This window comes from Vigna umbellata, chromosome 5, assembly GCF_029865625.1.
Source record: "Vigna umbellata cultivar VRB3 chromosome 5, Vumbellata_1.0, whole genome shotgun sequence".
NCBI lineage: Eukaryota > Viridiplantae > Streptophyta > Magnoliopsida > Fabales > Fabaceae > Vigna > Vigna umbellata.
The window spans coordinates 18,326,393-18,398,481 of record NC_142169.1 but is presented as its reverse complement, the minus strand read 5'-3'; the positions used below and the strand labels follow the sequence as shown (position 1 = coordinate 18,398,481).

At 29.9% G+C, this 72,089-nt stretch overlaps 5 protein-coding genes and 1 long non-coding RNA gene across 10 annotated transcripts; 1 reads left to right on the top strand and 5 right to left on the bottom strand.

Moving 5' to 3' along the window:
• Positions 1–9,235: 9,235 nt before the first annotated feature.
• Positions 9,236–9,763, bottom strand: LOC124830069 (uncharacterized). The gene has a single exon (XM_047303688.2). It carries the CDS (start codon positions 9,675–9,677, stop codon positions 9,501–9,503), a length of 177 nt encoding a protein of 58 aa, XP_047159644.1. The 5' UTR covers positions 9,678–9,763; the 3' UTR covers positions 9,236–9,500.
• An 8,518-nt stretch (positions 9,764–18,281) lies between these two features.
• Positions 18,282–19,301, bottom strand: LOC124830068 (uncharacterized). Its single transcript, XM_047303687.2, has one exon. It carries the CDS (start codon positions 19,299–19,301, stop codon positions 18,411–18,413), a length of 891 nt encoding a protein of 296 aa, XP_047159643.1. The 3' UTR covers positions 18,282–18,410.
• Positions 19,302–27,227: 7,926 nt separating this feature from the next.
• On the bottom strand, positions 27,228–27,731 carry LOC148197867 (uncharacterized). 2 transcript variants are annotated; one of them, XR_015786675.1, is made up of 2 exons: positions 27,602–27,731; positions 27,228–27,510 (listed from the first exon to the last, which is right to left on the bottom strand). It is a non-coding gene; the product is annotated as an uncharacterized LOC148197867 (long non-coding RNA). The 2 variants fall into 2 exon arrangements; XR_015786674.1 differs by having other exon boundaries at positions 27,611–27,722.
• A 14,753-nt stretch (positions 27,732–42,484) lies between these two features.
• LOC124830059 (uncharacterized) lies at positions 42,485–44,782 on the top strand. Of its 2 annotated transcripts, none has more exons than XM_047303678.2 (6): positions 42,485–42,732; positions 42,829–42,895; positions 43,070–43,319; positions 43,892–44,171; positions 44,323–44,400; positions 44,514–44,782. In XM_047303678.2, the coding sequence occupies exons 3-6, from the start codon at positions 43,072–43,074 to the stop codon at positions 44,562–44,564; spliced, it is 657 nt and encodes a 218-aa protein (XP_047159634.1). In that variant the 5' UTR covers positions 42,485–42,732; positions 42,829–42,895; positions 43,070–43,071; the 3' UTR covers positions 44,565–44,782. The 2 variants fall into 2 exon arrangements, with proteins under 2 accessions (XP_047159634.1, XP_047159633.1); XM_047303677.2 differs by having other exon boundaries at positions 42,829–42,900.
• Positions 44,783–46,980: 2,198 nt separating this feature from the next.
• LOC124830058 (FMN binding protein) lies at positions 46,981–51,793 on the bottom strand. 2 transcript variants are annotated; one of them, XM_047303676.2, is made up of 13 exons: positions 51,553–51,791; positions 51,253–51,318; positions 51,037–51,123; positions 50,576–50,674; positions 50,136–50,231; positions 49,915–49,980; positions 49,671–49,761; positions 48,776–48,843; positions 48,616–48,681; positions 48,310–48,360; positions 48,061–48,125; positions 47,613–47,693; positions 46,981–47,275 (listed from the first exon to the last, which is right to left on the bottom strand). In XM_047303676.2, the coding sequence occupies exons 1-12, from the start codon at positions 51,721–51,723 to the stop codon at positions 47,636–47,638; spliced, it is 984 nt and encodes a 327-aa protein (XP_047159632.1). In that variant the 5' UTR covers positions 51,724–51,791; the 3' UTR covers positions 46,981–47,275; positions 47,613–47,635. The 2 variants fall into 2 exon arrangements, with proteins under 2 accessions (XP_047159632.1, XP_087972095.1); XM_088115969.1 differs by having other exon boundaries at positions 47,274–47,412; positions 51,553–51,793.
• A 6,438-nt stretch (positions 51,794–58,231) lies between these two features.
• Positions 58,232–62,880, bottom strand: APK3 (adenosine-5'-phosphosulfate (APS) kinase 3). Of its 2 annotated transcripts, none has more exons than XM_047303674.2 (7): positions 62,644–62,878; positions 61,271–61,413; positions 60,850–60,999; positions 60,124–60,242; positions 59,962–60,046; positions 58,581–58,627; positions 58,232–58,496 (listed from the first exon to the last, which is right to left on the bottom strand). In XM_047303674.2, the coding sequence occupies exons 2-7, from the start codon at positions 61,392–61,394 to the stop codon at positions 58,398–58,400; spliced, it is 624 nt and encodes a 207-aa protein (XP_047159630.1). In that variant the 5' UTR covers positions 61,395–61,413; positions 62,644–62,878; the 3' UTR covers positions 58,232–58,397. The 2 variants fall into 2 exon arrangements, with proteins under 2 accessions (XP_047159630.1, XP_087972587.1); XM_088116461.1 differs by having other exon boundaries at positions 58,401–58,496; positions 59,920–60,046; positions 62,644–62,880.
• Positions 62,881–72,089: the final 9,209 nt, after the last annotated feature.

Sequence of the window (72,089 nt, the reverse complement as noted above, 5' to 3'; positions counted from 1 at the left end):
GATTGGAGCTACTTCATCTTCAACTTTCCCTACCTCCCCATCCACGAACCATAGCGATCAATGAGTTTCTTTATCTTCTTCCAATGCCAATGGTAATAAAGACATTTTTGTAATTTTAGTTTTCATCCCCTGGAATCTTCTCATCTTAGCTAGGATAGTTTTTAACCTTCCCCTCAAATTCGCACCCACAAATCCACACAAATCAATTAAAGTGAACAAGATGAATATGTCATTTCCTTTCCTCACCAATAGTGCACACCCACGAGGGAGCAAAGAGTAAGAGATTATCTTTTATACCAATTAAGAACAAATTAGCTCTAAAAGTAAGATGATTGAATATAGAGTTTAAATTTCTCTCAAAAGCTTGTTAAAAAATGCTATGAGTAGATAGTTTGAAGGAATCATATGTTAGTTCAATAAAACAAGTTTAATTATTTTTCCACCAAGCTTATGAAAGGATGAAAAATTAAAGATAATCATGTAATAAATAGCAAAGGAAATTAAAATTTTTCTTATATTAAAAATTTTTCTTATATTGATTTACTCCAATTTGAATTAGTTTTACTTCTCCTTTTGGAAACTCTTAAAATGTTCTAGTATAGTTATACAAGTATTTTTTTATTATTACTTTTAGCTTACATAGGCAATATGCAAAATCATTTCTAAATATTTCTTATATATCTCATTGAGATAAAGAAGACAAAGATTTTTTTAGCTTTCTCAAGTACTCTATTGACTACAAAAAAAAAAGTTTTTTGAAGATATACGGGGTATGCAATATGAGCACTCCTTGCAAAGAGAACTTAACAAATATATAAAGGATTTACAAGTATAGTATATACTTATTTTTTAGGTTTAATAGCCTATTTTGTTCCCGGTTTTGTTTAATAATGTCAATTCAGTTCCTCATTTTAAAAGTGTTTGAAATTGGTCTTTAGTTATTAAATTTTTCGTAAATGTCGTCCTTTTCGTTAAATACCACAAACGGCATTAATTGTTTCTTTTTCCCTCTTCTACTTTTTTGTACATTGGAGCCTTTTGTCAGTAGCATAATTAATTATTTTACTCTCTTTAATCTCATTTAAACATTCAAATTTTACAACAAATATTCTTTATCATTTGTATCACATTACATCAATATTTTAGTTTGAGTATATGACCTTTTTATCATATATTTTATACATATATTAATTTAACTGATTGAAATAAACATTAATATATTTACTTTATAATATAATAAAAATTTACACTTTTAAGATTGTAATTTTAATTTTGTTAATTATTAATATTACTAAACACATATTCAATTTATAATATTTTTACATACATAAACTTATTAAATAAAAAATTAACAAGTTAATATATAATTAAAATAACTACGGAGAATTATAAATTTATTTAAAAAACACACAGAGGAGAAAACTCTTAAAGACAATTATATTATCATTAATTTTTTACTTAATAAACATATATAAAAATTATTATAAATTAAACTTATATTTATTTATTTTAATTATTAAACATTAAAAGAGTTTAAAAGAAAATAATAGAATCAATCTTTTATATTGAAATTTTAATTTCTTTTATTATACGAAAAGTGAAATATGCAAATATTTTGTTATATTAAACCAATTATTTACTTTTTGTTGCAATGAATCTATTCAATATATAAACTAAGCTAGTAGGTGATTGTCTAGTGTCCTTAAAATATTTAATTTTGCTAGAATTAACACTTAAAAGCGTTACAAAAATTAATATGCACTCCTAAATTTATATTTTTTCTAATTTTCGTTAACACAAATAATATATATATATATATATATATATATATATATATATATATATATATATATATATATATATATATATATATATATATATATATATTGAATATATAAAGTATAAAATTTTAACTGCTTGCCCGTCAAATTGCTTTCAAGAGCAGTGAAGATATCTTTTAATAAATGTCTTCTCATTGACCTCTGCAAATCTTCACTCTTCATTTCATCATTTTCTGTTTCTTCTCTCCTGTTTTCTCCCTCTTCAACTACTGCTACTTCTCACTACAATTCTCATGTTCTTATCTTTGTTGGAACCAAGCAACCTGCCCACCACCACTCTGCTTCACATTTCTAAAATGGGTTGCTGTGTCAGTACCGACATATCTTATTCTTCATCCTCAAACAAACATCGCGAGCCACCACTAAGATCTATCGCTAAAGGTTCAGAAAACAGAACATCGCCACGGGAGGAATGGACAATGAAGGAAGTGTTGTCAGAAACACCCAAATGGAAGTCCAAATTCGATGCAGAGAAGCCCACGGAGACCAAGTTAAGAACGAGAAGGAGAAGTTGTTCATCAAGCCCGAAGAGATCTTTGAGGTTTCTAAAGTTTGCAGTGTGAGCAAGAGCGTGTCCCGCTCGCCGACGAAGAGTCGCGTCAGAGGGTAAAGGGATCTCCGGCAAATGTTCGCACTCTTTTTCGGCGAGCCAGGGGCCCGAAGGGAAAGAACGGCGTGGAAGTCCCGTGCAATAAGTAATTAATTTAAAACTATATATTTGAAAAGAAATTAATTTATAGTATAAATAATGACAAAAGACTGCATTGTACAGATAAGAGATAAAGAAAAAATTAACATCTTTGACATAAAATTTAATAAGAATAAGTGATAAATCTCATACATTTTTAAAACGAGGAATTAAATTAACATTATTTAAAAAATTAGAAAAAAAATAGAGTATTAAACCTATTTTTTATTTATCAAACATTCTGTTACTTTGGCATTTAGAAAATTATAAGTCTGTTTGTTTGATTTATATTTATAAGTACGTTGAATAACATTATTGAAGATTTTGAATATTATGATATTCAATTATGAATATCTATAAACTGTGAGTCTACTTTGAATATTATGATATTCAATTATCAAACTATTACAAAAATGTTCAAGTTTCACTGGTAACATAAGTCATGTAAATTAAAATATCACGTGATAGATTTTTTTTACAAAATTTAATATCATGTAAAGTTATTTCTAGTATTGTTTACTCACAAAACTTACATTTTGAGGATTTAGTGTTCCTCCTTCTGATTGTTGCTGAAACACTAATTTGAAAGTCCTTTGAGGACTTCATTTCTTCCACCAGAAACCACAAAATTGTTCAGTTATGAAATCCTATTAACTTTTCAAGGTTCCTTTTGACCAAGGATTCAAGAAATTTTACTATTATTCTTTCTAATTGTGACGATTATGGTCTCAATTCATTCAGAAAGTAAATCTGAAAGCTTCAAACGAGTCTTCTTGTGTAGATACTTTGGTTCCTTCATTTTGAGGTGTGTCATGACTCCAAAATGTTTGTTTAATGGCTCCTGTCAGAGATCTTCAAGATTCAATCAACCAGTGATGTGCCCAAATTCTGGTTGAAGAACCAACTAGCCCTTTGAGCTTATCTTCTACATTTGAGTTTCTATTCTTCATCTAGCATCATGAAGGTTGTAGTTTTTTCAGTCATGATATCAAGCCCTTTCTGTTCTTTCAGAAACCTATTCTTTGACACATGATGACAGACTTTAGGACACGAATTCAATGTTTCTGGATATTTGAATGAAAACAGTGATGCAAAACATGCACATTTTTTCACTTTATAGCAAGTCAACTAAATTTATGCAACAACTTTCTGTTATGTTCTGAGGGAAAGCATTTAGCTTATGCAGGTTTTCAAATTTATTATGCAGAAGCTTGGATGATCTTTTAGAGTTTTAATTAGTTCTTAGTTCTCTATATCCAAATACATTTTAAGAAAAGAGGACTCTTTTAATAGAAATAAATAGTTATTAGAAGTTTAAGAATATTTGTAGAAACTTATTTTAGAAAATAGAAACAAAATAGATTATTCTCGATTGTCATTCAAGTTTTAAGCTATCACATTTCCATATTTGTCAGATCATTTCCTTCCTAACATGAACCAGAAAAACTGATAACATATATAAAGATCAAAACAAAATAAAAGGTTGAAGAATCAGATTGAAATAAAACAAAAAACAAAAAAAAAACAGCATATTGCAAAGTCAAGGCATGCATTGCAGTTGCATAGGGGTGAATACTGAATGCAAAGCAGTGATATAATAGTATGTAATCAAGTTGGTTATTCGTGTTTCTTATGGCCATGTTAAAAGGGACTTGAGCAAAAGGATCCAAAGGGTAAAATGATGAGCTTTCTCCAGTTAAGATATTTGTGTTATGATCAAGTTATGAGGGTGCAAAGAGAGAAAGTGACAGATTGAAAAATGAGAGTAGGAACGAGCACAAAAAGAGACAGTGCTTATTTTCTGTGATGTGGTGTGGTTTACACGAATAAGAGAAACTAAATGATGTGATTGCTACGTTTGAAAATTAAAGGAGGGAACCACGGCAACTAATTCAACCCATGTTGAAGTGGGTTTGTCATGTGGTTGATGACGTGTGAGATGGCTAAGGATTCCAATAATTCAACATTCAAAACATATGGATAAACAATCACGTGTTTTAAATTCTTCACTTTTCTATTGTCTCATTCACCTTTTTTCCTTTGATTGTGTCCTCATTATAATCATTGAGGATTAGGAATGGGTTTAAAGATTAAAGAGTTTCTTTCTTAAATGGTGAACCTGGCATGTACGTATGAACTTGTTCAAAGTCACAAGCCTGATTTGTTCTTTGTGTACAAGACAAGTGATTCATTGTTTCACGTATAAGACACTTGATACATTGTTCGATTCGTTCTTATGTTTGAGAATGTTGTTAATATGATGCATAGGAATTAGTGTCTCTGTTGAGTCTTTCAATTCAGATCCAAGATTGGTTGATTATTCCTAATGTCATTTTCTCTTACTGATTTTGGTGTTGTGAGGAACGTGGTGGCTCTCATGTTTTGTATGCAGAGAAGTTGGGGTCATAACCTGTTAAAATTGACAAATATAATATTCCAGTTACCATTCATTCTTTGGGAATGTCATTATTAGAGATGGTCACGGGTCGTGTAGATGTAAACTAATAAGTGTCTTCCTCTTACATGTCTCGTTAAAAAAGCCCATGAGTATCCATGTATACTTATGGATAATTTTATATTTTATTTTTTTAAAATTTTAAATAAAATCGTGTACGAAATTTTTTTAAAATATAAATTAAGATAACAAAATAATTTTTAAGTAAAATTTAAATCATATTAGTAATTGAAATATTAAAACAAATAATTTTGGTCCTTTTAAAACAACAAATTTAAATAAATTTCACCAAAATATAATTTTTAAAAAATTATTCTTTTACAAAATAACTTTAATTTCATAAATCTAGACAAAAAAAAATAATAGTATATGAAGTCAAATTTAAACAATTATTCCATTATTAGTATTTTCTCATTAATAATTTTATTTTGATTACTTTTAAAAAATAAAATACTCAAATAAATTTATTAATAATTATTAGTGAGTGATGGTCATCGACGGATCACATATAATGATACACGTACTTGTCCTATTAGTAAGACGGTAATTAAATACTTTGTATCATTATCCTCGAGTATCCATTAAAGATATTCATTTAATACCCGTCACAAATTTTATTCACGGATATTCACTGGTATAAATTTTGTTGTCATCCGTACTCATTGGTGATGGATAGTCCTTATGATAAGGGTCCTTTTTAGTTTATCTTAATGTTGTTTATGTTGGAAATTCAAGTGTGAGTCTAAGTCTCACATTGGATAAAAATGAGAAAGTAGAGCACTGTATAAAGATGAAAGACTCATTAACTCATTGCCTTAAGGTTTTGAGTAGAGAGTGGCGTTAATCTCTTATATAGTTGAGCTAAGATGTTATTGGTGTTTGTGTCTCTTCGATGAACCTCCTCCTCGATTGACCCAACAATGGTATCAGAGCCGATGATTTGTCTTTGTGACCAGCTCAGACGAGTATAATGGTCCTATACCGAAAGTCTTCTTGGCAAAGGGCTACTCGTGATTGTGGTTGGTTTGGAATGCTTCCGCTAGAGGTAAAATGTACCAATATGGAAGGAACTCACCCTTGAGGAGGAGATTGTTGGGAATCCAAGTGTGAGTCTAAGTCTCACATTTGATAGAAATGAGAAAGTAGAGCATTATAGAAAGATAAAAGACCCATTAACACATTGTCTTAAGGTTTTGGGTAGAGAGTGATGTTAATCCCTTATAGGAAAGATAGGAGGGGAAAGAGAATAGGTCACGACATTTGGAGCACTAAGCCACCTAAGAATTTTTGGGGATAATCCAAGTGTCGGTATAAGTCCACATCAGATAGAGATGACTAAGTTATGCACCATATGAGATGAAAGATCCATAAAATCAATGCCTAAAGGTTTTGGGTTAAAAGTGGTGTCAATTCCTTAGAGCATCAGAATAACCCCTAATACAAAATTCGTATATCAATATATACATTACTTGAAACCATCATCAATCCTCCTTGGATTAGTACTAAACATTCACATATCATATTATAAACCAACCATTATTTTCGCATTCACATAAGCACACATTAAACACATTATAAAAGTATATAAAAACTTAGTTACAATTATGATATTTCACTCAGCCACCAGATTTGCTCGCTTAGTGAAAGCATTATTGCTCAACCACTGGATTTGCTCACTCAACGAATGCACTCTCGCTTAGCCAAAAGCATTATTGCTCAGCCACTAGATCTGTTCCCTCAACGAATGCACTCTCGCTTAGCCAAAAGATATGCTCGCTCAGCTAAAAGTGTCTGATAGCATACTCGCTCAATGACCAAATATGCTCGCTCAGCGAGAAAACCATTAGAACTTACAAACTTAAAATACTCTCAAAAGTCACCCAACGAGTATATTTTTGCCCATCAACCGTCAAGATAGTGAATCCTCTGATTTTGGTTTCGCCCAGCGAGATTTTTCTTGTTAGACGACCACCAAGTCAGTAGCTATCTGCCTTTGGATTCGTCCGACGAGTATATACCTGTCCAGCGAGTCTGTATAATTTTGTAAAACAAAATTTTGCAGATTTATGTCATTACAGTCCTACAAAATCAATCTAACACCAACCATAAATGTCAAAACAACCAATTATCAGATCATAGAAAATTCAAAAACACAATTTACCTCAATTTACAATCCTCAAACATCTATCATAGCAAGAATTCAATTACATCAACAGGTCAAAATTCATCAGACCATTCAACTATCATACAAGCCTCCAATCAACAATTAAAACTTACCTATCAGTTGAAGTTTAAGATAACTAGCTTCCTTTACTTGTTAGAGGTTCAATTACTCTAAAAAACCTAGAACGACTCCAATAGCTCAAGGAACTCTATCTGCTCTTATTACAAACCACATAATCATGATAAGGACATATTGTTAGGATCATTGATAAGTAGAGAGCCTTATAGAAGACTCAGATGGCACATGCAAAACACAAAGAGCCAACATGCAGGGAAAAACAAAACTAACCCAAAGAGAAGAGTAGAAAATCAACTTACTCTATTTGAAAAATTGATTAGATGAACTTGTAGATCTTACTGTAAGGATTACACAGTCAATCTCCAACTTTCAAACAAATGAATAGAGATTTAGAAAACTTAGAAAAATGACAAAGAGCTCTTAGATAACAATGGTAGAGAACTCTTTTAAAATATGTTTCAGTAGATAACAATGATAGAGAACTCTTTTAAAATATGTTTTAGAAAGATAATATGTTTTCAATTAATGATACTTATAAATAAAAATTTTATTTATATGTTAACCTTTTAATATTAAAATAATTAAATTTTATTATTTAAAATCTGTTATCACTTCTAATATTCTATTCTTTAGTCTCTAGGAAAAATATGTGAAATTATTAAAAAAAAGTAAAAGTTAATTGAAGTAGTCTTATGGTTCTTCAATATATTGTAATATTACCTTTTGATTAAATAATATAATCATATTAAGTCATCGTATTGATGTAACCTAATATTATTAGAAATATAATAAGAGATAATCAAATTGTTAGGGTATATTTTAAAATAGTTATTAATTCATAGGTTAATAATATCATATTTATAAGATCTATAATTATAGTGTGAATATATTCAGGGACGGTATTTCGTTATGATAAGGAGAGTTAGGTTCTTCTAAAGTTTTTTCATTTTACTCTTTGTATATATTTTAAAATTATATTTATATATTATTATATTATTTATATCATGTTTAAGAATAAAGAATATTATAGGTTTTTAAAAAAAATTAAAAATATGTTTTTATTTTATGATTATGTGTTTTGTTTTGAGTAGAGAAAATGAAGATTTTTTTTAATTAAAAAATAATAATTTATATATAAAAAATAATGTATATATAGCATGTTTAAAACAAAAGCACGAGTTTTTAATTTGGTCCTCTAAAAGACTTAATTTTTCTAAAATTTAAATTATTAATTTTATTCTTTATAAATATCTCTATCATTCATTTAAAATAAATAAATCATATTTGTTTTTTAAAAAATTAAAAATACCACATATTGAAGTCTGGGTTTTCTGTCTTTGAAGACATAGCTAAAGATTCCTTTGGAAACATTATTTCATTAATGAGAAATCAAATATTTATTACGTATTCAAATAATATAAGTGTCTATTAACTATGAAACGAAATTACATATTAACTTGTAAATTGGATTACTTCAATCTTATTTCACAATAATAACAATTTTTTTACCGTTCTGCTTAATGTGGACAAAATTATTTAAAATACATAATGAAATTTAAAATTATTAAATAAACCACATTCTATTCCTCAAAGTGAAGAAGACAAAAACCGAACTTTGTTCCGTTAATAACGGCCACCGGTCTTTTCCCTATTCTATTCCTTTGATAAACCTGCCGACAGATTTCAAAAGTAAAAATGTTCTAAAAAATCACTACAGTTAATTTTGATGAACCTGATTTGAAATAGTTGATTTTAGCCATGAATTTTTACACGAATTAATAATCAGATTATTTCAGAAAGAAATTTAGTTTCGCATTCTCTTTCATTACTTTTAGCAAAAATAAATAATAACATTAACCAACTTATTAAAAAAGATAACCACGATTGTTTAAGTTTAACTTACCGAATTAATAACGTGTCACGTAATAATTAATATCGGTTCAACGATGAAGACAAATTGAAAAGAATAATGATTAGCAGAGAAAAAAGCAGTTGGAAGTCAAAGGAGGGGAACATACAAATCACAATAAGATTACATTGTCACATGAGAATAAGAATGATGATGAAAATAATAGTAAATATGAAAAGAGTGTAGATATGTGATATTCTCTTCTCCCTCACTCCAAGTCACCCATGTATATCCCAAGAAAACAAAAAGCCATAGTCACAGAAGAGTACAGTGACCAAACAGTAGCGAAGCAGATTGGAAAAAAAAGAGAAGAAAACACCAAACACGACCACCTCAACTCCAGACATGAAAGAATTGTTGGAGAATCAGAAGAGAAGAGAAAATGCAAGAACACAGAGAGAAGAAAAGACAGTGGAGAGAGTTGCTGTAGCATCAGACGAAGGACCTGGGGCAGGTGCATCAGCAGCTGAAACCCCAGTTGCTGCCATAACCAACATGGCAATAACCAAACTCAACAAAACCTTCATCTTCAGTGCCTCCATTGCTCAAAGGTGTTACCTTTTTTTTTTGTTTGGTGCAAGTGGAAAGAAGGTTATGGAGTGGCAGTTGGAAAACATCATGGGGGATTGGGTGGTCTTATATAGATGCGGGCAGCGAAAAAAGACGGGCAGCTGTCCACACTTTCTCGCTGGCGACAGGTTCGAGGTTGCGGGCAGCCGCACCTGCCCGGTTTGTTGGACAGAGTGTCTCCATTCGATTTCATGCTGCGATACAGCTGTCGCCAACGGTTTGTGGGCCTCGCTTTCTTTATAAAATAATAATAAAATAAAATTTCCTTTTTCTTTTTACATATTAAAAAATTATGCTACTTTTTTTAAATTGCCTTTGTAGTTGTGGTTGGCCACCATTTCCCGTAGAAGTTTGGGGGTAATAATGTAAATATACGGTATCAAAACTTGAATTAATTAGTAAACCATGGGATATTGAAGTTGGTGTTCATTGTATTAAGAGAATTTAAGAAAAAAATTATGTCATTTCTTTTGGTCAAATGTCAACTCGTTAATAGACTTATAATAGTTGTTTCGATAATGTATTTTTTTGGTTCAATCTACATGTTGAGCATAATAAATAGCTATGTTTTAATTGCTATAACTAATTTGATTGGTTTATTATTCTTTTGCATTTATGTTAGAAATAATTCTAATTTTGCAAAAAATGTAATGGCATCTCTATGAAAACACGTGGAAATAAATGAAAATCGTGGCAATATAATTTTATTTTATAATACTATTGTTTTAGAATATTGAAAAGAAAGGTATTGTTTTTCACAAATACAATAAATAAACTATTATTGAATTTAAAACAAATGTAGTAACAAATCAATAAAACATAAACTACATTACACACTAATAAACTATTGAGGTTAAGTATATAAAGTCTGATTTGTTGACACTCTATTTGGAAAGGTAGTAATTTAATTAATTATTTAAAAATTTGAAAGGAATATTTGGTTGTGTATGTTATGATTTGGACATTGATAATTTCGAAGTCAACAGCTTGATTAACTTATTCTCTCATACCTTGTATTCGTCATTATCGTAAATGTTCTTTCTAAAAACACATTAGCCTTTTTCTAAAAAAACAATTTTGTATCACTTGTAAGCATTTTAATATAGTATTGAATGGATGAGGTACATTTCTTTGAATCAATTTTTTTCTTAATCATGTTTACATTTCTATTGCATAATTTTAGTGGTTTATAAATTTTGGAGAAATTAAACTCTTCAAATTATGAAGAATTGGTAATTATGAGAAAATAAATATAATGGCTAAAAACATAATACTACAGTTGTAATTAAAAAACGTTTATTAACGTAATACAACTCAAATATAATTAATTAAAAAAAAAAACTTCCTATCCAAATTTGTAACAGTAAATGGTAGAAAAGTGTCTGTGTATAATGTTGATATATAATTTATTTAGTACTTCCTCATTTTAGAGACAAAAGGGTATAAATAAAACCATAAAATGATTGAGAGAGATATTTTGTATGTGCATCAAATGGCATTGCATTTCACACCTCTAAATGAGAGTTGCATAAGAACCTCACATTCACCATTTCCCTTACCTTTGTACGAATGAATACCAATCATAATTCTCTGGGTGAACCTCGTAACACCAACATATTGCTCTATTTTTTTAGGTAATACTTTTCTTCTTTTCTCAAACTCAGGCCTTCTGAATATCCCAAGTGATCTTTGTGCTTATATTGCTACCCATTTTGAGTAATAAAAAATATATATAATGATTGAACCAATTGTTTTCATATAGGAATGGTAAAAATGATTAAGTTTGGCAAGTCAATCCACCAACCCGACTAAAAATGGTGGATTGAGATAATGTTTTCAACCCGTCCATTTATTCTAACTTGTTCTATCCAGTTCATTAGTTTGGTAGGTTAATCCAACTGCCTAACATCTTTAAAAACCTAAGTGGAACTCGCGTACGACTCACAACACTTCACATTCACTTCATTTAAAAAATTGGAACATATCCACAACCTCCTCCGTTATTCTACTCCCATCTCATCTTTAAAACTCTAACTCTTCTCTCATCTTAACGTCTACCATTGTCCCCTCATTTATAGAACAAACGTGACGTCAACCCTTCACTTAGTTTAAGGTGAGTATTTTTTGTCTTCCTTGACTAAGTCTTCAATAATTGTGTTATCCTTGATCATTAAACTAAATGAATTTGTGTTAGTAACTTATATTGATGGATGAGTCAATTACTAAAACTACTCTAAATGTTGATGTCAATGACAAAGAGGATGATGTAACTCAAAATTGTTGGAAATCCAAGTGTAAGCTCAATTCCTACATTGGATAGAAATGAGAAAATATAGCATTATATAAATGTGAAAAACTCATTAACTCATTACCTTAAGATTTTGGGTAGAGAGTGATGTCAACCCCTTATATGGTTGGACTCAGATGTCATTGGTATTTATATCTCCCTGGTGAATCTCCTCTTCGATAGACCCAACAAAAATAAGGTTGAAGATGATGAGGAGAGTGTTCAACCAAAAATATATAATTGATAGTAAAAACTATAACACTTCCCAGTGTTACCTTGAAAAATGTAATAAAACTATATATGAATATGTGAAACAAATGTGGATGAAAAAAAAATTGGAAACAAAAATAATATATCAAATGGTTTTTCATGATATGTGTACCAATTTAGTAATTTAGCATGGTTTATCATTCAACTTTGTTTTAACTTTGTTGAATATGAAACGTATAGAATTTAGATATCTTATCTAAATCATGATACAATATTAATTTCTAAAACTACGAAGTGATATAACAAATAACACCTTCAATATTTTATTCTTTAAGCATGATTTAGCAATTTGATGTCTAAAATATGAATCCTTTTGAAAAAAAAAGGAAATATTTACGAAAAAAAAACAATTTCCTGTAATATGAATACTTTGAAGGAATTAGTAATTGTTATTAACAACGGACAGAGTTTATTGTTTCACAAAACCAAATGATATATTAGTATGGATAACTCACACATATTTCTCATTTCCATATCATCCATTTCCATATTCTGTAATAGTAATGTTTTTATTTATTTATTTTAAGAACTTTATAATCTTACAGAAAAACTTTATGTATGTTTTTATAGTCATACGCTATATTAACCAAAACATTAAACCCCACATATCGAAACAAAAGTGACTCAAACAATGATGGAGAAGATAACGTGAATTCTACATTTAGAGTATTGATGGGTTATGCTAAACTAGAAACGGTGGTTTAGTAACCATACCCGAAATAATTGACAACCACAAAGTCACTTACATAGTGTTGTGTCAAATCTTTGGCCCAAACGGTTGCTTCGTGTTATTTATAAAGAGAGCAGAAATATGTGCCATCCCACACCAAATTCAAACCTCAATAGCGCTAACTCTTGCTTTTGTAACTTAAAATTTTTAAAAAAGGAGCGTTCATAACGGTATAGGTTTTGCATTTAAAAATATGAGAAGGAAGAGATCTTGATTTTGATTTTGATTCTTGAGTTGATCACCTAACATGGGATGGTGGGACCTGGAGCTATCTTCCACTGAAATTGTGGCAAAATGGAAAATGATTTGTTAAAAACAAATTTGTTGGCTTTAAATTTGGAGAGAGGAAGTTCAATGGGACAATAAAGAAAGAAACAAATAACGAAAGAGAAGAAGACATATTATTTTCCAAGAATGGAGCCCGCAGGAAAGTTCAAAAGAATGGTCCCCTAACTTGCTTCCCAACTTAGCAACGTTCCAACTTTGGATTTTGTCCATGTGTCTTCGAATCTCCTTCTTAAATCATGGAGCCACCACTAGTACATTTCTCAAAAAATCTACCTCATTTTTCTTTTTGTTTCTCAATGTGTTTTCTGGCAAATTTTTTAAAGTGAAATATATGTTTCCAATTTATTAAGGACAAACTTATCCCCAAGAAAATAAATCATTAACTAATATTTTCAATTAATTAAAATTAGTTTATCGACAAGTTTAATATAAGAATTCAGAAAAATTTATGAGAAATATTTTACAGACTAATTTATGTTTAATTTCAGAAGAATGATTGTCTTAGATAATAAAGAATAAAATAGTTAATGTTTCTTTTTTATAACATTAAAACTTAACTCGTGACTATTGTTTATTCTTCTTTCGTACATATAATATTTTTGAAATCCTTTATATACAATATGTTTATATCCTGAAAAGTTTGATTCACGATAGAAACTCAGATTTAATTTATTTAATAACCATTTATCTCGATACGTATTCAAAAGGCGAAATATTTATCTTTGTAGAATATACTAAATATAAATGTGGAAATGTATAAGATTTAAAAAAATTATATATTTAAGATTATTTAAATTGATTATTTTATACTGGGGATAACAGTTAGATGAGATAGATTTAGGCTTGATTGTATTTATTCTTGTTTTCAAAATAAAAACTTAATCTTGTTTTTGTCTTTTGAGAACTAATTAGTATAAAATTTGTGTTTTATAATGTGTAACATCTCATCTTAACATAATGTTTCTACTAAATTGAAATATCATAGAGATTTAGTAATTAATGTAAACAGATCATGCACTAGAGAAAACTATTACAATTATCCCGAGTATAACCAAAATACCATATCAAAACTACAACTTCAGAAGAACAGGGATATGACATAAAACAATTCAATCATTTTTTTTAAATGTTACAAGAACTTCTAAACTAATATCTTAGATAGTTGCTCCATCATTTCCCTCCCTGAGATGTCTCCAACCCTGTATCTCCATATATTCATTCCATATAGATGATCTTTGTAACAAAGAGAACGCCAAATAAACAAAATCACAACCAATGTGAGGGTACGTTAATAGGCAAAAAGAAAATATCATAATTATTACCATCTATCTAATCATTCACACTAAACATACATACATAAAGACATACATTTCACAATCTAGGCAAATTACAAACTTGATTATCTGGATACATATATTGATATCGGATTCACTAGAGATATATATTTGTAATGGCTACAACTGCTCTAGATAGCCATGACCAATGAGTTTCACCATACCACACACAAGTTAATCTCCTTCACAGGTTAGGCCAAGGAAAAACCCTTACATTAAGACATTTTTCTACTCTTACCACATTACACATTCTACTTTATATAAGTATGAATGGTTATTAGAGTGTCAAGATATCTCCTTACTTGACATTAATACATACACTAAATAAAACACCACACTATGATCTTCTCCATGGAATTCTTTAAATCATAACAATTCATGTATCTACTACAACCTTTACATTATTAGTTATATTGCTCTGTTAACATTCATGAACATCAATAACATTAACCATTATAACCTCAAAACCAACAAAACAAAAAAATATGCAGCAAATTATGTATCAGAACACAACATAGAATTGGTGCTCAGCGGAACCTAAGGTGCGACTCAACGCTAGCATGATAGGGGTTCATTTTCCTTGAAGCATCCAGTGGTCAAGATTGGTGCTCAACATTGATGACCCCTAGAGCTCCCTATAATGAGCAAGCCCAGTGGTGTCTTCCGAGACTAGTGGCGCTCAATGGTGAAATCTTTCACTTAGCGGTTGGCCACGAATTAACTCTTTGACTTATAATTTAAGATTGGCACTCATAGTACAAAGCCATCGTTCAACGCTCTATTAGTAGGTTCTATGAAATCAAATTTTCAATCTTTGCACAGTTCCTCAATTTAGCACCCTCAATTCTCTTCCTTCTCAAATCTATTTTAAAACATTCTTTCAACTGTGTCAAATTGACAATTGTCCAAGTAGAAACTTTGAATTCCATCGTATCCACAAATTCATAATTAGCACCAAACACACTTGATTTTACAAAATTTCAAACCACAACAGATTTGGGCATATATTCAAATAGCAAAAACAGTGCAACACAAACCAGTACATGACTTCAAAATATCCATCATACAATTCATACCCACACAACGTATTCAACATACATACAACCAAAATGATAGAAAAATCAACATGAAAATTTCTAAAAAAAAACTTAGCTTCCCTCACTTTGAATCGTATTCTTGAGCTCATGAACACTGTCCTACAAAATATCCATGACTCCAAAATATCCATCTTACAATCATACAACTCATACTCACACAACGTATTCAACATATATACAACCAAAATAACAAAAAAATCAACATGAAAGCTTTTAAAAATAACCTTAGCTTCCTTCACCTTGAATAATGTTCTTGAGCTTCCGAGTCATGTCTTATTGCTCCCTCCTATAGGAACTTGATTTATACAAAGAAGACATGAACATAGGATTGGACTTACCACCATGCAGGGAGTCCATTTAAGTGCAAATAGACCACACACAATTCAAAAACTCACAAGAAAACAAAGGAATATATGTTTGGCTTGTAAACACAGAACAAAACATAGACTTACCTTAATCACAAATTTGAAAGGATGGAATGAAAGAATTTCCTGTAAAAATCCAACAGCAACTTCTTTTTAGAGAAAGAATGATATTTGAGTTAAATATTGAAGAAAGAAAAGATGAAAAAAATGAAAAGAAAGACACTTTAGAAAAGAGGTTGAGTGTATAAGTTTTCTCAAGCAGCTAATTTTGTTTTTAAAACAAAAGGTTTTACATAAAGTTGAATAATATATATAAAAAGTATGAATAAAATACTTTTTAACAAAAAAATATCAAAGTAAAAAGTATGAATAAAATATTTTATTGGGTTAAATATGTTTTTAGTCCCTTAAGTATCACACGATTTTGAGTTTAGTCCCTACTCGAAACTTTGATTGCTTTTAGTCCTCATAGTTTTGAAACTGTTATAAATAGTCCCTAATTTTGGATGGCGTTAACTTTTGTTTGACGTGGCTAACGGCCAGCCCACGTCTGATGCCAAGTATGAGTTTATTTTCTGCCACGTTTTATTTTCTTTTTACTCCAAATTTGCACACAAGCCCCTAATTTCTTTAATGTTTACACTTCAGAAGGAACACCAAAATTAGGGTTCATAAGGAACACCGCAATGAGATTAAGTCATTGACAGCCATCTCGCAACGTACAGAAACACAGAAGGCCAAACCCAAATCGCCATTGAACCTCCAACGCAAGGCCGCCACCACCTAGCCTCCATGCCGCCACAAAAACCCTAAGCCCACCACCTACAAACTTCAAGCAGAAGCGCCACCATCATCTCCTTCAAATCGCGTCGTCATCTTCGAGAGAGAAAACCAGAGCCACTAGATGGCAGTTTCATCTTCAGTGGACCACCTCGTGCAAGCCAGCGTGTCAACCTCCAAAAACCTACAGGAATCAAACCAAGAAGCCAAAGACACAAAAAACTCATCACGAAGCCATTATCCCCATTCTCGCAAGTCATCAACCTCCATACCTAAGAGAGATTTGCGCAGCAACTCGCGCTATCTAAGCGCCTCCATAGCAATTTTGCTCCACGGTGAAGCAAGTCGGGCTCCATCAAAGAGCAACCCGCTCTCGTGTTCTTGCCATGACGGCGTAGGCGCAGCTTCTTTCCTGGTGCTCAATTCAAAACTCTAATTTTGGATAAAGGGTGAACTGGCATGTGGCATGGTTTCACTAGACAGACTCACCTGAGTCAACCCTGCACCTAGCTGGTCAAACAAGGGCTATTATGCAATTTTGAAAAGAAGTTAAGGGCTGAAGTGTAAACATTGAAGAAATTAGGGCTGAAGTGTAACTGAATGGCTTAAAAGGCCATTCTGTTCTTTAAATTATCAAACTCTTGAATTAAAAAGGAGTATTTTATATCATGGCATTTCGATAAAATATGTTCCAGGGAACTCAAACATTTATCTTTCTTTTTGGCTGGTTAAATAAAAGGTTACATTCAACTATTCTCATTCAAGTGTTAGAAGATTATAGTAATCATGTTTGTTCTTTAACCACTTTTATGTTTCATCCATGGTAGGAGTTTCACTTTTTCATTATTATTTAATTAATATAAAATTTAAATTTACAGTTGAATTCTCAATATATAAAATATAGAATTATTTTGTTTCTAAACTTTTAATGAAAATTACAATTATTCATATATTTAAAATATCTTTAACAAAATTTTGTTAAGTTTATTTGATATTTAAAATGTATTTAATAAACATTTAAATTTTTTATAATGTTTTGACATATTTTTGTTATAATATTATCTTATAAACATATTCGAAACATTAACAAAATTTAATTAAAATAACTAAATTTTGAATTTTTAATATTTAAAAACTAAATTGATTAAACTTTCCAAAAGGAATCAATTTTAATTTTTATTTAAATTTAAGAATACAAATATATTTAATCCTAAAATATATATTAACGAAACATTGACAGAAAAACGATTAATGAACAACACCTTTATAGTAAAGCTTATAACCCTTTCTTAACCATTAAATATAATAGAGTGTTCTCCTTCTTAGTTATAGTAGGTAACAAGTTCATTCGGAGAATAAAAAAAAATCATATCTAACGAGCCAATAAACTCAAATTAAATTTAAAAACAAAACACATTCGGCCACATCAATTATTAATAAAAAAGCATATAATTTTACACTAAAAATATCAAATCCCTAATAACTAAAACAAAGAAAGTAACAAGCAAATAAACAACAACATTGATAATTATTTAAATTAAAATAAAATAAAAGCTAAAGCTTAAGTGATAAATCAATCCCATACGAAGAATTAGGATTAGAGGTTCCTTCTTGTTTGGATTGACTATCAAAGTTCACAATATTCAATGGAGACATAGCTGAGTTTGATTTGATTTCAACCTCTGTAGAAGATTTACCAAGAAAATGGGTGTTTTGTCTAATAGTAAGATTATCACCTTGTTTTCTCACAGTTGCGTCACTTTCCATATTCATCATTTCATTCAAACCTTTCTTTCTCAATCCATCAAGAGAAGAATGATGATCAAACCTAAACCCTAGAGAGGATGAACGGTAAGAAGGCTTATGAATCATAGATTCCATTCGAACCCCAAGTGTTCTACTATAAGATCCATAAAAGGAGTTTGTGAGATAAGGATAATAGAGAAAATGAAGATGTCCAAAAGCACCAACTTCAATCCTTTGATTACCCTTTGCAAGAGCACGTTCTTGCTTATGGGCATTTTGATGTCCTCCCAAAGCTTGTGAAGAAGAAAACTCCTTCTTACAAAAATTGCAAGAAAAAGTCTTAGTCTTTGATGATTTCACTTCATTGTTGTGCTCATCTCTCTTTTTGATGTAATTCTCCCTAGAAGAAGATGAGTTCCCTGTGTCCATCAGATTGAAAAAATCAAACACCTTCGACTCACAAACTGGTTCATTACCGAAAAGTTTAACATAATCCAATCTCATATGGGATTTTGAATTGGAAGCTTGATCTTGTTTAGATTTGTCAACCTTCTCCTTCATTGTTCTTAGTTCTTCATTCTTTTGTTCTTCAATACTTGGTTTGTGGAGAATATCTTGTGAAGGGACAGAGATACTAGAACCTTCAAAAGAACATTCTTCCAAATTGTGTGGTGATAATGATAATGATGATGATGCCATAACACTAATAGAAGGATAAAACTCTTTTGAGTTTGTGGTAGTGATTGAATAAAGAGAAGATACTACCAGTGTAATGTATTTAAAGATTAATGTTAGTACAAAATCTTCAATGAAGGATAAATGAGATATCATGTGTTATTATTTTACCAAAATTTTTGAAGATGTATGAACTAGTTTTGTCCAATTCATGCATATACAAATATTCCTAAAAAGACTTTACTATCCATTGTATCTTAATACTCAAATACTTCAAGTAATTCCATAATCACTATACTAGTTATATAAATAGCTTATATGTAACTCAAATTTAAAGTCAAACAAGTAGCAAATTTGTAACTTGAAAATTACTTGTTCAAATGTACTTAGTGGGACGTTTCTCTTTTGGACAAATCAATTATAGAAAAAAGAATTCTGGAATTAATTGTGGTTCATGAATGCTCAACATTTTTCTAAATTGTTTTTATTACAGAGTCTAACATGGAAAATAATTAGTTAAATAATTCAATTCCTACTGGGGGCAAGAACATGGTTAATCACTTGAATAATATACCATCCTACTTCTATGTTGTTCAAATTTTATCTCAAAGCAAAACCTGGTAACTTAAAAGTTACTTACTTATGTTGGAGTAAATTACTTGAACATTCAAGAGGTTTATAGGTAATTATGCGAAGTGATTTTGGGCTTCATTAATGTTTGATATCGTTCTAACAAATTCCATAATTTCCTAACGGGTTTAAAAATTATAATAACTTTTAACCAATAGTTTATTACACTACCCAAAAAATATTATATTATAAAAAAAATAATATTTATTGATAGAAAAATATCTATTGGTAAAATAGAATTTATCAACAAATTTTATCCCAAATTTTAATATTGTAATTACCGATGAATATTTCTACCGATAATGAATTCGTGATAAAATTTATTTAGCTTTTATTATCAATAGATATTTTTGTCAATAAATTTCATTGGTAAAATGGACGACAAAGTTTTTGCTTTAACTTTGATCATGTGGTGATAAAATCATTCAACAATTTCGACAATTATTTAATTTTTTGAAAATCTACTAATAATTATATTTTAAAAAATGTAGTAAATTTATAGGTATTTTTATAAGTAAAATAGACATCGATTTTTTCATAAAATTTGACGAAATGTGTATTATAAACTAAATGAAGATGGATGAAATGAAGAAGAGAAGAAAGAGAAAGAAAAAGAGGAGGAGGAGGAGGAGGTTGTCGTGGCACGACAACTTATTTCATCACCTATAAAAGGAGGTCTCTTAGACTTATAAAAAGATTGAATATTTTTCTTGAAAATAATTATATCTGACTAGCTTCGTGAGAGTTCTCTTATGATTTTTTTTCCTTAGTCTTATCTTGAGCCTAAAGGTCAAGTGGTGGCATCATTAACTTATCTTGAGTTTGGTAAACCTTCTGAAATGGTGTGTCAGTCTTTTATCTTTTATTTTGTTTTTCTTCTTATTTTAGTTCATATGCTACTTGTTCTATTGGTTAAACACCTTTAGTTGTCCCTATTTATGTAGAGTTTTCCCAGTTCGATCCTTGTTCTTTTAAAATTTCCAATTGAGTCCTAAATAGTGTTGATTTGAATCAATTGGGCCCCTACCGTTAAATTTGGCTTAACGAAGTTAAGTTTTTGTTGGGGTTTGAAGTTGACGTGGCAAATTTTTTAAACCTGGCATTCAGAGATCTCAACGTGGAATTTAAAAACATTTTAACATTTTGATTAAAAAATTAAAAAAAAATCATCTTCCCGTCTAGAACCAGAGAACCCAATCCTGCAGAACCACCATCATCTTCCTCGTGCACCATCAACCTATCGCCACCATGGCCAACGTAACCAGTGCTCAAGCTCATCATCATCTATTTTCTTCTTCAACCTACAAAGGAAAACCCAATCACAGAAAAACCCTAATGAAGATTGGCCGAAATCGGACCAGCAGCCACAATCATCTTCATCGCGCAGCTTCATTCTTGCGTTCATCATCAAGCCCAGATTCACCTGCAAATCCAAAAACCTAGAGAGTTGGAAATCGCAAAGATGCAGAAACTTCTCCATTGCAGAAGAAACTTCTCTAGATTCACCCACTTAGCAACATTATCATTTTCAATTTAAAAAAAATGCACACAACGTTACGGCGAAGGAAAAAAATTGGAGAAGCACATCTTTTCTTTTCTTTTGAGAATGAAGCGGTAATTCAAAAGAAAAGTGGTGCACGATGATTTTAATTTTGGAAGAGAAAAGCATTTCAATTCTCTTTGTTGGAGAGAAGCGGTGCACAGGGGGCATTCATTTTCATTTTGCTTTTAGAAAGAAGAAAGGCGTTTATTCATTTGGCCGGGAGAGAAAACGTTGATTTCTTTTGGCTAGCATTCATTTTCTTTTAAGAAAAAGAGACGTTGATTTCAATTTGTAGCAGAGGAGACACATTGGATGTTTCTTTCTTTTAAAAATCAGCACAGTGATTAGTTGATTGAAAAACCCTAATGAACATTGGGCAAAATCGGACCAGCAGTCATAATCATCTTCATCGCTGCGTCTCACAACCATCAAGTGAAAATCCAAATTGTAAGATCTCCTTTCTCCATCAATGTCCACCTTCGTGCAACCGCAACGAAGAAGAACAACACCACCTAGTCTGTGCAAGGTTCACAATCTCACAAGCACATTCCTTTCATATTTTTTAATCACCAAATTCCACGTATTTATTTTTCAGTATGCCACGTGTAAAAAAATTGACACATCAACCTTCAATCTCAGCAAAAACTTAACCTCGTTAAGCCAAATTAACGGCAGGAGCCCAATTGATTCAAATTAGTACTATTTATGACTCAATTGGAAATTTTAAAAGAACGAGGATCAAACTGGGAAAACTCTACATAAATAAGGACAACTAAAGGTGTTTAACGTGTTCTATTAGACCATTATGCTTTCATTTGTTTATGTTGCTAGTTTGTTGAACATGTCTTATTCTCTTGAATCTTTAGAAGTAAATTTTCGTTTCTAATAACATCTTGATTATCTAATATATAGTTCCCTGTGTTTTATTCACCATTAACACTATATATCTTAAAACTAAAATGGGTCTTCATCATAAAATTATTCTTTTCTTTTTGAATTTTTTTTTTTATTTAGCTTTAATTAGTTAAACAACTCTCACCCATAATATATTCTTCTAATGACTAATATATGGTTTCACAATCTTACCACTCTAATTTGTAGCTTCTAATTACAAAGACTCAGTCACTTTCTTCTTTAACATTAGTAAATTCTTCTCATACAAAATTTCAGTTACTCTAATAAATAATTTTTAGATCCCAAAACTTACTCATCTTATTTATTTTAATTACATTATTACTGTCATACTTGTGGAAGTTAATTTTCAATAAAGGACTTAATATTTTCAAGGACTAACTTTTAAATTTTTTATTTCGACCCATCAACATTCTTGTATTTTGATTTCAATAACGTTCTTGTCATATTGGTCGATGTTTATATATTTCGAAACACATAATTTTGTAACATTGAAAAAAATGAAAAGTTACGAAGGTAGGAGTTTGTAAAATCTTGAATAATGAATGAATTAGATTGTGATTGTGAATAATGCTTGAACTTGAAGAATGTTGTTATACATTAAGTGTTAAGAAATAATGAGAGCTTATGAGAAAATAAGTGAGAGGGTGTGAAATTCATTTTTAACTAGATTTATAGACATACCAAAAGTGTTTTTCTTACATTATATATTTTAGAATACACAGTCTATGTATTGACAGATTAAATGTTTTTACACTATCATTTAACCATAAATGGTTATGTTAATATAGTTATTTCAATATTTGAAATTAATTATCTATTAAAATAATGTGCAATGCATAGAAGTAGCCATTACAGTGCATACACATTACAAAAGGACAAACTAAATATCATAGACAAAGTCCCTTATATCAATTTTAACAATCACACATAAAATTTATATTTGATCCTTTTTACAAAAAATTGTCCAACCTACCACATGATCTCAATGGATAAGCTAACTATTATAATTATCCCTTCGTATCATATTATCAAAAAATATATTTCCTTACTTTCTTAAAAATTTGTGCCTACTTTATTGTTATGGAATCTAAATTTACATATGTATGGTAACTAAGAAATTGGTATAAAAAAATCGTTGAATTAAAATAGATCAGTTATAAAGGAAAGAAAATTATACATAATGTATTATACATAATAGCTACATATTAATTTTCGTATTATAATCTTAACATATTTCATACTTTCAATACTAACCTTTTTAATATTTGAGAAATAGTTAAAAAAACAATTATCGTTCTTAATAATATCTTTCTTTGTCGAGGTACATAAATGTTAAATTACGTATTCTTGAATACATATTCATTCAAAATGCAGTTGAAAAAATTCATTGTGCAACAGCAAACTTACACTTATTCATGAACTTTTTAATCTCTGCAATCTTTCATAATAAAAGGTTTTGAATCGTGCATTGAATTCGTATGGAACGTCATATTTAAAAAAAAGAACTATATTAAAGTATATACAGTTTTAAATAAATAATAATAAAATTGAATGAAACAAAATTAAAAGGGTGTAAACAATTGTGTGATACTAAAATTGGTCAACTGTATCAACAAAATGTAGAGTTTAATGATTAGAAAAAATTAATATACCTTTAATTGATAAATAAATATTCTTAGAAAGTATTGAGATGATAAGATAGGGTTGTCCACATAAGATAAGACAGGATTGTCCGATTAAAAACAATGGTCCAAATAGAATTTCACTGTCTTACACCTGTTCATTTGATTTTGCATATTAAATGAGTTTAAGTCATTGAGTCAGAGTTGTAAATTTTCAGAATGACCCATTTTATAAATCACTGTAATAAATTTAAAAATATAGAAATAATATTATAAATATACGTTATAATTTATATATTAATTATTATATCTAAAACTGAAATTTAATTTTATTTAGAAAAGTCAAATTGAAAATAATATTTAATTTTTAAAATTTTGAATTTAAAACTATGCTTTAAATCTCTTGGTTGTTTCAAATTAAATAAAAGATTTATTGACTTTGAGTTATAATTAGATCATTACTAAAATAATATTTAAAACTCGTTTTAAACTTGAATTAGTCCGGTGAGTTACAATTTTTTTTAATAGGTAAAAATATATTTGACCATTGTACATATGAGTATACCACAATCGAAAGAAAAAAGAAAAAAAAAACAAGAATGCAATAAGATATTTGAAAACTAAACAGCAAAACATAGATGAGAATAAGAACAATAAAAGTTCAAGAATAAAAGAAACTTAGCCGCACAACATGGGTGTGAGTTCAAAAGAAGTGGAATGAAAGTTACTTTAACACGTTATTATGGAAAGAAAAACATGCAAATACTAAATTAATTTGAAGGAAAAACATTCCTATTTACGAAAATGTAACTTCACTTCTTTTGATAACGGCTTCAAGTTTCAAGGTGTTTTCATAAGTGTGTTCCTGCACTTTTTTCGACAACTCTTTCAACGGGTTTTCACAATATCTGGATATGAATTATGATCCCACATTTAACTTTCAAAGAAGCAGTTAACATGTAATCGGTATTACATTGTTTGGAAGGTTTAGAAGTTGATTTTCTAAAGTATAATATTAGATTTAATAGCCTATTTTATCTTCAATTTTGTTGAATAATGTCAATTCAGATTCTCATTTTAAAAGTGTGTGAAATTGACTTTTATTTAGTAAATTTTGCGTCAACGTCGGTTCTTCTATTAAATTCCTCTAAATACAACAACTTTTTCTATTTGTTAAACATATTTTAAATTTAAAAATCAAATTGTATTGTTTCAAAAAAATTCATTTCTTTCTTAAAATTTAAGAATTAAAAATATGTTTAATTTTAAAAATAACAAAATAAAAGAAATAAATGACGGTATCGTGGTAAGTTTAGTTGATACTTATTCTTCCCATATTTTGTGATGATGTGTTATGAGATTTTTCATCTACGATGATGTAACGAGCAAATGTTTTGGGTTTATTTTCTATGGATAAAGAATATTTCTACTCTTAACCTAGTCTTGTGTTAAGGATCTTTTAGGCAAAGCTTGAATAGTTATATATTAAAAAAATAGTGAAACTACATAGAGTGCTTCCCAATATTATATTAGGTCACGATATATTATATTAGGTCACGAGATGATGTTTACTTATGTGTTTTGGCAAAATATGCATGACACATTAGAAATCAAGTTGAGAATAAGTCATGTTTATTATTTACCCACAAATGATGAATATGAAAAGTCAATTTAGTCTTTAGAGAAATTGTTAAGAATTTGTGTAATAGATTCTATCGAAAACTATATCGAGACTATGTTTTTGTGGTAAAATTCACCTACAACATTAGTTTCGCGTTAGCGCAAAAACGATGCATTATGAGACATTGTGAGACAATGAACCACTTAATTTGCTTTCTAAAATATGTAAACTTGGTCTTAGCCTCACTTTTACATGAAAGAAATTATGGAGGTGGTGAAAGAATATATTCTTAATCTTTGGAGAAAGCTTGACAAGCCATTAACAAAGCTAGGCACTACAAAAAAAACTTATTTAAAGGGGGTTATATTGAGGAAGTTATAAAAAAAACCCCTCAAATTAATATAATTTAAGGTGTTTAATTTGAATTATCTAATTGTCATGATAGTGTGAGTTTTAATTGTTTTCAAGAGAGGTTTATAACCTCTTCAAATAATAATATATTTTCTTCCTTCATTTCCTAATTTTTACATTTTTTCTCTTTAAAAATTTTAGACTAATTCTTTTTTCCAATTGTAAAATTTTATTCCCCCGATTCCAAAACACCATCTCCCTCTAAAAATCCCCCAATTATAAAATTTTATTCCCCCCAATTCCAAAACCTCATCAGACTAAACCCTTCCTCCCTCTAAAAAATCCCTATAAACCCTAAAATCTCTTTTTTCCTTTCTTCATTTTCATTCCACCACAAAATTCATCTCCCTTTCTTCCTCGCACGTTCATTTGGTTCTGGTTCGTCTCTTCCTTTCTTCCTTCTTTTATTTTCTCTTTTCATTGATTTCTCCTTTCGATTGGCCATGGTTCACTTTTCTTTCAGAATCATAGTCATGGAACTACAGGCAGACGGAGTTGCAGCGGTGGTTGCATGGATCGGCAGACGACGAAGCTTCCACTCGTGCTACAACCCTGAGGTACATTGTTCTACAACACTTCGTGCTTCTCTTTGGTGCAATGCTTTTTTTTGTTCTGCCATAAGGAAACTGGGTTACTATAAGCGGGAATGTGTTTTTATGTATGAGTAAATTTTAGTGGTTCTCCATAGGCATGGCTATAGGCGAAGGTCAAGGAGTGCTTGCATGATATTGTGGTATATTGGCAACCGGTGACAATTTGTTTCCAATTAATTTTGAAAGGTGGTCTGGGAAAACAAGCATACCTAACACCTACTTTTTGAAATGCTTTAAGGAGATGTTACATGTATATATATCCTTCATGTATTCAAATACCACACACTTACTTTTTACTCGCTAACTATGTTTTCTTTTTTTTTTCAAAAGCTTTGATTTTGTTTTAAATACAGCACAACGATATGTGGTTTCAGAGGTGAAATTATGTGGGGATTATTTATTGAGTGATCTTGATGTTAAGAGTCTATGTTTGTGTCTAACTTCTTGTTTTTTTGCGCATTGAAGACTTGGTTAACTTTTGTCTTTTAAGAGTATGCATCTGTGTTTGTTGTTAACACTAAAAATGATTCGAAAACATGTTTAAACATCAAATTGAATGCCAATTTACTCAATTGGCCAATGACTCAGTCCATTAGATGAAACCAACAACCACCATAACCCCAAACAATAACTTAGCATATTTAAGACCAAATTTCAAAAAAACAAGAAGTTAACCAAGTCTTAACTCTGTTTTTAGCTATGGAGAACCACTAAAATTTACTCATACATAAAAACACATCCCTACTTACAGTAACCTAGTTTCTTTACGGCGGAACAAAAAAAATGCTACACCAAAGAGAAGCACGAAGGGTTGTAGCATGAGTGGAAGCTTTGTCATCTGTCGTTCCATGCAACCACCGCTGCAGCTCTGTCTGCCTGTGGTTCCGCAACTACGATTCTGAAAGAAAAATGAACCGTGGTCAATCGAAAGAAGAAATCAACTAAAAGAGAAAATATAAGAAGGAAGAAAGGAAGAGACGAATCAGAACCAAACGAACGTGGGAGGAAGAAAGGAAGATGAATTTTGTGGTGGAATGAAAATGAAGAAAGGAAGAAAGTGATTTTAGGGTTCCGAGAGATATTTAAGATGGAGGAAGGGTTTAGTCTGATGGGGTTTTGGAATTGGGGGAAATAAAATTTTATAATTGAAGGATTTTTATAGGGAGATGGGGTTTTGGAATCGGGGAATAAAATTTTACAATTAGAAAAAGAATTAGTCTAAAATTTTTAAAGAGAAAAAATGTAAAAAATTAGGAAACGAAGGATAAGAAGCACATTTTTAGATCAGATAAAACATAATTTTAACTTTCTCTTGTGATATAAAGACACCAAATTGATTGAAGGTATAATGGTATTGTTGTATCGTGGTAATGGATGACCATATTTATTCAATTATGAAAGTAGTAAGTATTTATGATGAAAGATAATGTGTGAAAGAAAGATAAGGCAGTGATGTAGTTGGAAGGGAATGAGATGAATGAGAAAAAAAGGAAGGAGATTAAGAATGGTCAGACTTTTGGGAGTGGCAGAGCCTTATTTAGCAATAAAGTCATCAACAATGGTAGGCATGAGACTTTAATGAAGCCCACCAATTCATTCCTGCACCAAAAATACTACTTTTCTTTCACTCTCTGCATTTTTCACTCAAATCTTAACCCTACTATTATCCTCAGAAGAAAAAAAAAAGGTTCACTGATAAATCCTCTCCATATTCATAATTGGTTCTCTGTTTAGCTTTGTTTGTTAATCAAGATTTTAGCTCTAATTATAATCTCTTTTCATTTTCACTTAATCGTTACTAAATGTACTCATATTATATTATATAATATTTCGAACTTCTTTTTTACCTGTCACATATTATATTTGTAAGATGTGTTTTGATTTCAGTTCAAACATCCAAATCAATTTTTAACTTTTTATAATATTAAAATATTTGGTTTTTTGTTAGATTCGATTAAAAATAAAATTCACTTTAAACTCAAGTTAATGTTTGAACTTCAGAAATGTAAACCAAACACATACTAATTGAATCCTCCTACTAGCTTCCACAATTAATTTCATAACACTAAATATGTTTTTAATCGATAAGATGTGAAATTATATTTGATTTCTGTTATATAATTTTATCTCTAAATTTTAAATGAATAAATATATTACCGAACATAAAAGATTTATTGATCTAATAAATAATGTTATCATATATATCCACGTTAACACGTGACACATGATAACATCGTTCGTTATCTTGACAAATTTTTAATATTATTTATCATTAGGAATATTGATAAAAATTTAAATTTAAAAATGAAAATTATTCAAAGTTTAAAATATAAATAAAATCTAATTTCACGTTAAAGTTAAGAAAATAACATATTTAACATTTAAAAGAATTATAAATATTTTACTTTTTAATATATATATATATATAAATGGATATGTTTTCATTAGCTAATTGTGTATTAGTACAAATATTTTTGTTAGATGATCATAAAATAATTTTTTATATTAATATTATTCTTTAGTTAGTTGAACTACAATTAATATCTCTTTAGTTGTTTAAAAAACATAGACATATCATAAAAATAGTCAAAAAAGAATAAACTTATAATTATTTTTTGGCTTAATTACCTACTTAGTCCCCATGTTAGGAGGTAATTTTCTATTTAGTATCCGGTTTTAAAAATGTAGGCATTTGGTACCTATGTTTTGAAATTTGTATCAATTCAATCCTATCCGGTTAACGGCGTTATAATTGATGCGAGAAATTAAGGACGTTAATGAAGATGCATTCAAACATTTGATAGCTACTCCACCCAGGCTATCATTAACGTCCTTAATTTCTTGCATCAATTATAACGCCGTTAACTGGATAGGATTGAATTGATACAAATTTCAAAACATAGGTACCAAATGCCTACATTTTTAAAACCGGGTACTAAACAGAAAATTACCTCCTAACATGGGGACTAAGTAGGTAATTAAGCCTTATTTTTTACATAATCATGATTACCTAATCTGATTAGCAATCTACAATTAATGTAGTAGTTCGATATTTTCTTTAAAAAAAATTTATAGTAAAAATTGTGGAATACAGTTAGTGAAGTTAAATGAAATAAAATAATAAAAAATTTTGTAAGTGATGTTAAATTTTTAATTTGTAAGCAATTTTTTTATATAAATAGTTTATGAAAATTGTAATGATACTTTGTGCTCATAGTGTAGTAGAAATTAATCAGTATAATGACATAAAAGAAATAGAAAATAAGTTAAGAAACATACAAAAGAAAATAAAATAAAATTGTAAATACTTATATTTGTATTTTTATTCTATGGTTTTATAAGAAATAAACTATTGATTACAAATTTTTTTTAATTTATATTTTTATATTGCATATGTAGAGATATTTAATTTGAAGAATATTTTTTTTGTAATGGAGTTAAAATCATTTAATATTAATTAACTTTCTCTATAATTTTGAATATTAAATATGTTTTTTATTTCTTAAAATGTCATCTTTATCACAAATTTTGAATTATTTTCATTTTCAAACTTTTATTAATGAATGGATGTAGTCTTCAGTGACCAAATGATGTTAAAGATTTACTGATGTAATAAACAATGTTATCAAATGTGTAACACATGCTAAAATTGACACAAACAATGATAAATATTTTAAGGGACGGGTTTCATGATTTCCATTTTTCTTTTTTAAACTTTTTTAAATTTATATATTAGGAATTTTCAAAGTTTTTTGAAAATTTTAAATTATATTTAGTATATATTGCAAATTGATGAAAATTAAACTAGGTGTCATTTTATTTATTTCATAAAGTACAACATTTAATGTAACATCCTATTTTAATAGTGTAAAACTACTAAATGAATGTGACAAAATAATGAAAACACTAGATAAATTTAACAGAAATATCATTATTATATTACAATCATCTTGTAAACATGAAATGAATATATAAAAGTTATATATATACAAACTAACATACACTAGAACTTTCAAAAGATAAGGAAATTAAACATAATAGAACCTTAACCATTCTTAAGCTTCAACATCTCCCTCATTCGTTACTGGACAAGTAGGAACATCTTTATCTACTTACACAATTAAGATGATCATCGCAAACAAGAAAAAATAAGCAAACAAACAAACAGAGAAGATATGGTAAGCTAATATACCAAAAGAGTTTTCATAACATTTATATAGATTTTAACACACATAAACATCCATATCAATGAATCATAACACATGCACTCATAAATACTAGACTTTACCATCCGAATATATGTATTGATGTCAAACTTTGGTATGTTCTGCACGTTATGGTGAAACATATTGCCCACCCAAGCTATCACACAAGATTAATATGTCTACCGCTCAACATTCTGGAGCCTAGTGACTCTCTGACTTTGCAGCGCTCAATGCTACTCATGACCACTCAATGCCACACCAAAAACCAACAATTCTTATTCTTATCCAAATAACTAAATTGGTATTCTTGACACTAAAATTGATTTGAAAACATGTTTAAAGATCATATTGAATACCAATTTGCTCAATTGACTCAGTTCATTAAATCAAACCAACAACCACCACAACCCCAAACAATAACTTAGCATATCTAAGACCAAATTTCAGCAAAACAAGAAGTTAACCAAGTCTTAAATGATAGAAACACATACTCCTAACATCAAGCTTCATCTTCTTTTACACGTGATCTTATTAGTTGTTCAAAATTTCTCTTATGGAATGTAAACCCAATGCAACGTTTTGGTCACTAATCTAAGTTGTTTCATGTTTATAGAGACTTTTGGGGTCTCTAATTCTTAGAGTAGATTTGAGGGAGTAGAAATATGTCCAGCATACACAAGGTGAGGGAAGCTAGGTTTTCTCAGGAAATTGCATGTTGATTTTGAGTCTTTTGGTTGGTTGTAGGTGAAATATGTGATGTTGGGATGGTTTGTTATAATGTATGATGAGTGTTGATCCATGAGTTGTTGATTGGTGATGTTGCATGTAATAGTTAGCTTTGTTTTGTTTGTTGGAAATTTCTTTCATAAAAGCTTGAATTGTGAGTTTTGAGGGTATACAGAGATTTTTATTTGGACAATTTGTAAAATTGTTACATTAAGTCCTGTGAAAAAAATATATAATGATTATAAATAAAATAGTTTTGGGACTTTGGTGTTTTGTTTGTGTATATCTTTTGTAGAACATAATTGTTATGTTATTTCTTTAATAAAGTGCAACACATGTTTTGATATGTTTGTAGAATTGTGATATATGTGTGTTACTACCAATGTGATGTGTTGGCTTGTTGACAGAGGAGATGTCTATGATTGAATGGTTGAGTTAAATTCCTAGGGAGAAGATTTTGGGAGAAACTTATATTTTTATTTATAATTTTACCTAAGGGTAAAAGGGTTTTTTAGTATTTATTAAAGGGTGCAAAAATTAAAATAAGGGATATAAAAAGAGAAAACAGGCAAAATAATAGATAATATGAAAATTTAAAAAGAAGATTTACGTGAATATTGAGTTGTGATTTTAAAAATGAGTTTGAGTTCGACAATAATCGATTATCGTAAGTAATAATCGATTATTTACAGGTCATTTTTTAGTTTTGTTACTGAAATAATTGATTATCTGGGATGATAATCGATTATTCTTTCATATGTTGTATAATTGAAAATTGGTTATTGTAGCTCTTTAGAATAATCAATTATCATCACGCAATAATCGATTATCTTAGTGTATTTTTGCTGGAAAAGTACGTTTTTGGGAATAATAGAGGAGGGATAAGCTTCAAAAGGCTACATATTGTGATGCTGAGCAGGGATTGAGAATAACTGATGTGTTTAGGGACAAGTTTGACTTTTAATTAATGATGAAACATGAATGGGTGATGGAATGCACAAGGATGTGTGATAGATCGATGAGCATGAGACATGAGAGATTCGTCTTCTTGTTGTACCTAGTAAATCTTGAAATTATCTGTGTTCGTCACGGGATAACGATTCTCTTTGGCATTGGTTGTTGAAAAAAGAGGGATATTCTCTTTTGCAAATAGTTGTAGAAAAGAGAATGATGTTCAAGTGCTGAACCTTTTTTATACGAGGGGATTGATGTTTCACATTGTGTGATAAGGAAAGAGGTCCCAAGTCAAAGGTGGGACGACTCAAGCAGGCTTGTAGGGGAGGCTACAGGTGGGCTTGTAGGGCTATAAGTGGGTGAGGTAGAATACAAGAGTGTAACTGATTCTTTTCATGATGTAGTTCATGGTAATGTGGATGCTCATGGTGATGTTCATGATGGGGATATTCATGATGGTGGTAGGTTATGATGATGATCATGGTAGTGAAGATGCTCTTGGTTATGCTACGTTGATAGTGATATTACTATAATGGTGATAAAAAGTTAATTAGCACATATGTTAATGGGTGGATAGACCAATGGTCTGTATGTGTGATGTTAGTGATGACATCGAGGATCGAGGAATGAGGATTGAAGATCGAGGATCAAGGATCGATGATCGAGTAATCTAAGATGATTAAATTGATTATGTTTAAGGGATTAGGAATCTCAATGTTAATACTTCTATGTATGGGGTGATTGATTATGGTTGATATAATCACTGTATATATCTTGTTTTTATGATTGTTTTAATGGTAGCTTAACACATACTTGTTTGTGTTTGTGTATTTGTGAATGAAATTATCGGCAATGATCACGCGAGCAGATGATGTTGTAGATGTTCCAGAGGCATGATAGATTCGAGAGATGACGGAGGACAAACTTGGAATTTGCTTTAAAAGTTATTGTGTTTGGATTTTTGAGACAATGTAAATGGAGTTACTTTATTTCATTCATTATTTTAATTATTGTTGAATAATGTATTTGGACAAGACTTTTAGAATTATTAAGTTTTGAATTAATTATGCATGTATAAATATTGAGGTTTTATAGAAATACGTTTCCGCGCTATAAGAAAATTTCAAAATTATTGTTTTTGTAATAACTCGTGACACCCTGATTTTTGGGGCATTACAGGTACACTAAATATAATGTTTTAAAATTGATTTGATAAGGAAGATAATGGAGGGTGCCAAATTGAATAATTGTGCAAAAAATGAAAATATGATTTCATAGAACCTATTGTCAGGGCATTCAGCAATGGCTTTGTACTGTTAAGCGTCAATCTAAAATTTCAAGTCAGAAAGCAGTTTCGTGACAGAGTGTTGAATAGTAAATTTCGCTATTTAGCACCACTTTAACAAGGCACCCACTGAATTGTGGCATTGAGCGCTACTTCTTGTTGTTGGGTGTTATGCTCCTTGGAAGCACAAAGGGGAACAACCCTCCTTGCTCTTGAGCGCCAATTTTTGTATGTCTATGTTTGAAATATGGTTTACTTGCTATAAGTATGTTCCTTTTATATACTAGTTTACCTTCTCTGTTTTGTTCTTTTGCATTGATCACTAATATTTGGTGTGAGTTGATGATGAATTATGTGTTAGTCCAACAAAAGATGGTGATGATGGGACAATTGTTTAGACTTTACATTAACATTTTATTATCCCATTATCTTTTAAAAAATTCTATAATTGTATCTTTTATAATTGTTCTTGGAGGGATTCTTCATACACCTATCATATATCATCCTGCACCTCCAACTTTTATTTATTTTCCATTTTTACCCTTGTGAGATGAATCTTTGACCATGAGACACAAAAGTCCTACACCCTACGCATTTCATTTTTCTCTCTAAGCGTACTTCATATTCTTTTTCAATACAACTGATTCTTACTTTACTCTTTGCTTTGCAATTCCAACACCGGTTTAGAGTTACCACGTTTCGAATTGTGGTTATTTTATACTTTTGAATTTATTTCTGAATATTTTATTAATTTGTAATTTTTTTAATATTTGATATTTTTCAATTTATTTGTTTCGTATTTTGTAATTTTTTTAAATATTTTTTGTTTATTTCAAAATTTATATTCGTTTTTTTTAATCTCTAATTATTTATTGATATATTTTATTTATTTTAATATGAATTATTATTTAATTATTTGTTGTATTTTTTGACTTTTTGATTTGTTTGTTAATTTATTTTAATTTGTTGTGTTTTTTTTAAATTTAAAATTCTTTAAATATTATTTATTATGTATTTATTTATGATTTTTTATACTTTTTATTTTGTTTCTTATTTTTTAATTAGTAATTTTATTAATATTTGATATTTTTTAATTTGAATATTTTTAATTTGTTTCGTATTTTGAAATTCTTTTAAATATTTTTTTGTTTATTTCAAAATTTATATTTCTTTGTTAAATTTTCAAAAACAAAATAAAATAAAAATAAAAACATATTGATTAACAAATAAATATTACAATTTAAATAAACAAATAAAACAACAACATAATATATATAAAAAACAAAATTAACTAAAACTAAATAAAACATTAAAAAAATAACTTAACACAAAAACATATACAAGCGCAATTTGAAGTGAGCTAAACACAACAACACAGTTTGAAGTGCGTCAAACATTAATCGAATTTCGAAATTCGGTTTAAGCTGGCCGAATTTCGAAGTGCGGCAAGATCTAACTGGCATTCGAACACTGATGTTCTCTTAACCGCAGTTCCAACATCGGTTAAGGGTATTTACAATCTTTCACCATCTTTTCTTGTCTTTCTCCTTCACAAACCACACAGCATGACTATTACTAACATTCAGATCACAAATGTATCACCATGGCACCTCAGAAGACAAGCTCTTACAAAAAATAACTTAACAGTGAATAAATGATCAATGAAGGGGGTGCATACAGTGCTTATATACACAATTTAATATATGAAAGATAAATAAGTCTAATGAGAGGTGTAGGACGAAACGAGTGTAAGAAGAAACATTCTTTTTCTTGATATTGTATATGAAATGATGTTGGTTACAATTTTGAATGATTATAATGAAGTAATTATATATCCTAGATAGCGAATATATACTATTTATAAGTTTCTGATTGAGATATTACAATAATATTGAATATATAATTATTTATAAAATCAAATCAATCAGTTTAATTTAATTTTTATAATAGTTAAATTTAATCTAATATGTTTTTTTTAAATAGGGATGATATAAATTTATTTATAGATAAAGTTGATTGATGGTGAATGATTATTATGTAATCACTCTAATTAAATTCACATTAGTAATTAATAAAAATATTATTAATAATATATTAATTAATTATATGATATTATCAAAACGATTAGATGATGTAACGTTAGGATTCTTATAGTATTTATATAAAAAATGCCAAACAGCCCTTTCATCTCCCCTCCCTCCCTCCCTCCCTCTCCCTCTCTCTCTCTCTCTCTATATATATATATATATATATATATATATTGTGTTGTATTACCTTTAATATATGATTAGTTATATTCTCTTTTTTGTAATTTATATTATATAATTAAAAATGAAATATGAATATAAAATGTATACATGAAAGGAAAGAATATCATTATATATTGTTATATATATTTAATTTTTAATTGCATATATTTTTTATTTATTCATTGTTTGTTTATAGGTTTTAATGATAATGATGAACATAATTAATGCTACTATTTTATTTTTATTATAGATACAAAATTAAATTTCTGAATTTAATAAGATTAAAACATTACTGAATAGGATTCTTCTTTTTTATTAATTTTCTGTATTAATAAAATACTAAATTATACATTATCTAATCTTCTTTTTATATTTTTTAAAGGAAAATAATTAGTTAATAATTTTACACATTAAATATTTTGTTGTTATTTATCTAATTAATATACTAATTTATTTAGTAATTTTTAATGTATTATCCTATTCATCCATTATTTTAGGATATTTTATTGATAGTTATTATTGAAGTATTTAATAATTTTATAATAAAACTAATTTATAATTTTTTATTTTAATTTAAATTCATACATTTATTTTCACACTATACCAATCATACATTTATTATATTTTAAAGATTTATTATACACTTTTCAATATATATATATATATATATATATATATATATAATTTTATTATTTTCAAAATAAATATATCAAATACGTGTCATATCCTATACTGCGTCATAATATTAATTAATTGAATTTTTTTGTATTATAAAACCAAATTTTGGACTTTAAATATAATAAAACATTTCATTACATTATTTTCTTTATTGATGTTTTGTTTGAATTCATTAAAATATTTTATATTAATGATTGCAACTATTCTTTCAAGTACATTTGTTTCATGAAAAGAGTACTCCCATTAATCTTTACAATTAAAAGAGTAACAATTTAAACCCCATAATTTAACTAATAGTTAGTTCATCACTTTAAGATAAGAACACATTATAAAATTCTATGTAAAATATCTCAACAATGGAAATAATTAAAATTGTAATGTATTTCTTTATCAATTTTCCCACTAATTTTCTTCTTTGGACTAATATTTTTCACTTGCTCTTTCATTCGTATTATTTTCTTTGATATATTTTCTACTAATTTGGGTCATTTCATATATAAGACTATATATACAATGATTATAATTTTCAAATTGATTTATTAGTTTAATAATCACATCAAATACGATTGAAGTATTGATACTTCTTAATTTACGGAGATATAATTAAATTAACAATTATAATATATTAGAAAGAAGTTACAAAAAATAAAACAAACTATTTACATTATTAGAATCCACGTTCTACATCATAGAAGCCTAACACCAAGTAAGATTTCTGGAAACTTTTTCTACCAATATTTCTATTTGTGTTTCAAATTTCATTTTCTAATAAAAATATAATTATATTTTTAATTGAAAAAATAAATTCACCAAAATTTATGAATATATGCTGTTTTGTTAAAATAACTTTAACAATAATAATGAATATAAATTAAAAATTAATGAATATGATTATGTAATTATTTAAGTATTTATTATTATTAATATTGAATGGTGTACTTGATTTCACTTTATTTTCATCAATAATTTTCAATATGTTTATTAAACACATTTTATAATTTTTTTTAATTAGTATGATTTTATTGACTAAATATATTCCTTAACTAATTTTTAGTTATTTATTTACTGATTTTAAATATTTAAAATTTACAACTTTTAGTTATTTATTTAATTATTTTAAAAGTTAAATACTTAAATTATACTTTTATTTATTTATTTGTAGATGAATTGTTTTAATTAAAAAATTGTTTTTGATTATTATATATTATTGATTTTATCTTTTAATAAATATGATTTTCATTTTATTTTAAGATATATAAAATGTTTACATCTTGAAATACTTTCAGTTAAGTTAAAGTTATGGACAACTAATATATAAGTTAAATATCGTGATACATTTGTATATTAATTACTGCGTGGAACAAAAATAAATTACTTAACATAAAAATATTCAACATCAATAGTAAAAACTATTATGTTGAATTTTTGAAGTATATCATTTAACTAATAAAATAAATACTAAGGATAAGATGATCATCAAAATAAAAAATGCAATATAATAAAAATTAAGAAAAGAAATAAATACAAAAATAGCTTTCATGTTAAATATATGTTAATATTTTTTTATGTTAAATATTTGTAACTAGATTTTATAATATTATGAATATATCAATTTTACGCTATCATACATAAACTATAAGATTTAGATATTGATTTTATATAATTTTTTTATGGTTAATATAATATAGTGTTGTGTTCACTTAAAGCAAATTACTCTAAAGAGACATTTGATGAAATGAATTAACAAGTATATCTTCTATTCCTATTCAAGGATTTAAAAGCAAGTGAGAGAGTAAGATATTACCATTTAAGGCACTCTCTTTCATGGAAAGAGAGTTGAGTTATTCATGCATTTTTAAAAAATATCCCTAGCTTAACATCACTATTTTTACGTGATGCTTGAGTATGTATACTAGTATGGTGTTGTTCATGTTGAAGCCTTTGTTCTTGGAATGTGTATATGAGAGTGTGACATTATTCATGTTAAAATCGTTTTAGGTGAGTAGTAAAATGGTATATGAGATTAGGGATACCTGTTACATAGTTCATGTTGGGCCAAGATGTCTTCGAAGCTGGTCGCATGAGAGAAGGGTTGTGCACCTTGAATGGCCAAAAGGTGGGACGATGGTGGTGGACTGCGAGATATGTGACAATATGCGAAGGAATGCAGGGTTGTGTTGAAAGGAAAATTGGTTCATGGGTGTGATGGAATTGGTTCTTTGATATTGAAAAACATAAGATTCAGTTACTTAACTGATTTTGTGAAGTTTGTGTGTGGGAATCAGTTCTCTTATCATTGAAATCAATTCAATGATTTTGGAATTGTTTTAACATGGTTGTTTTGTGTTGCATGCAACTGTTCTTTATTTGCCTTGCTGTGAATTATGTTGTTGTGCTGTGAGAGCACCTGTTGGAGGTGTCATGGTGTTGTCATTGTGGATGTGTGTTGTTATGGATAATGTATTATGATGAATAAAAAAGAAAAGGTTAAAACTTCATAAAATAGTTTTGTAAAGGAGATTGTTTGAAAATTATTTTTATATATAATATTGTACATGTATAGGTTGAGGACATCTCGACCTATAGAAGGATGTAGACACTTCGGTTTGCTCTAAATGTGGGACACACGTGCACCAATACTGCAGTATGGATTCACATAAGTAAAAAGGACAAATCATAGAAGAATTAAAGATGACTAAATGCATTAGGAAACCTTAAGACAAGGTAACCCTCAAAGTACTATAAATGGTCAATGTTCATGAGAAAAGTAGGCATAATCATTTGTTATGACCTTGTTTTTTTATGATTAGTTACTAATTTGAGCATTAAAATATCTTTGTAGACTCTTTAACCAAAGTCACTCACCGCTTATCGAAAGAGAGCATCAAGATACTTACAATGAAAAAATAACTTATTATCTGAAGAAGAAAAAAAGGATTGAACATTAAAGCTACCTAATATATCTCGAATTAGACAAAAAACTCGTGTAGTTCTAGATACATCTCAACTCAACAAAAACAAATATATAATGATTTATAATTGTTGTATATAGAATTTAAATTATCTCTTATAATTTTAGAGAATGATAAACATTATTAATAGAAGTTTTTTAGATGAAAAAAAGAGAATAAATGTTAACATATTAAAACTTTTTTAACAATAGTGTATGTAACTTATTTTAGAAAATGGTATGAAAAGTACCAAAGTAGAAAGTATTTTAAGATTGATAAAAACATCAAATTAACGTTTATTTTTGTAAAACAGCCAGATATTTATTTGAACTAATGTGTGATTTATTCAAAGCACATATTAAATTTTAAGTCATATGTAAAATGAAAACACAAAAAGGATAATGACATATAATTAAGTATTATTGTATACTTAAAGAAATAATTAAGTTTTAATCTAGATTGGTAAGTGTAATTAACTGATAATAACGTTATCTTTATGTTATCAAACATAATTAAACTTAAATGTTGACTATTATGTATAGTTTTATTTTAATTTAAAGTTAAGTTAAATTAGATAAATTTTCAAACAATAATCGTAAACATAGTTGAAATATTTCGTATAAATTGAAAAGGCTTAATATATCATTTTGTCCTTGATTTGGGGCGATGGGTTCAAAGTGGTTCTACCTTTTTCGAAAGTTCATTGTTGTCCCATATTTTGTAAAAAATGATTCAAGTTACGACGTTAAAAACACTAACGACGTAATGATGTGGCAATTGTGATCTATCAAATTTTTTATTACGTGACAAACCCAATTGATGTGCAATGTTCATGCGAGAGAGCCTTCATGATTCTGCACTCTGACTCGCGGCAACCCATGGTGGCATAACGTGTTTGATCAGCGATGAACGAAGAAGAAGCTCTCGTTCTGGGCTTTTGCTCTTTGTAAAGAAGACGAAGATGGAGGACGCATAAAAAGGCTTCTTGGACGATGCATGAAGGCACATTGTTTCTACGTTTCTGGCTTGCAATTTGCAGGTTGGTGCCCATGGATGTTGCTTACGAACTAGGATTTCTATGATTTGGGTAGCGATTATATATGTTTATGCTTTGTTGTAGATGTGAATTGGGGTTTTAGGTGTTGCGATTGTGATTTTCTTGTTCATGTTTGGGTTGGAATTTCTGGTTTTGCAAGTTAAGGATTTTGATTCGGTTCTTGCTTGATGTGGGTGCTTTGAATTGTAGGTATGTGTTGATGGTAGTGACGGCAGCATGGTGGCACGTTTCGTTCTGTGACAGCAACTAGGGTTTCACAGTGGTAGCACAAGAGTTTTTGTCCTTAGGAAAATTAGGGTTTCACGGTGTTCTCCTTTCCTTTTACATTAACATTGCCACATCAATTGGGTCATGGTTGTCACATAATAAAAAAATTGGACAGGCCACAGTTGCCACATCATCACGCCATTAATGTTTTTAACACCGTAATCCAAAAAGACTAAATTGAACCGTTTTTTAAGAAATATGGAAGAATAGTGTGAACTTTCGAAAAAGGTAGGACCACTTTATCGACCTAGTATTTTTTAAAGAATATTTACTTAATTCTTTTATTTATATTAAATTTTAGAAAAATATTTCAGTTTCAAAAACATCTTTTATTTTTAAAAATTAGTTATTATTTAAATTTAGAAAATCAAAATAAACATGGTAAATATTTAATATTTGATATTATGTTATATTTTGCTCTTATATATAGAATACATCAATAAAATGAAATAAAAATTCATTTATATAAGATATCTCTTATATCTTTTATATATTTCATATTTTCAGAATCCTTATAAATAAATTTCTAACAGTGGTATTTATATAGAGTCATTGCTTTTATCGGAGACTGCATAATTGAAGGAAATTTCTCAAAGTTATTATTGCATTATTTGATAGTGAAAACTATGATTTATAAGCGATAAAAATGTAAATTTATCTAAAGAAGCTAAATTTATAAAAAGTCGTGAAAAAAATAATATCTATCGCCTAAAAATCTGACTCAAATAAAAATATATATTATTATGATATTTATGAATGATCCTAAAAGTTCCAAAAAATTTTGAGATTATTTAAAAAGAGAATAGGAAGAAAACAAATTTGATGCATGGAAATTTTAATCTTATTAAGAATTTGAAATACAAAGTTTGAAACAATTAAAATATATTCAAATAAATTATTGAGTATTGGTAACCAAATAAAATCGGGAAAAAGAGTTTTCATATTTCACACTCTTGAAAAAAACTCTGATAAAGATATGAAAAAAAAAAACCAGAAACCCAACATTTTCTTCAATTATTTTTATGTCAAGATAGGAATTATTTTTACTATAAATAATTGATGTTTAGAAGGTAAGAAAAAGGTCAAGACAGTGTTTTTTTGACGAATGATTAAAACAAAAGATGCCAATTTTTGTAAATGCGTATTTAAATAGGTTTAAGCCCAAACTGTCAGCCCAAAACTAAGCCCAAATCCATCAATTGGAGCAGGTTCGTTTTATTACCAACCCCATTTATCGATATCGTATTCTCCCACTCCAACGTGAATAAATAAATAAATAAAATACTATTAGAAAATAATTAAATTATAATTATGTTATTTAATTTATTTTTTTTACACAATTATTGAGAAAAGAGGGAAGGAGAGTCTATGGGTGTGGGTCCCTCCAAAACTGTGATCAATCACCAAACCCTTTTCTTCTCATCCGACGGCTCTGATTCTCTCTAGTTTTGCCATCACTTCAGAAGAAGGATAAATACACAAACCCACACAACAACAATGGCCATTACACAAGAGAACGCCAGAAGAAGAGAGAAGAGGAGAATAACCCTCAAACCCCATTTCAACTTCCTCAGAGAGAGACTGTTTCAGACGCCACTTCTTCCTCATACAGATACAGAGGTGCAAAGGAAAATTAAAGCTTGCAAATTTATCAATACAGAAGAAGATCTGTGATTTTTTCCTCTTTTTGTTGTTGTTTGCTGAAGAAAACACATACCCTTAATCTCTCAGCGTCAATTTGTATCATTGTGAGTTCTTTTTTTCTTGTTGTTCTCATTCAAGGCTGTTTTTTCTTCTCTTCACATGCTCCTTGTTCTGACCCTTTCCTTGGTTTCATCTGCCAGAATATCTGTTTGCAGAGGATTGTTTCTTCAGAGACGCAGATCTTGAGGTTGGAGGCAATCCTTCACGGTTTGGTATTCCACCCCTCGTCTGAATCTCGTTTTTTACAATCCACCACACTCCACACACGCCCTTTAACCAGAATTGGGTTTTTGTTTCCCCATTTGCCACTTTTTCCCCCTTTTTTCTGTATGGTGAAAAACTGAAGCTTGATGAGCGGTTTTGTTGTTCTGTGTGGTGTAGGTATGGAGACCGAAGAGAGGAACCAGAAAGGGTGCAAGGGTTCGGAGCCAGAGTTTTTCTTGCAGTGGGGGCACAGGAAGCGGCTGAGATGTGTGAGGGTGAAGGACCCTCGGATTTCAACGAGGCTCAACGGTGGAATCAGAAGGAAACTTGGTTCTACACTGGATCATCGTTCTGGGGTCTCTGGGGTCACTGTGGCCGAGAAAGAAACCTCTCATAATCATCATCAACAACCCAATCGCCTCACGAGGTGCTTACAATACCAACATCGACTAAAGATTGTCTTCAAATTTTCTCCTACCTTTCTTTTTGGCTCTGGTTGGGTTTCCCAGAGAAGATATGATTTTTGTTCATTGAATGTAATGATGCTGTTTCTCCTCAAGTTAGGCAGAGGAAGAGCACAACATCAAGGAGAAACTTCCCTTTCCATTTTCGTTTTTTTTTTTCACTTTCCTCTCGTTTTGTTTGGTTTTCAGAAAAAAAGCGGTTTTTGGTGGAATGGAATGTGTTGGTGTTTTTCGTTTTGGGTTGCTAGGAATTCTCAGTGGATGATGAGAAGCAGCAACAAAGGGAAAAAAATCGTATTTTTTTTTTCATATATGGTAACTTTACCGCCAGTACAAGTTTTTGATGTGAAAAATCAAGTTTTTTTACCATCCCCGGATGAGATAAGCGTGTAATTTATGGGTGTAACCGTTTTTAATTTGTTTTTGTTTTATCAGAATGATATTACATTGGATCTGTTAGCTCGGCGATAATGTATGAAATTTCCCTATTTTGTCCATTTTTTTTCGTGAATTTTGACCTAAAATTTGGTTGCAGGAATTCCGATGGGGCGATTCTCCGGTCTTTGGTCGGCGAGACCAGGAAATCAGCGTCGCCTGAGAAGGAGGACCGGTACTACACGACAAGGGGTTCGGCGGAGGAGAGCGGAAAAGTAGCCGGCGACGGTAACAACGGCGAGGAACGAGCCCTAGTGTGGCCGAAGCTTTACATCACTCTTTCAAGCAAGGAGAAAGAGGAAGATTTTCTGGCCATGAAGGGTTGCAAGCTTCCTCAGCGACCCAAAAAGAGGGCGAAACTCATCCAAAGAAGCTTACTTGTAAGTTTTTCTCTCTGACGAAGAAAAAGGGAAATTTTAATTTTTGTATTTTGTGGGAAAAAAAGGGGAAATTGTGGTGGGTATTTTGGTTGGGTGATCTTCATTCTCACCACCTTATCCTGTGTTTCTTACTGCTGGTGTTGTGTTACAGTTGGTGAGCCCTGGTGCGTGGTTGACTGATATGTGCCAAGAGAGATATGAAGTGAGGGAGAAGAAAAGTAACAAGAAGGTAAGTGGTTGGTGGCTGTGCCATTTTGTGTTGTGGGGTTCTTACTTTTTCCCCTATTTTTTGTGACTGGATCTGAATTCTGAAACTTGTTCATGTTCTCTCTTTTGATGCAGAGACCAAGAGGGTTGAAGGCCATGGGAAGCATGGAGAGTGATTCTGAATGATGGTGAAAGAACTAGAGGGGGAAGGAAGAAAAAAAAAGCCCTTTTAAGCTCTGAATGTTTTGGAGATGATGTTTCCATTGAAGAAGATGAAGATGATGATTCAAGTTTTTTTATATTTGTGTGGCATGTATGTTGCCCCCTCCTCATGTTTTTCTTTTTGTAAACGAGTAAGATCCGATCCGATCCATTTCAATTAATTAAGAAAATTATTTTTCTCACCTTCTATCTTTCTTCATCTCTCTCTCCTTGATCCGAATCTTCTGATGTCTGCACTCCTTAAGCAACCCTCTTCATAGTGTTTTTTTTCTCGTGCTTTTGTGAGAAACATTGATGAAAGTGGTTAGCTGGGAGTTTGGATGATCTTGTGGCAAAGCCGTTTATGATTTATGCATACGATGGTGTGCCCCCACAGTTTTTGAGTTTGCCGACATAACACTGGGATGATGTACCTTGGGATGTTGTTGTGAATGATTTAGTTTTTGACCGTGAGAACCTCGATAGTTATAAAAAGATAGATAGGATAACTAATAAGGAAAGGAAATACTTGAAGGATTTTAAGCCTTAGGCATATCCATCATTGGGCATGGTAGCATGATGCCAAATTAAGCATCATCTACTTGTAACAGTGTACCACCACGGTATCTCACTCATTCTGTTGTGCCTATCTAAACACCACTGCAAATGTTCATTTTCATCATTTATAATTTGGATACTCTTCAATCTCATTTCAATACACAAAATCTCATAGGGTCTATTGCTGAACGTGCTCAAGCCTATGTATGAAGTGGGTGTGTCACCGAAATATCCATGATTCCTCAAATAAAAAAATAACCTCTTGTCTTGTGGGATTCACAACATTTGCGAGTGAGGTAGTTGTAACACGTGAAACATTTTATTTACACTTTCTACTATTTCTCTGATGAATTAGCAAAAAAAGAATAAGAAACAAAGGGTGCCAGAAATTGATCGATGAAAGAAAGAAAGAAACAAAGGGCAGCAAATATTTTCCCTTTTGGTCTTTGGTCGGCTTTTGTTTTCAGCTACAATGGGACAAGAAATCTGTCTCTAAGTTCTTCCCTAGATATGAAACTTGATAAATTGTAGGCTATCTCTTGTCACTTGCCATGAAAATTGACCTTTTGTCATTGAAAAGAAAATAGTAAGAGTAAAACACTTGATAAAATATCATATGAATATCAAATTTTGACTTGTTAACACCGAAGACAGCTTGCAAAAACGCGCATCTTTGCAGCTTTGAAGGCACCATTTTCCATTTGGTTGCTTTTAAAAGAGTCGCTGTGTAAAAAGGACTTTGTTTCAACTCATTGTGCTTTCGTCGTGCGCACTTCTCAAATATCTCTCCGGTTCAACTTATTTATAGAACAATTTAATTATCTTTAATCATAAAATAATATTTAAGTGTATTTACTTTATCAAATCATTTTACTTTAAAATGTTTAAACATCGCATTCCATTAACGTCTTATCATTTTATCGAAAGATCATTTGGTAGAGTCTATGATTTTAAAACTGTTTCCTTTAAACAAAACATCAAATAATTGTTATATGCAGTGGTTTTTTTTCTTCAAACAATGATATATATTGTCTGAAAGGACGAGACTTAAATTAACTGTTGTGTTTGAATTACATTCGTGAACACATAACATATATTTTAAAACTACAAAATTCATTAATAGTATGTTCAATTACTGTTTTCACATTTGTAACAGATTTTCACACTTGTAACAGACGTTCAGACTTTCTAAGAGATTTGTATAAACATGTTATGTATTTTGTAAGTTCATACCAGGAAAACGGTTTTCCAAACACCAGTTCTTTAAATCAGACAGATTCCTCTTGGGCCTTGATTGAGCTGATTATATTACAACACATAATTGATTATATCATCAATACTTTATTATTATATATATATGTTTTTTTTTTTCAATTTCTAATCATTTTCACTCTTTTTCTCATAATTCAGACAATCTTACCTTTCATTGCTTTTTTCTTTTCTTCTTTTTCTTGTCCAGTTCAAACAAAACATTAATAAATTATAACAAGTTGTAGAATCCATTAGGTGTAACCACTCAAACTTCCAACAGTACTTTCTCTACAAGCAACATCAGTAGCTACGTCTAAAAAGAGGGCTAAGTCCCTGGCCGTTTAGCAAACTTGATAGACATCACATTCTCTCAGCAAGAGCCACTGTGTTCCCATTATGTCAATGAACATAAATCATCACAGCAGACAAACAGATGTGACTTCACCGTACTTTCTCTCATAACACAAATGTAGTTAGTTATTTTAAGTGTTCATTTCCTTTGAACTTGTGATTAGATCAAGGTACGTGCTCACAAATTCAAAGAAAGTTTGGGTGATGGCACAACATCTAGCTCACAATTTTCTGACGCATGTACCAAAAAGTAAATAATTACTCTTTCTCAAAAGGGTTTATTCATAACAATAGTACATCTGGAAGAAATTCATATAAAATCACTTATGTATATCAAAGGGTTTGTTTCTATGAGAAACATCACACAATCTGAATTTTGAAGTGCTTTTCCTCATGAAAATAACAAATAGTGTATATACAAGAAATAAAGAAAGTCAACCATTTGCTTTGAAGTCTTCTTTTTTGGAAATTATAAAGGCATTTCCTTTTTCGATGTGTATAATTTTCTTCTTTCCAAGAAGGATGTCTGGCAAGTGCTGCAGCATTTCAAACAGAAAGGGATGAGAACAGAAAGCACCTTTCATAATACCCCATCTTTTAAGAGTCTTCTTCACTACTTTTTTTACATTTTGCAGGCTTTGTTATAGTTCAATTCATACCAGAAAACGTTTCTCTGTCCACAAAACCAGGCAACTCAATTACGGATACCAAAGGCATGAATTGTAAGTTGGTAAGTAGCAGACATAAAATTTAGCAGTAAGTATGCAAGTATTTATCTGGCATAAGGATATCTAGTAGCAAGGCATGGTGAACTAATCTAGAAGGGTGAAGCACAGATTGAATTGAAGGATTAGATGAATTTTGGATGAGCACCTCTTCATTGATCTGTGGAGTTATCATTCAGCCTTAGGCCCGGCAGCTTGAAGCATTTCAACAATGAGAGTCTTCACATCCCTAAAAGAACAATACAGGAATCATTTCTCTGCAGAAAACAAAATCAACGTGCAGCAGGAAAGGGTTTTTTTTTTCCTGATTTCTTATCAGAAACCCTATCGGCATGATTAATACCATCCAAAAGGATGATAATAGTTAGAAAAGTAGAATTTGTCTGATTGAAAGCAGCAAGTTTAATTGAATAAATCAACAACAGTAAAGCCTAGGCTAACACAGTAATTCTCCCATTTTCATCAAAGTTCAGATGAGCATAGAATTGCATTAGTAAACTAGAAAACAGATGAGCATATTTGATCTCATGAAGGCAGACATGTCACATGTCATTTTATGCAGGAGATGGGAGTTCATATCAAATAACATGTCTCACTTTCTATCTTCTGCACGTCGAGGGAAAGGTACACGAAGTTTGAAAGTATCACCCTGATAACCAGCCTGCAAAAAGGTCAACTCTTCTAATAAATAAGGTACACATTCAAACTCGAACAAAATTAAAACACAGTTGATGAGGATAAAAGATTATTATTGAAAGGACCAACTTAAAGAAGATTACATTTCTCAAATTTATAAGTGAAATCTAAATTATTTTATGTCAATGAATCACAAATGAAGGCAGTACCTTAACATTGAAACCAAGACTATCCAAATCTAGAAGGTATGCAAAGTCCACCTGCAGATGATGATGATGATCAACTCAGTTAAATTAAGGCTGAACATAATCAGGCCCTCCCTACCCCTGACCAGGAGCAAGGATTTGGGTCTGTCCGTATATTGTTTACAGAGCATATTGTTTCATGTTATAGACCATAGATTCTTATGCCTGACCATATGGAACAAAAGTAATTTTACACGATAATAGCAATTGAACAAAAGAGCCTCTTTTATTATCTACGTTGTATACTATGGAATGGTCAAGATGTCATACTGGAACTGAGGTCCAATGCTGCACAATCACTTTGTTATCGTCAGCATGATCTTTGTTCATATGAGACTGTTAAAAGCACAACTTATATTAGAACAAAAAATGACTGACTTCTGAAAGTCACTGCAGATGTGTGACATGATGATCAGTCAGAGATCAGTACCGCCACTGGCTTGGAAAATTGAGCTATGGGGTCAACTTTTGCAGATTTATACTCATCTCCAGTAAACTCTGAAAATCAAATAAAAAAAAAAACATGACATAAGGATAATATAGAAAACGCATGAAATTCAATTATGGTCCAGAGAAAGCACTCAATTTTGATGCCATTGACATTATGATCAACAACAGTTATGTATATATTAAAGAAACAAAATTGACCACAAAATGCAAACCAGTACATTTTCCATTTGAAGAAACCTACTAGAAAGACATGTTTTGTGTCATCCCATATGATGCAAAGAATGCATCATCATCTAGAGAGAGAGAAAATTTATCCTAGAAAAAGTCTCTAAAGTGAGAAAATAAGGATGAAACCACTCTTAATATCAGTAGGGTAAGATCAAAAAACAATTTAAGATAAACAATGAATATTACTCATTTTAGAGATCATGTTAGAAGAGCTTTCTCCCAACATCATGATTTCCAAACACCCATAAATCTAACAATTAAAGATCATCTTATTGCCTGCCAACTACTCTTACCTTCGAGGCTCCAACCGCAATGAATAATCATTCAACTATTCCCTCTTCTACCCTATCCTCCTGCATAAACTAACTCCCTTCCCATAACACTAACTGCCCAGCATATCTAATATAATTAACCTCCATTATTCTGACAACTAACTATTATGTATTATTCTAATAAACTGCTTTCAACTTTACTAAGATGGCAAGCATTTTGCACAATTATCTTCCACTATATCCTTTAGTTTTAAGAAAATTAAATAGTTAAAAGTTTACTTATATGAAAACTTAATTCGCCCTTCCCTTCCCATCCAAACTAATTCATAGCATTAACAGCAAATGAAACCAACAAGAATGACATAGTTAACAAACCTCCTGATCCTAACAAAGCTGTGGCAACACCTGACACAAATCGTACAACTTTCGGTTCAATGCGCAAGAATTTGAAGTCTCCAAAGTCAACCTTCAATGTTGGAAGGTTTTAGAGTTGTTAATTCAAAAACAATAAGAAGAAGGAAAAGGTACAAGTTATATCGGATGCTTTTAGAGTTGTCAATTCAAAAATGATAAGAAGGTAAAGATACAAGTTACAGAGGGGAACAATGAACAAATTTACCCAAAATGCATTGGGATGTCTTGCCAAATATGCAGCTCGAACAGCTTCTTTATCCTTTTCAGGTACCTGAAAATAAAAATCCGCCATACATTTAAACTGCAAAGCCTTTATATAACGTTATTGTAGTATAATAATTATATAATACAATGTGCAATAGTGAATGGAAACGAAAACACATAAATCATGCATATCAGGTAAATAAACAGAAGAACATAACTTACAGTGATAGCATCACCGTGTAAAGTAATCACTAAATCAGTCCTATCTTCAGGATCTCTAGCCACAAGTAATGAGCATTTAGGATTGGCAGTTAGGTCCTGCATAAAAACACTCTTTAGCAATGGAAGCGAGCTTGTAACTGGTTAGGTGTTGGTTGCAAAAGATGCTCTTATGGGTAATAATTGTTAACAAGACCACGTGCTGTTTGAGGATACGGAAAATAGGATTTCAAACTGAACTTGTGGTATTGTACAAGCCAAATTCAGCACAATGTACTGAATCGCTATATACAGGCTAGTTCACAAAAACCGCATTCAACATCAAATTCCATTTCTTTTGAAGTCAGTTCTCAACAAGAAGCAGTTTCAATCTTTAAATTATTTATACTTGTCATTTTCCAACAACAGGGAAGTTTCGAAGGAAGAACAGAGAAAGGAAAAACCTTGGAATGAACTGCCAGATCGCTCACGGCTAATATAGGATATCCATTTGCATCACATGCAAAGTCAACCATAGACCCTGATGGATAGCCATCGAACTTCTGCTTGTTAAAAATCAGAAGATTAAGTCATTTGCCAATAAACACGAATAAAATTTCATGTCAAATATATGAAGACAGAACTCAGAAGGCAGCCAGATTTCAATTTCATTTCTCTGCCAAACTTGAATTTTGTTCATGTTACTTGGGTGGGAAAGTTTGTAGACCTTTAGTCTTTTAATACCAGTAATAACTAAATAATTGACCACGAAAGAAAGGGCAGAACTAAACTTCCAGAAAGACAAAATTTCCTCTCTCCATTTAAAAGACTTTCAGAATTGGTAATGCTCAAAGATACTTTCAGAATTTTTCCATTTAAAGCTATCTTTTTTTACCATCATATTTCTTAAGGAAAATAGATAAACCTTGGAGAATGTAGAGAGCATCCCGCGAACGCTACGATCAAGGACAGTTCGAATTTCCTCAACTGGAGAAAGTCTAGCAGCTTTTTCCTATCATACCAAAACAACCCCAATAAATTAACACACAACCAATCACACCCATAAATATTCATTCTATTTCAACCACTTCCAAGTTCACACGCAACAAACTGAATTGAACCGAGAACCAATATGAAATACCTGATGTGCTTGAATCAATTGAAATACACCATCTTTGTCGATGTTGGCATCACCACGCGACACAGCCTGATATTTTAGACCATCAACAACACACTGTTATTACTTATTTATGCACAGTGATCATCACGTAACGAACAAAGACTTCATATCAATGAGATATTCAGAAACCCCAAGACCCAATTAAACAAAAAAATCCAAATTCCAATCATGTGATGCAAAGTTTAAATTTTGAAGCGTGCAAGCTAATTACGGTTCAATTGGGTGGAAGAAAAATATGAAAGAAGGAGGACAGAAAGGTACCGGAGCGGAAGACTGGGGTGAAGCGGCCATGGAAAGAGTGAGAGAGAGAGGGGAGAAAGAGAAGTTTGGTGAGGAAGGGTAGCGTGCGTGAGAGAAGAAGGGAAGGGTATTATGGCCATTTCGGTGACGAAAGGGTGAGACCCTCGTCAATGGCGTCACCATGCTCTTCATGGTGGTAGTTTGTGTACCAAACTCTCCTTACCACTTACACTGAAATAGTACAATGCAATTCCAACTCCGACACATAACACAACCAAATAATTTTCTTTTTAAAATGATTTTAAAGAATAAAAGAACATTTACATGGTTTCCATAATATATATATATATATTTACATGGTCGTGTAACCTATGATAAATTTATTAATTTAGTTTATAATCAACTTACATGAAATTATTTTAGTTAATCGAATGATATTGAATTCTAGAGATTTTAAAAACTAATTTGTTGTTGATTGGAGTATACTTGACAAAAACTTATTTTAGTTTATGTAATAGTTTTTAATTCTAATCACTAGTCACGGAGATTTATTTTGTTTTCACCCCATAGGACTATTTAAGTAAAAAAAAATTACTTAAAATTTTAGAGCATTTATTTTCATTGGTTAACAATGAAAAAACTTATGCATGCATTCCTTCTAACTCATGTTAATATGTAATAAATGAACTAAAACATGTTTATATTGTGCTTTACTTAATTTAAAAAAAAAACAAATTTTAATGATCACATTTAAGAAAGATTTAAAAGGGAAAAATTGTTATTTTTATGCACGTCCACTAAGACTTGTTATAGAAGAAGGAAATAGTTTAATATAAAACATAAATAATATTCTTTAATTCAAAAGTAGCATAATGAATTATCTTAGATCGTTGTTGATAAAAATATTGGTGAGGTGATAACTCAAATCAAACTTGCACGTGATACTCTGCAACGTGGCTTGTTCAGTCTTGTTTTGTGAGTTGAATTGTTACAAACCTAGTCCATTTTGCATAATTGGTGTTATTTCAAAATGTGAGTTTTCCAGTCTTGTTTTGTGAGGTAACTTGTATAAAATTAACTTGCGGGCTAATAAACCTAGTCCATCTTGCATAATTTGAAATTTGAAGGCCAATTTATATAAATTAAGAAAATAAAAAAGGTTAAATTTATTGTAATTTCCTAATTCCAAATTTGACTATTTTTTAGAGATAAATATTTAATACAAGTATAACAATTATAAGTGTTTCGATCATAAATGTTTGTTGCGTAATATTCTGTGTTCATGTTTTAGTGTAAGGATTCATATCCGTCTTAACCGATAGATGGTTGGTTATGTGTTAAAAGTGTTTAGTTTGGATCTGAATACAATTATAATAAATGTTGTAGTTAATGTGTGGTTAATTAACCTGTCTAAATGTTGTAGTTAATGTGTGGTTAACCAAATTATTTTTTGTAGAATAATTTTATTAATGTTTGAGAATATGAGTGTGTAGAGATACATGGAGTCCTTGATAATATGTTTATGGTTTTTATTTTTATTTTTTGTAAAAAATGAATTTATTAATGTTTGAGAATGAGTGTAAATACAAAAATATACTCACTACCCAGAAAAAAAAAATAGAAAAAAAAAACAGGCTTATGTATGAGTTTTTAGTAAAAAATAAATACAGTCAAACTTACATCCATCATGGTTATCCCGATCCAACGCAACCCATAAATTATCCTAAAACTAAACACTATAGATTATTACTTGCTTGCAAACGATAATAATTGTTAATAATTCTAAAGTAGTCATCTCGTATATTGTGGATTCATTCTCAAACCTTTATATAAATCCACCGTCACATTGTACTTACATCATACTTTTTTGTTTACTTACATCATACTTTTGTTTACTTCCATAGTTAGTACTATGCAAATGGAAGGAAGAACACATTTTTTGAGCTGTCACGATAAATTTTATTATTATGTGAATAAATTAGCTGATTAATCATGGGGAACCCCTGCCAAGTTGTGAGATGAGAAGATTGACAAAGAAAACTCTAGAAATACACAATGACAATGTTAAAAAATCTTAATTGTATTTGGTATCACGTGGTTGTTTCAAGCTTTATTAAGAAGGAGCTCGTTAATAAGGAAATCAAAGTTATATCAGTCATTTTTTTTTTCATTTATATATATCAAGCATGCTAGATTGACGTGGAGGAGTCTTAGTAAAACTGACAGACAATGTTAAAAAATCTTAATTAAGAATGGCATTTGGTCTGTAGAAACCAACAATGACATCCTTAATTGTTATAGCAATATGCATCATATATAATAATCTACTATGTAGTAATCTGACTTCACTTCATTACTTATGTAGGTCCACACGTACTCAATTATACATAACCCAAATTATACATAACAATATCAACACACTATACATTTTCTTGTATATTTTATTTTATTTATTTATTTTAAAAACAATAACAATTTGGCAATCACTAATATTATATGTTATAATCTATACTTTATTCTTTCAAACCACTGTCATTTATTTATAATTTTTTTCATTATTTTCTCCTCTCTCAAGTATCATTCCTTTTATTCAAATAATTTTACTTTCTATTCCATTTTTCTTGTTTTTTTCACCTCACTTTTTACTTTCTCTTTCGAAACAAATACTTAGAACTGGGTAGCATGGGAGGCAGGAAGGACACAGCTTTGATAATTTGTAACAAGCTATGGTTCGAATACCACAGAACATGTATGGTGTCGTTCATGGGAAGCCAAACATACCCTACAAGAAAGTTATTATAGTTCATTATCACTTCATTAAAATCTTCATTTTATAAATTGCTTAGTGTAGCTCATTATCCACTTCATTATGATCGTCATACAATATTTCCAGAGGAATTTGGATTCTCTACGGAGAGAGAGAGAGAGAGAGAGAAAGAGGCAATAGGCCCTGCAATCTAGTCTTCTCCTTCCCCTCTCAGAAACCCACAGTGTTCTCTAACAAGAAGGACAAACAAAATCTAACAAAACCATTACATGTCATTTGTACAATCTCACTTCTTAATAACGCAGTGTTAAAAAAGTGATGAAATAATAAAAGTATAGGCATCATAATTCAAGCTTATTACCCTTTACCTTCCCTGCCTCACCCATGAGTATTGAGTACCCAACCAATTGATTTGTGTGTCTCAAGACACAGTAGTAAAGAGCTGAAGTACAATTGCATATAATCTGAATAAAGGAAAATCATGGAGAGCTGAAGAGAAGAAAAAAATTTCCACATCTATTTTTTCATGGTATATAACTTTAAAAGAAAACTAAAACTAAAACCCTACTTCATTACTCAATTTTGACTCACCCAAAATTAAAAAAATTTCAAAGAGATTTTTTTACAGTTAAACTGAGAACATTTTTAATCAGTCTGATATATTAAGTCCTGCATACATTACCCTTCAACTTTGCAGCCATCACCTAAATGTTCTTTTGTACAATCATTAAACAAAAACAAAGAGTCCACAACAACAATAATAAATTAGTACTTTTTTTCACCATTGATAGAAAGCACTAATGCACAAAGTTGATGGTTAATCAGGGCAGGATAGTTTGACAAATTGTTTTTCTTTTGAATCAGAACTTCTCTATCTATAAAATTCAAACTCAAAATCTTAGCTCATCATTATTCGTACCGAACAAATTCAAAATAAAAAATAAAGCAGACTAACTCATTTCACCTTGCTTCAACAATATCCAAATTACAAAATCAATCAGACAAACGGCATTAAATCAAATGAGTTAAAGCAAAAACCTAAAACAGGCATGAGGATAAAGAGAAATAGAATATTAATAAACAATTAATATAAATATATAAATATATGTACATACAGAGAGGATATTCTCAATCGGAATGTGGATGACGATAGCCAAGGTAGGAAAAGAGAGAGCGGAAGAGGTAGTGGAAAGGGAGGCAGAAGAGGAGGTGCAAAACGACGTCGCTGCTAAGCCTCTCGGGATTGCAAGCTATGAATTGGAAAAGATGCGCTGATGCGTGCGCCACTCTCGCCACCACGTTGCTGTTCAGCACCATCCTCGATCTACGTCGTCGTTTTCTGCTTCCTTCGTCTTCTTCTTCACCCTGATCCGTGTTTGTTTCGCAATCAAAATCAAACTCTATTCGAGGACAAGGCCGTGTTTGTTAGTTGCACGTTCGGGACCTTTTCGACTTGGATTATGCTTTTCTTTGTGTCGGACGCGCTTTTTTGGAATGTGATGAGCGATGGCAGAACAAGGTTTTGGTTATTAAGCAAAAGAATTTAATTTTATTGCATTTATTTATTCTTTAATTTATTTTTTCTTTATCAACTTGGGTATTCTAAATGAAACGTGATTTCTTTGTAATTAAAGATTATTTGTAAATATGGAAAATGCATAATGCTAATAAATGTATGACTCTACTCAGTTTCATATATATATTTTATTTATTTTTAATGATAATTGTGGTATAATAGGTAGTATATCAAAAAGTGTCATGCGTAGTTGTACAAAGGATCTTGCTCTATTTATGATTTGATATATTTTGTTTTTCCTTGTTTTTTAAATGAAAATTGTTTTGGTAACAATTATTTAGTTTTTTAAAGTGTTTTTGTCTTTTAATTTTTTGTTAAAAAATAATTTTTTAAAATTATTTTCAATCATCTAAGTAGTTTGTTGTCGTAAGGGTATCTTGTATGGTCTTTAAGTCATTTTCTTAAAGGTTTTAATACTTCCAATTTGTGAGAAAATAGTTAGACTAGTAAATCAGTAGTTCATGGTTAATTTTTAAGTCTTTTAGAACTTGTGTAGATGTTAAGTTAGGTAAAATTTGAGTCAGAGTTTATACTTGCTTTCTATGGTGTTTTCTGTCACGTTTTGGTTCATTTTTTTAGGAGTTCTAAGTAGTGAAAATCTAAAATATAGAGGTTATAATACAGTTGAGGTGTTGGGGTTGTTATTGAGTCATTTATGACTTGTTAAGACCCTTAGTTGGCACAAGTGAGTTAGAAGGTGTTGTTTGGAGTTTAGGTGCTTTTGAAGTTGTCAAGTGGTTGAGTGCACCTAGTTTTGAGTCTAATGATCAAAGGAGTACTTTGCTTTAATTCTAAATGTGATTTTCCATCAATTATAGGGTGTAAGAAACTCATTTGATCATTAGAACAAAGCTCAAGTGCATAAAAGGCCAGTTTTGGAAGTGTGCAATTTATTTTCATGGGGTTCGAGCGCTCAGTTATCAATTTTTGAGTTTTTCATTTTTGGGGTTTCTTGTGTTTTCTAATGCACTGTTTTAGCTTCTTTGATGTATGTGTGATTGTTTATTATGAGTTCTATGGTGATATATGAAGTGGTATGTCTACTTATTTGTTTTATGGAAATGAGTTCCAAGGAGGAACTTAATGGTGGTGGTTTTAAGTATTGTAAGTATGAATATAAGAAGCTCAGTCTTGGAGTTCATCTTGACGTTCTAATGGTCATTTATTCTCAAGTAAAGAGGGATGAGGCATGTCGTGAGAATAGCAAGAGGTTCTAGTCTAGAGGTTTTAGTTTGGCCTAAGGTGAGTGATAACGGACTAACCTTGTGTGGTAGCTTGGGGTAGGCCAATTGTTTCACCACGACAGGTGCACAAACTATCATATCTCGATATTCATACTATATTCAAATGAGTCAAGTTTAAGTCTGTGATATGATTAGGATGAAAGTTTTATTTCGTGTGTAATATAATATAAGATGAAATTTTATTTTATTATGATAAATTGTTTTACCTCTAGTTTACCCTTGTTTTTGTTCGTGTCTGTCTATTTGTTGTTTTCTTTTTAGCGATGATCATCTAAATGATGTGAGCTTAGGGAGACAATTTTTTTAATTATTCCAACGAGAGGTGAGAGTGAAACAGATAGGTTGTTGGATGGTTCTTCAAAGGTAGAGCTATTGTGTTTTATAGGTTTGTTTTAATCTAGTGGTTCTATTATCATGTGTAACATTTTATTTTAATAGTTTTATACTATTAAGATGGGATGTTACAACTCGAGATAGACCTTTGATGAAAATGTCAAACATGAAAAACTTGTGTTTGACCATGTGTTACTTTTTTTCAAACAAAATAAATATCCATCTCAATACGTTTTCTACACTAATTAGAGATGAAAAACAAGGATTAGAAACAATGACAAATAAAGAGAGAGCTTTGGAGCATAAGAAAGTGAAAAAAAGAGAAGAAAAACACGACATCAAACACAAAGAAACGAAATCTAAATCTAAAAAAAACTCATGATACCATATAAAAGAAAAAGATAATTTGAATATATATATATATATATATATATATATATATAACAATATGATCTATATAATTATGTATAACATAATTATAAAATATTTAATAACCTAAATACAGGAATTTAATTAATTTAATTATAAGATATTAATTGTTAATTAGCTTAATTTCAAAAAAATAATTTAAATTATATCAATATTATATCATTGATAATTGCACTTTACTCATTTAAATTGAAAATATAGAGACTGGCAGTCTAAAAAGAATTTAATTGGTATATGTTTTAAGCTTAAATAAATTTAAAAAAAATATATATATATATATATATATATATATATATATATATATATATATATTTTTTTTTTTTTTTTTTTTACGTAAAACAGAAGTCTCACTGCCTTTGCAACAATTATTCGCTATTTATTTATTCCTTTATAACTGATGAACTTTACATGTTCATTTTTCCTCTCACTGGTCTCCTACATGCACATCCTAGGATTTCTCACCAACTTCATTACAGAAGAAACATCATCATTAGAGATAATCACATATTTCAAATCCCTAATGTTCAAGAAAACCTTCCTTCTCCAAGTAAGTAACTACTTGTCCAGCCATCACAGTAGGTGTTGGACAAACGCCACCATCCTGCTTTATCTCAATCTGGAAAAGGATAATAGCGTAAGCTAAAGCATGTTAAACACTGCACAGCATGTAAACAGCTTTAGAAGCTTCAGGAACATGTACCTCGCAATTTAACGGTGGCTCATACGGGTCATCAATGCCGGTAAAACCTGTGCAATTGTAGTTAGTTCATAAATACCGTATAGTAGAATTCAAGCAAATGTTAGGATAATTCAGATACAATGCTGAATTCTTGCAACATTATTTATCAGGCCTTGAACTTTGCAATCACATTTAATATTATAATTCAGCCGTTTAACTATGATATTCAGATGGACGTCAGCCCCGGTAAACTGAAGCCAGGGATAATTTGAGAGTTTATGAAAGTCAGCTCTTAGCCTGTTAAGAGACATAGTAAATTAGGTATTAGTTTAGTTATTCCTCACACCGTATACAAGACAGTAGATGCTTTCATTTAATCACTTTCTTCATTAGCAACCAAATTCCAATTTAATTAAGTTGTTAATTCAATAACTTGACTTACAGATCTGAATCCAAGGATTTGTCCAAAAACATTGCCATCTGAGGTTAGACTCAAGGATTAACAAGCATCGGTTGTTGGAATAAGTTTAACCAAGGAGTGTTTTTTTTTCCCACCCTTTTTGTTAAACTACACAGGAATCACAACCACTTGTTAATAGTATCCGTGGTCTCTGTGAATGGGTCCAAATAAACTGTGTACGGTACAATACCATGCCACAACTTTGATCTCTGACAAACAGCCTTATTATCAACATAACACAATATTTTCAGAATCCACCCATTTTCCAACTGTCATAGTCACTAATGAAACACCAGCTCATATCAACAGGTACTTTCACACCAGTCATCATCTTACCACTGATGTTTCAGAAGGCACCCTAGCAAAACCATTTTAACCACTCCCTAATTTAATTTTCTTAAATAACTTTTATCATAAAGACAATGATTTCCACTCTCCAGGAAAATAAGTTCATTGCATTACGAAAAGTTTTAGAAAAAATCACTAGTATTCATCCGAATTCAATGAATGACTCCATATGTCGTAGTCAGAATAATTAAATATGAAATCCTGTTGTAGTATTAAACTAACTAAAGTTCAATTGTTTGCAATATTTTTTCAATCTTAATGTGAGAAATCTGAAAGCTACCCAGACAAACTACCCTTAATGAACTAACTATATAACCTTGGCGGACAGCTGAATATGCTAAACCTAAAACACTCAACCACATAGATCTATTAGCCAAACTAGTGATTACTCTAGCATCTTCTACAGGTAAAGGAAAAAAGCGTGGGGTTCAGTGCTTCCTTGAAATAATTATTGAATTGAATATAACCAAGTTAAAAATGCAGAACAGGCTTAATTCTGGGCTTCTTTTATTTTATTTTCTTTCTTGCTATGTCTCACTTCAGTTTACTCACGTTAGACAGGTAGGACAAAGCCTTTGCGAGAGAAACACACACCTCTGATTTTGCCCGCGCGAGCAAGCTTATAGAGGCCTTTTGGATCTCGTGACTCGCACAATTCTAGGGGCATATTCATGAAAACCTGCCAATACATTCCCCTATCAAATATCATGTAGACCAACTAATAAAAATGATAAGAATTGCTTCATGGTGGCTTGCCTCAATAAAATTCGCATCAGGTAACATGGATCGGCAAGTGTCTCGATCTCTTCTGTACGGAGATATCAGACTGGCAACACATATCAAACCAGCATCAGCAAAGAGTTTTGCCACTTCTCCTGAATTAAATAATTTTCAGATTAGTAAAACAAAGTTGGCAAAGAAATACGGATCAGAGATTCAAATAAAGCATCTAGACTTCACATAACTGCTACAATCAAAGTACCGTTGACTAAGCAAATGACATATGAAGATCATTAAATCAGATATGTAATATGTAAACATCATACACACACACACACTAGTTCTGGGCATGTCATGGTAATATGTCTGGTAATAGGCTTCCACTTTATATGAACAATTTACCTGTATTTCTGGTTGCAAACACCACCTACATTACTCAAACATCTAGTTAACAGATATCTGTTACCATATTTCAACTTCAGAAAAACAGGGTACCGAAAAGCCATGATAAAGCACAACAGCATATAAGACCCTCCATCCTTTCGATTCAATCGTTCAACTATACATTTTTTCATAGAAAAAGGGCATGGACAATTACTAATCAGTTGCTCAAAGGGATAACAAAAATGTAATATTTATCATGCTGGTATAGACTACCAATATCACTCTAAGATCTACCTTTGGTACATAACCAAATAATTAAAATATTAAACTGACTATCAAGTTCCCACTTAAAGCATTAGTTTACAGGAGCAAGCTTACCAGTCCTGCGAATGTTTTCAGTGCGTTCTTCAGCTCTAAAACCAAGATCTTTGTTTAGTCCATGCCGAAGGTTATCTCCATCAAGGACATAAGATAACTTTCCCCTTGAATACAGTTCTCTGCTTAGGGAACATGCCAATGTGCTTTTTCCTAAACAGATACATGCATTAAAAATGAAAAAAAGAATGTAGACATGAAAGCTTATTTGGTAATTACCATACAATGTGACAGATAATACTTGCCTGCTGATAAGGACAAGTTAAAGTGAAAAGCTAAATTCAAGGAGCAATAAAAACATAATGAAAAGCAAAAGCATCACAAAGAGAAATAATATGATTTTTTCATGCCAAAAAAGAACTGAATATCTGGAACAGATGTTTAAAAATGCCAGCACCAAACCAATAAAATTAATAGCATAAACCTGATCCGCTGAGTCCAGTAATCCATACAACACATCCCTTTTGGTTAAGTAGCTTCTGCCTTTCAGCCCTGCCTATTTGACAATCTTGCCAAAAGATATTTGTTGAATTGCTCAGAGTTGCCATTGCAAACAAGTTCCCTAGTCTTATCCACAGATCAATATTAAGCTATCAGTTTCATTTCACAGATTACTGAAGGATCATAACATAAGTAGAGAGGGCCTTAGAATAGAAATGCATGATAGTAATACAACTAATCAAGAAACTTGGTAAGTGCTTCATCAGGACAAGCATTACAACAGCAGTACAGTACATGCCACAGGACTGAAAGCACGACAGCATGCATCAATTTCAGACAGTGGAATGGTGATCTCATCACTCACTTCCACTTGTTATTGTCAGTAAAGAAGTATGACCTGTTTGACATAAATAGCGTCTACATACATTGTACATAGGAAAGGTTCCATAAAGTCTAGGATGAGTCACGAGACCTTCTAATATGGATTTGGATCCTCTCCTATTCTTGAGTATCAGGGCACGCACGATTCTATTGAAAAGGGGAAGACACTATTTTAAATTTAAATACAAGTGACCCCTTGATCTGGTATAGCCAATCATGGTGGGTCCTTATATGATACAAAAGGTAGTATTTTATCACTCTATCCAAATCCTCAAAATATGATCCAAAACCCACTCTTATGTTTCAAAACGGAGAAATATGTTCAAATCTCTTCATAATATCACAACTTATCCATGCGATTGTTGCTGGAAGAGAACAATTTTCCCTCTTCGGCTTACAAGTCAGTTTTTTTAAAATGAAATTAGACTTTCAAATTCAAATTACAATAGAATGAAAAAAATAAACGATTGAAAGAGAAAATCTTATGAAAAATAATCAGGCTTGTTGACAGAAATTAATAATTGATAAAACTGGCGAATACTGGAATCGAATAACATAAAAATCAGGAAAGGAAAAAGAGTGTCCCAGAAAAGATTCATAAAATTAACTAGATGTAGCCCCTCTACTTTATTTTATAATCACACGATTCGTGCATGCCAATTCTGCAAGCAACAAACTTGATGATTGATTTGATGAGAGAGGCAACGAATATGGAGGACCCAGCACAACACCCATCAGTCCCTTTCTTAAGAAAAGATTGAAGGCATTGTTGGCATGGGCACACACTCCAATCCCTTGTCCAAAAAAAACATTTTGAATTGCATGCTTATCTAACCTACCGACCCTTTCCTCAGAAACACCGAAAATTCCTATTCTCTCATGAATCAAGGAGAGAAATGATGGAAAGAATTTAGCAAGAAAATTGTGTTGTAAAAAAAATAAAAATGAAAGAGGAGAATGAGAGTGAATGAGTACCAGAAAAGAAGAGAGATTGGATATCTGAATCTGAGGGGAATTTGGGGTGTGGTGTGGATTATGGCATGTGATGGTGAAAGGGGTTTTATAGTGTGTTGCTGGGTTGAAGGGGTTGGAAGAAAGCAATGGCAATGAATGAATGTGGACACACATAATAAGAGAGACTTCCTCCTTCCTTTCCTTTCCCTCTCTTTCTCACTCTCACTCAGGACGCGCCATTCAAGGTCCTCTGTCATTCGGACCACCCTACCCAAATTAAATTACATTCAATTATTATTATTATTTTTCTCTATTTTCTACCAATCTTTCCTTTCTTTTTAATCTCATATATTATTCTTCATTTATTATTATCTTCAGTCTAAATTATTATTCCACTTATATTAATTACTTGTCCCACATAATCATCATCTCCTTCCACCAAATTAATTTTATTATTAATTATCTTTTATAATGGACCTTCACATGCATTATCGCACCCATTAACAAATGAGGAGAGTAAAAGCAATTCATTTATTAAGAGAACAAAACTGTTTTTAATTAATTAATTAATTAATTATATTATTAATTTATGTGTAAAAGTCTTAGACTTAAATAATTTCGAACAAGTTAGTGTTATTAAAATTAAAATTTATTTTATATAAATTATAGAATTAAGTATTTTTTACATCCTTATCTTTAATACAGAATTAAAATTTATTTTCATTTTAAATTTTGATAACTTTTTGTTTTTAAACTTCAAAATAAATAAGTATAATCGTTTCAATTTAATTATGTTAAATTTTTTAATGTATTAATAATGTTTTAAACTTTATTTGAATTGTTTATATTATTTAACTCATTCTTATTTTAATGTTAATTAGAAACATTATTTAAGCAGTAAAAAAATTAACATCATTAAATTAAAAAAATATTATTTTTTAAGTTTGAAGTCAAAATGTTTCTTATAATATAACAAATTTCAATTTCATTTAGAAATTAAAAATATATCTAATCATAAATTATATTTCTATTTTATTTAATATATATATATATATATATATATATATATATATATTATCATTTTAAATCTTTTTATAAGGAAATACTTTCAAAATTTTATTAAACAAACTATAAAAATATTACATTATTATTAATTATTGTTATTATTACTATTAAAAAATGACATTTCATGTCTTACAGGAGATAAGAAGTATTAAAATAATTTCATGAGATCTTTTTTAATGTAAATAGTGGTTGGGAAGATTTTAAGATTGGTTAAAGGATAAAATAGTCTGAAAATATGTGAACATATAATTAGAGAAACTGTGTTATTAATTTTATTAAGTTAAATTTGACCCTTGTTATGATTTATGTTATTTTATATATTAATGTTTATATTAATTTTAATATATTTTTAATAGATAATTAAACTTTTTTATGTGAAAACGGTTTAAAAAGAAACATGTGTTATAGTTATTTTTAGGTACAGAAGTTATATAATTATTTTTTAAATATAGTTGGGTACTTTTATGAATTTTAACATTTTAGTTATGTTGACATTTTAAAATTAATCACCTGCATTTGTTTTATATAAAAATTTATTAAAATAAAAAAATAATTACAAAATATGGAAGATTATATGAAATCATAATAAAAGTTAACTGAACTATACTTATTAAGAAAATAATATAAATAAATATAACATTGAATCCTTATATTATTTTTTGTGAATAAAAATCAAATTAACTAATTTATTCACACATAATATTTTTTTCACAAAAACATAATTTTTTTTGAATTTTTTGTATTCTCTTAAAAAAAACTTAAAATTATTTACATATTTATTTGCATTTCTATAAAAATATTTTTGCTAAATCAGAATAACTTCTAACTATATTATTAATATTTTTTTGAAACTAATAAATATATAAAACTTGTATTACATCAATAAATTGAAACTATCATATCCTCTCTAATTTAAACGTTAAAAACTTTCAACATTAACAAGTTACTAACAATATTACTTATATCCTTCTTAAAATATATTTTGAATGTCAACTTTTTAATTTAAAAAACAATAAAAATAAAAGCAATTGGTGCATGAAATCTACAATTTTTTCTACTACTTTAGGCATAAGAGTGGTGAAGCAATCTATTTTATTAAATTAATAGATATCTATTTTATTAAATTAATAAATTGTTTTATGTATTAAAATATGAATAATGAGATAGATTATGCGACTTTTTGTTTACGATAAATAATTAATTTAGTTTAGAAAATGATAAAATAATTGTTTTAGTTTAAAAAACAGATAAATTTAAATTTAAATAAACTCTTTCTAAAGAGTATAAATCATATAATAATTATTTTAATTTAAAAAATATTAAAATTAAAAAGAAACTGTATAAACTAAAATAAACTAAAATATAAGAACGGTAAAAAAAATAAAAATAAAGTCAATATTTATTATTAATTGTTATAGATTATTATTGTTTTCATATCTAAGAATTATATTCTCTAAGGCACTACTTACATACTCCACTAGCATATGACTTCATATTATAAATTACTCACTATTTGATATATTATTATTATTTTATTGTACTTTATATAAAACTTATATATAACGTATGTTAACCATGACATTTTAATTAGATAATAATTAGAGTGATTATTATTTTTCCTGAAAATTTATTTAAAAAAATATAAAAAACAAAAGTATGAGAACCAAATCAAATTTATGTAAAACAAAAAAAACTTTTGAAATTATATAATTATGAACATGAAAAGATAAAACCTATTATGAAAAAAATATATATAAATTTATAATCGATAATAAACTAAAATGTCAAAAATAACTCTTTTTATTTAATAATATGAAAGGAGTCATTTTATTGGTACAATAATTACCCTCTTAAATAATATAAGAAACTTAAACTTACATACTTATACATAAGTATAACCATTTTCTTTGTTTTTCTCTCAACATCAATATACAATTAAAAATATACAATTAAAGTAAAAATTCAATTCAAATTGCATATTTTTCTCTTTTATTTTTCAATTATATTTTTAAAGAAAAATAAAGATAGATAGAAATTTTTTTATTGGTTATTATCATTATTAAACTGGTTATTATTGTTATTGATTTTATTAAAATTTTGAGTGTGAATTCATGGATAGATAACAAAATTCTAATTTTATTTTTTAAAGTTAATAAGAGAGTTAAAATATTTATAAATATAGTAAATATAAGTTAGTGAAGTGAATATTTTTCAAAAAAAAATACTAATTATATTTATAGGATCAACATGAATTGTATATCTATATTTTTATTAAAATAATATTTACATATAACATTATAATAAATAATAATAAGATATAAATAGTAACCATTATTCCAAATTACTAATATTAGTTATAATATATGATCAAATAGATATATATTTAAATTACTTTATAATAAAAAGATTTAAAAAAATTATTACATCATACTCTTTAATATAAACAGATAATAACAGTTATTATTGAATAAAATACTACAACAAGTAAAAAATCTTTATCACTTATTAATTATATTAATTAAATTAATTTTTTACTACTATTTAAAGACATTAATGCTATTTTGTGTATAATATTTATTAAATAGATGCATTAATTAATATTCATTAAGTGCACGTGTTGATAAATGCTAGTTAATACATTATAATTAATTAAATATATACACTAATAACATTGCCAAAATATATATATATACTTTAATACTTTACTGTGCTCTCCATAAACAATTCTAATTATGTAGAGAGCATTATCTATTTTCTAACTATATCCTTCTAATATAAATTAAGAATTATATAAAGTAAAGAAACTTCTTTTTTCTGAAATTGAATATCATACTATATTTAACAACTCAATTAACAAAAATATACCATTAGGTCAATTTATAATTGATATTAAACAACATAAAACAACATATAAATAAATATAAAATGTATTTATAGTTCTCCAAATAACGAAAATATGATTAAGTTTCAAATTATATAAATTTTATTATTTAAGAGATTTATATAAATATATATATATATATATATATATATATATATATATATATATATATATATATTTATATCATTAACAACATATAATCAATTGATAAAACATAAAACAAAGTTAATGAAATTTCAAATTTCATATGTTAAAATAACCTATGAATACACTTTATTTAGATTCGTCCTCTTATAATGAATCTCAATTAAAACATAAAAAGATACATGTATTCTAAATTTTATTTCAAAAAATATATGTAATTGACTAGAGGGTGATACTAAAGAATAGTAGTGAGACTGTAAATATTCATTTAGACGCTAGATTTGGTAGGGGATGTCTAGAAGAATTTCACGAAAAGCATCGCGTATAACTTTAAATTGGAGTGACAAAAGGAAGTGTGAGTTTTAAAAAAATACTTTAAGTATCTCATATTTGAATAAAAGTATGTTCACATACATGTTTTAGTTCACATAATCAGTGTTTAGTAAATATAAGAAAAATAAATATAGATATTGTCTTTTTTATAATGAAAGCAAAAAGACATTTAATAGAATAAAGCAATAGACACAAGTTTTTTTATACTGGTTCGTTCCAACTGAGCTATGTCCAGTATCTCCCAAGAACTCTTGAGAGGTTCCATTTATCTTTTTCAAAGATTACATTAGAGTTTAACTCGATTCTGGTTGTGCGGTATTATTCATCACTCCTAGTATCCCTAGACTTTCTCGTCTAGTTGAGTTTAACTCACTCCTAGTTGAGTTTAATTCACTCCTAGTTGTGCAGTATTATTCACTACTCCTGATATTCCTGGACAATCTTGGTATCTCACTGATACACTGCTTAGTTGAGTTTCACCCATAACCACTCCAGGTTTCAAAATATTATAGTCATTCTTGGCACCTGAGTATTCTAGCCACTCTTGACACCTGAGTGTTCTAGCCACTCCTGACATCTAAGTATTCTAGCCACTCTTAACATTTGAGTATTCTAACCACTCTTAGAATCCCTATAAATTATCGTATCTACCTAATACGTTTCTTAGTTGAGTATCACTCACTTCTAGTTGCAAGTGTTTTAGTTCTCTCTAAAATGTACAACAAATCCACTATGGGATATTACAAGGTACAAATGTTCAACTCTCAATGAGAGGATATGTCTACAATTACAATCTGACACTTTTAAAGTTACAAACTTAATTTAACTCTTTAAGAGAGGATAAATGTATTGATGTGCAACCTTGTAACTTGGAGGTTGCTTCCTTTGTTGAAGAGCATCAGTCAATGTAAGCTTAATGAGCATCAACATTGATCTTCAGACTTCATGCTTGTGCTTACTATTTTTCTCTTTTCTTTAGTGAGATTGTTCCTTTGATTAGGGAAACATCAAACGATGTAAGCATGAAAAGCCTTGGAACGAATACTTGCTTTTTTATATATTCTCTTCTATTCTTTAATGAAGTCGTTTCCTTTTATTGAAGAGTTGCATATTGTTGATTGATTTCGGCAAGCGTACTGAATCGTTCAAGTAATATAAAATGGTAATATCATATATCGTTTTCCAAAAGACTCGTGTAATACTAGAGAATTGTACAATTAACAATTCATCTAAACTGAAAAGCAATACAATGATTTACAAATACATGCAACAAAATAAATGTACAAAAATATACAAGGTGGACTTTGGAAGTGAAGACACTTAAGAATGGATAAAGGTCAGAAATGATATGGGTCGACTTTGCTAAGGTTAAGTTTCACCACGTTCACTCTCGTGCATACAAAGTTTGACTCCTTGTTAGTCTCTTTGGCAAGTGCACCAAATCGTTCAAGTAATAAACCGTGGTAAGACCAGGTATCGTTTTCCCAAGAGACTCGTAATACTAGAAAATTGTGCGATTAACAACTCATCTAGACTCAAGAACAACTCATCATTTAAGAATATGTGCAAAAAGATAAATTCACAAGTAATTACAAGGTTGGACTTTGTATTGAGGGTACTTGGAAATGGAAAAGACTAGAAATGGTATGAAATGACATTGTTAAGGTTAGTTTTCACCAATGCACTCTTGTGTATTGCCAATTTCATCTCCTCTCTATCAATTTACTAAAGTCAATCCACTAAAACACTCTAGCCCTAATCTCTCAGGTGAAAGAGCCTAGGTTTTCCTTATCAAACTCCAATCCCTTGGACAATCTAACAAGCAAACCCGCATTAAGAACTAGGATCTAAGACAACATGTGAATCATATCCCATCCCTGGCTCAATGACCCACAAGGACTCTTGTTTCAGTTCAAGATTTCATATCCCATCCCTGGCTCAATGAAACCCCAAAATCAAGTCATGAATGTCCCCATTACATGCAAGCTTTAAGATCGGAAACAAGAATACTAGTAATAAATAGAAAAGGCATTTATAAATACGAAACAATCATTCATTACACAAGAGTTCATAGGCTACATCTAACCCTAACAAGATGAATATGGTTCTCCATTTCCATGGAGAACCCTAAAGCTTACAAACATGGAAGATGGAAGAAGAAGGAGACCCAAAGGAATAGGAGGAGATGTTCCCACAAGCTCCTCACGCCCTCTATGAGCTCCAGACGTGAAATCACGCCTCCAAAGAACCAAAGACCCTTTTTTCTTTCTACCTCGTGAGTATATATACTGCCCGAATTCTCGCTTAAGCTAAATTATTCTCGCTTAAGCGAGAATAAACTTCTTGGAGAAGATAGTCATTCTCACTTAAGCTAAATTATTCTTACTTAAGCGAAAATGACTTTTAAATTAATGACTTCCTGGATCACCGAGGCTCTTCATTGTAATGGAGGATCTTCCTAACATCAAAATAGATCAAAAAAACAAGGGATTAGAATATTATTTACGCAATGTAGCTCAAAATATAGATAAATACTAAAACTAAATAAAAGAGAGGATTTAAGCAAGTAATAAGCTAAAGAAGAGTTGATTTTGCTACTTAAATGATGCTTAGATAATGGTAAGAATTAGCATTATCACTCCTCTCCATCAATTAACAATGTCAATCCACAAAATTACTTTAACCTTAATCCCTTAGATGAAAGAGCCTAGATTTCCACTATTAACCTCCAGTCCCTTGGTCAATTAAATAGCAAGATCCGCATTAAGAGATAGGATATAAGACAACAAATGAGTCATGTTCCATCCCTAGAATACATGCACCCACTAGGCCTCTTGTTTCAGATATATGTCACAAGATATGTCCCCATACCCCCATGAACCACAAATAAGGTCATGAAAATCTCATTACATGCAAGCTTTAAGATTGGAAATAAGAAACTAGCAATTAATGGAAAATACATATATATAATTAAATCATTCAACAATTACACAAGAATTCAGAGGCTATATCTATCCCTAACAAGATGAGTTTGGTTCTCCATTTCCATGGAGAGCCTTTAAGCTTACAAAATGGTCATGGAAGAAGAAGAAGAACCCAAAGAGGAAGAAGGGAGTGTTGCCACAAACCCTAGCAGCCCTCCAAGCTCTCCCCTGAGTAAAATTATCCCTTCAAACCATCAGATCTGCCACATCAGCGAAAGTCGCGCTCAATGCAGCCCATCAGTAGAAAGCCGAAAGCTTTGACGCTCAGTTGTATCTAAGGATAATAACGGATCGGGTCGGGCACAAATAGTACCTACTCGCAACACGACCCAAAAAAAAATCCACCTGCTACCCGACCCGTTACCCGCACGAATATCCATTTAAAAAATATCCGCAGGTATTTTAAAATCCGTGGATACCCGTGGATACTCGCAAATATTTTAAAAAAAAATTATTTTTATAAATTATTCAAATAAAATTTCAAAAAATATATAAAATATAATATAAATTAAAATTTAATTTTAATTAAATTTAACCTTATAAAATATAAATTAATTTTAGTTTTAATTAAATTTAACTTAATAAAATATAAAATATAAATTAAATTTTTCTTTTTCTTTGCAGATAGTAGATATTCGCGAGTACAGATAGTATAATACCCGTACCCAACCCGTTCATAAGCGGGTATTAAAATATCAGCTATCCGCAATCCGCGAGTAGTAAATATTTGCGAATATCAACTATTTGTTGCGAATTTTATCCGCAGATATCCGTAGGTGCGGATTTTTTTGTCATCCCTAGCTGTATCCTAATTGCACCCCAACGGTAGAAAGTTGAGACGAATGCGCTCAGCTGCACCCTAGCACCAACATTGCAAAACTCTCCCTTTTTGCTGTTTTGCTTGTTTATGTGGTTGGTTAAGCTCTTTAAATTGGTGGATGTTCTTCCATAACACAAAATTAGATACAATCAGGGGGATTAGTGATGATATTTTATAAGTGTAGCCCAAAATACAATTATTTATAAAAACAAGATAAAAAAGGAGATTGAGCAAGTTTCAATCTAGAAAATAGTTGATTTTTCCATGAAAATGAAGCTGAGATAATGGTAAGAATTAACATTATCACATATGAAACAGGCTTTGACTAGTAACATTCTTGATCATTCAACTGACTTTGATTTGTATGCTCCTTCTCTTCTCTATTCACTTTGGATGGAAAAGCTTCAGACGATGTGTATGAGCTTGGTGAGCAATAGCATGAATGTTCAATGCATACTCTTTCTTTTCTTCTCTTCTTTTCACTATGCTCTCAACTTCATTTTTCTTTTCTTTGTTTCATTTCAACCTTAATTATTTAAATTTCTTTCTCTTTTCTTTTCTTCTTTCTTTCATCCTATCTTGGGCATCATAATTTATTTTTCTCTTTTTCATTATTGTTACTTCGTCAATCTTCTCTCTTTTTCAGATCTTCTTTATATAGCCTTCGATGATTGTTGGATGTGGAGTTAACTCTTGTGTGGGATTCTAATTGCTTTTTGGTAGATGGTCATAGTCACTTGTCTTGTCATGCAAACATAAAGTGCTCTATCATATCTTGATTGAAACGTGGCTTGTACGACATGTCAGAGTAGAAGTCTATACTTAAACCATTCCTAGAATGTTATTTTCTTCTCTTAAGGTCTTTATCCACATATGTACTTATTCTGATTAAACCATGTGTAATTCTGATATACATATTAAACGATGACAAAGTATACAAGCAAAATAACACTTTTACAATACATGTATTAAATGACATTAAATGTTTTGATCATTTATGAATGTTATCTTGCACTATATATTCAAAACATTTTGTCATACATCATGTCAATAATAAATATATTAGTTGATCATGACATTCAAATAATGTTAGACAATATAAAGCATATTGTTATTCATTGTGAAATGTTAGACACTTATAAATGAAAAGTAATTTGATGCATAAAGATTCACACGCTTTTCATCAGACAATATCATTCATAAGACATTTTTTTATTGATTACAAGTTTAAGATCACGTC

Bases quoted from the DNA above. Each gene is read 5' to 3' on its own strand.
- LOC124830069 (XM_047303688.2), bottom strand. From the start codon at position 9,677: ATGGAGGCACTGAAGATGAAGGTTTTGTTGAGTTTGGTTATTGCCATG.
- LOC124830068 (XM_047303687.2), bottom strand. From the start codon at position 19,301: ATGGCATCATCATCATTATCATTATCACCACACAATTTGGAAGAATGT.
- LOC124830059 (XM_047303678.2), top strand. From the start codon at position 43,072: ATGGAGACCGAAGAGAGGAACCAGAAAGGGTGCAAGGGTTCGGAGCCA. The intron at 43,320-43,891 runs GTGCTTACAATA...ATTTGGTTGCAG, and splicing joins CAACCCAATCGCCTCACGAG to GAATTCCGATGGGGCGATTC. The intron at 44,401-44,513 runs GTAAGTGGTTGG...CTTTTGATGCAG, and splicing joins AGAAGAAAAGTAACAAGAAG to AGACCAAGAGGGTTGAAGGC.
- LOC124830058 (XM_088115969.1), bottom strand. From the start codon at position 51,723: ATGAAGAGCATGGTGACGCCATTGACGAGGGTCTCACCCTTTCGTCAC. The intron at 50,232-50,575 runs GTTTTTCCTTTC...GTTTTTATGCAG, and splicing joins ATCTGGCAGTTCATTCCAAG to GACCTAACTGCCAATCCTAA. The intron at 49,762-49,914 runs GTAAATTTGTTC...CCAACATTGAAG, and splicing joins GACATCCCAATGCATTTTGG to GTTGACTTTGGAGACTTCAA.
- APK3 (XM_047303674.2), bottom strand. From the start codon at position 61,394: ATGGCAACTCTGAGCAATTCAACAAATATCTTTTGGCAAGATTGTCAA. The intron at 60,047-60,123 runs GCAAGCCACCAT...ATGTATTGGCAG, and splicing joins CTGATGCGAATTTTATTGAG to GTTTTCATGAATATGCCCCT. The intron at 58,497-58,580 runs GTACATGTTCCT...ATCCTTTTCCAG, and splicing joins AGCCACCGTTAAATTGCGAG to ATTGAGATAAAGCAGGATGG.